At 37.0% G+C, this 72,089-nt stretch overlaps 3 protein-coding genes across 3 annotated transcripts in view; 2 read left to right on the top strand and 1 right to left on the bottom strand.

The window, feature by feature from the left end:
• Positions 1-4,865, top strand: part of LOC139714169 (uncharacterized) — a 22,120-nt gene extending 17,255 nt beyond the window's left edge. The window contains exon 14 of the mRNA XM_071625886.1: positions 4,507-4,865. Within this exon, the coding sequence (XP_071481987.1) occupies positions 4,507-4,619 (113 nt within the window). The 3' untranslated portion in view covers positions 4,620-4,865. The remainder of the gene's footprint in view (positions 1-4,506) is intronic.
• A 32,015-nt stretch (positions 4,866-36,880) lies between these two features.
• On the top strand, positions 36,881-40,573 carry LOC139714168 (low-density lipoprotein receptor-related protein 1B-like). Its single transcript, XM_071625885.1, has 5 exons — positions 36,881-37,067; positions 38,330-38,353; positions 39,005-39,235; positions 39,706-39,874; positions 40,570-40,573. Exons 1-5 carry the CDS (start codon positions 37,004-37,006, stop codon positions 40,571-40,573), a joined length of 492 nt encoding a protein of 163 aa, XP_071481986.1. The 5' UTR covers positions 36,881-37,003.
• Positions 40,574-56,456: 15,883 nt separating this feature from the next.
• Positions 56,457-62,358, bottom strand: LOC139714166 (uncharacterized). Its single transcript, XM_071625884.1, has 2 exons — positions 60,930-62,358; positions 56,457-56,566 (listed from the first exon to the last, which is right to left on the bottom strand). Exons 1-2 carry the CDS (start codon positions 62,356-62,358, stop codon positions 56,457-56,459), a joined length of 1,539 nt encoding a protein of 512 aa, XP_071481985.1.
• Positions 62,359-72,089: the final 9,731 nt, after the last annotated feature.

The following is a 72,089-nucleotide window of genomic DNA, read 5'->3' as shown; positions in this document are numbered from 1 at the left end:
TGACCTATATTGGTCCTAGCCCAGGCACTGGGGAGAATAGAGTATAATTATATTTTATTGATAAGCTTGAAACTCTATCTCTCTCTCTGTGGCATCTCTTCTACCCTTCTACCGTACTATTTTCCTTGACTATGCTTGTGTATTTGTGTGTGTGTGTGTGTGTGTTGCTTGTGTGTTTGCTTGTGTGTTTGCGCATATTTGTGTTGGGGGAATGTATGTATAATAGTTTAAAATGTTGAGAGCGATTTTACTTGATATAGCCGTATATCAGATATTGTCGCGTTCATTTTATTACATTCAATTCAACTCAATTCAATTCATTCGGCACAAAATAAATAAAAAGTACATTATGCACACAATGAAGATAAAAGCAATGTGTATGAACAAACATGCACATATTATGGAAATTAATGGCGGGACCCCTTTGAAGCATCTGGTGCTTCTTGTTGGGGCCCAAAACAAAATTATACAAAATACAGTTGTTAAATAGCATATTGTGCAAAAATGAAAATGAAAAAAAAAGCACAATAACTTATCAGCCCTACACTATGCACACACACCACATTCATATCACACACACAGCGCACACCCAACACACTCTTTCAGTAGCAATGTCAGGATCAAAGAAGTGAACAGTAGAAGAAATTTGGTAGCAAGCAGTCTACTCAGACATGGATAACACTTTCTTAAAAGTATGAATAATGTTCTGAGACGAGAAAGTGTAGTGCTGGACTTGAGATCTGGACTAATTGAATTCCATTCATTTACACCGAATTGAGAATGAGTTCTAACTGTTAATCTGGCTAATGGCATTCTCAGGCTATATCTTTCCCGAGTAGAATAATCATGTAAACACAAATTACATTTAAACATATCACGCAACAAAATTGGGAGAATACCTTTATGATACTTAAACATAAACACTAATATGTTAAATCGAACAAGTTCGTAAATGGGTAGAATTTTTAACTTGATAAAGATTGGTAAACTTGAACTGCGAGAATTGCTCTTAGAAATCAATCTTATCGCACGCCTTTGTAACATATATAATTTCTCAACATGAGTTTTATATGTCTTACCCCATATTTCATTACAATAATTAAAATGTGGTGATATTATTGCATTGTATATATAGAATACAATTTTTGTAGGTACAAAGTCTACCTTTAAAGGGAAGATAAACCCCAAGAGCAATGTGGATTGAGTGAAAGCAACAACATTAGTCGAACACATCAGTGAAAGTTTGAAGAAAATCGGACAATCGATGCAAAAGTTATGAATTTTTAAAGTTTTGATGTTGGAACCGCTGGATGAGGAGACTACTAGAGGTTATGACGTATGAGTGGACAACAATACCAAGAAAATATAAAGAAAATTCTGCAAAAATCCATTTTTCATGAAAATTACAAATTCCATTAACTTGATGTTGACATATGTTAAGGGTAGCAATTATTCCCCCTGCTTTCTGAAAGCGGTTGGTCCATTGCTCTTTCATAATTCTAGAAAAGTGAATTTTTGTTGAATTTCCTTTATATTTTCTTTGTTTTGTTGTCCACTCATACGTCATATCCTCTAGTAGTCTCCTCCTCCAGCGGTTCCAACACCAAAACTTTAAAAATTCATAACTTTTGCATCGATTGTCCGATTTTCCTCAAACTTTCACTGATGTGTTCTACTAATGTTGCTGCTTTCAATCAATCCACATTGTTCTTTGGGTTTACCTTCCCTTTAAGATAGCACTCCAACATATTTTGATATTCTCGAAGATATGTTTTCTAAGTGGTGCTTTCACTCAAGAGATTCATGAATAGAAATACCAAGAAAATTTATAATTTGAGTTCTTTCAATAATTACTTTTCAATCGTAATCAAATCAGAATTTACAGAAATTTTCTTTCTTTTAGAGTGAAATAAAACATTTTGTTTTTGTGAAATTAAAAAATAACTTATTACACTTAAACCATTCATTCAGCAATTGTAATTCATTATTCAGGGTAAATATAAGTGTGTTTACATTTCTGTGAGAATATGATACTACAGTGTCATCAGCAAAAAGAAAAAATTTCAATATATCTGAACAATTTACAATATCATTAACATATTCTAAAAATAGCAGTGGCCCCAGCACAGACCCCTGAGGTACACCGATGTTTACCTCTCCTTGCATGGATTCGACACCATAAACCACCACATATTGTTTTCTATTTAACAAGTAATTAGAAAACCATTGTAGGGGTAAACCCCTTATTCCATATGAACATAGCTTTGTTAAAAGGATATGGTGGTTGATGGTGTCGAAAGCTTTTGTGAGATCCATGAACACTCCACAACAAATATTACCTTTATCAATTTCTTGTAAAATATATCATATTCAATGAGGTGGAATGATTTTTCCGAAAACCAAACTTTTCAGGAATTAAAATATTCTCCTTGGTAAGATAATCATAAAGCCTATTTAAGTAGTTTAGCAAAAATAGAGAGGAGAGCAACAGATCTATAATTTCAATTTTCTGTGGATTATCTTTTTTAAACAAAGGAACTATTTTGGTAAGTTTAAATTCATTTGGCACAACACAAGTGCTCAATGACATATTTAAAATATTACGTAATGGATCAGCAATATACTGAATGCAATCTTTAATGACTCGAGGAGATATATCATCGGCCCACTGGCTTTTGATGTCTGAATTAAAGAAGATATTTTCATAATTTCATGAGGAGATGATGGTTCTACAAAAAAAAAAAAAGATTTAGCAGTTTGACATGACATAAACTCTTGAAATGAATGAGATGCGCAGGGGAAGAAATCGACTATGACAGTCATTCGCCAATATTAATAAAATACGAGTTAAATTGATCTGCTATATCATGTTTTGAAGAAAACCTTGAATTTTCGAAGCACATACTTTTGGGCATCACATTGAGTTTTTTTCTACCTAAGATTTCATTAATTTGTCTCCATGTTTTTTTGAGATCACTCTGCGTTGACAAAACATTTTATTGTCATACTTATATTTTGAACAATTAATAATATTTGTGAGTTTATTTTTATACTTCTTATTACTAGATATATGTTTAGCATCAGGATTATTCTTAAATTTTATAGATTTGAGTAGAACTTGAGTAATCCAAGGTTTCCTTAATTTGTTTTTCTTTTCACAAATAATCTTTGAAGGAAAACATTCACAATATATCATATCAAAATTTTCAATAAACTTACTATAACTGTCATTTACATCTGAACACTCATTAACAAAACACCAATCAATACACTTTAATTTATTCGTAAACAACGACAAATTTTCTCCATTGATGATTCTTTTCTTCACACATTTTTTTTAAATGATTTATAATTACATTTTCCACCTTTCAATATGACATATATTTGAAAGTGATCAGAAAGATCATCATATATAATTCCATTAGAAATATTCTTATTGATAGTGTTAGTGTAAATGTTGTCAATTAAGGAAGCTCTGGTTGATGAAATACGAGTCGGTCTTGATATCAAAGGAAACACATTAAAGAAATAAAACATATCCAAAAAGTTGTTTGTTTTACTATGACTTCCATAATTCAATAAATCAATATTAAAGTCGCCCATCAAATAAAATTCCTTCTTTTCATTTTCCAATTTTTCTACAATATCATTAAATTTAGAAGTGAAATCCACAATATCGGTACTTGTAGAACGATGAATACATGCTACAATAAAGGCGTTATTATTTTGAGTAAGTTCAATATAAAGCATTTCATAATTGTCTCTAATACATGACAAATCATTTCGTATAACATATTGATATTCATCTTTTAAATACAAAGCAACTCCACCACCAACATTACCTAGAGGTCTACATATATAAACAACAGAATAATTATCGATATCATACTAGATTATAGGTTTTTTTAGAAAACTAGGTTTCAGATACTGCCATAATGCTAAAACTGAAGTCTAGTGTAGCAAGTAGGGTATTAAATTATCAGAGTTTTTATGCAGACTTCTTGCATTGATATGAAAAAAAGACAGGTCAGAGTTAATACGTGCATGGTTGGCATGAAAATCCTCACTGAGAATATACTTACAATCAACATCAGGAAAATTGGAAATATTTTCTTGACTTTCACCAATACTGAGTGATTGATGATTCATTGAATTCATATTGAAAGGATTGATCTTTAATGATTCAATTTTATTTATGTTAATTTCTTTCGTTAAATTGAAATAAGTATAGATTGTCAAAAGAAATTCATTATTCGTCAGAAATGTGATTAAATGGCAGTGCATCTGAAGCACAGTTTACACAAAGCCATGACTGAGTAGAAGAAGAAACATTGCTACTTTCACACTCACACATTCACATACACAGACACAGTTACTATTCAAAAGTTGACGGAACCATTGATGTTAGTGCTGTTACTCTTCATTTTGCCGTATTCACTTTTCCTTTTTATGATTGTACCATACTGCATTATTGGTCCTTGTGTAATTGCTCTCACTATTCATCAGGTATGTCGGTGAGTTCGGTGACTGTATACGTCGCTCTGTCATGTCTCTCCGCCATGTTGGTCTGCAGCATCGGTGTGATCCTCTATCAACGCCGTCAGAACACCAAAAACTAAAGGCTCTAGCGATAAAGTGCCTTCAGATATAAATATAGTTTCCTTTACAAAAGTTATACATGATCTAGAAAGGGAGATTTGAATGCGCTAGTATAACGCAGAAGTTGGTCTGCTGTGAAAAAAAAGATAGTAAAATCCACGATAAGCTTTGCCCAGACAGGTAATAAAAAGGTGCCGCAGGCACAAGTCTTCTTTACTTCTCTGACCATTATCAACAAAGTAAGACTGCGCAGTACTGTCACTGTCACTGTCACTGTGGGACTTTAAGTGAGACATATCCCAAGAAAACACGCAAGAACATAATTTGATAATACTGGAATGTATAGTTTATACCTAGTTTAACATAAGGACACTGGCGTAGCCAGGGGGGGGGGGGGGGGGCGATGGGGGCGGTCGCCCCCCCCCCCCCCCCCCTAAGATTTGGACCGGGGATTTGGGAGGCGGAAAAAAAAAATGCGTGTATACTGTATGCATGCACATGAAGCGGGTCTCCTTTGCAACCTTTCATCAAATAAGATATTTTTTTGAATATTTCACTCAAAGTGTGCACCAGATCGTTGAATTTCAATTCAAAATATGCAAAATCTCTCGTGCTTGGGAGGGGGTATCCCCCTCCCAAACCCTCCCCCTCTGTGCCTCTTTCCCTAGCTTAGTACACTTTTTAGATTTACAAAAAAATTATGAATAATTCTGAGTGCACAAGACTTATCACATACCTTCAAAAAACTCAAGGTTCCCTCATGTATAAGGGGAATTTCCCCTTTTAATCGACCCTTTCTTTCCTCAGTCCCCTCCCCCCATCATTTTTTTTTTTTGATTTCCCAAATGTTGATTCCATCAAATATGCGTATACGAGATATCTCAATTTCAACCTTAAAAAGGCAAAAGCTCCATCGGAAGGGAAAGGTGGAGATAACACTCGCCCACGCCTTCTCCCTGCTCACCCGCCCCTCCTCCCCCCCCCCCCCTTCCGCCATGCATATAAGTAGACTGTGGCTATACCCAGATCGCTTTATTTCAATTCTAAAAACGCAAAAGCTCCGCGAGCGGGAGGCGGAACTCCCCTTCCCCTAAGCTATACCTCACTAGACTTTATACACTGACACACAGATGGTGCACATTCGGAATAAGAGCTAAATTCCGTGATTTTAACACTTCGATGAAAAAGTATTGCACCAAAAATTTGCACCAGATCGCTGAATTTCAGGTCTGAAAACGCAAAATCCCCTTCGTGTGGGAGGGGATATGCCCCTATCTACAACCTCGTGTGCATGCTTTTTCTGTTTGATTGCTGAACAGACAGCGTTCATGATATTCAGTGTAAGAATTAATACAAGAAGTGTATTTAAATATAGGCAAATTGTTCAATAATAATCTACACTAAAATATACTGCACCTCAAACAAGTGGGACTGCTTCAACTCGTTAAAACGCGCAAAAACATGCATCAAATTGCATCATTTGCAACATCAAAATGCCAAAAGTTCTCACCGTGGGAGGGGGAACACCCCCTCCCACACCCTCCCCTCTCCCTTCGCTCGCTCCGCTTGCTCGGGTTCAGTCGCGTTCATGATATTCAGTGAAAAGAATTGATACAAGAAGTGTATTTAAATCATACCATATTATAGGCAAATTGTTCAATGATAATCTCCATCAAAATATACTGCAACCTTAAACAAGTGGGACTGTTACAACTCGTTAAAACACGCAAAAACATGCATCAAGTTGCACCATTTGCAACATCAAAATACAAAAAGTTCTCACCGTGGGAGGGGGTACACCCCCTCCCACACCCTCCCCCTCCCCCTTCGCTCGCTCCGCTCGCTCGGGTTCAGTCGCGTTCATGATATTCAGTGAAAAGAATTAATACAAGAGGATTATTTTAATGATACCATTTTATAGGCAAATTGTTCAATAATAATCTACATCAAAATATACTGCTACCTTACACTAATGTTACTGTTTCACGTCGATGAAACGCGCAAAAACATGCATGAAATTGCACCATTTGCAACATCAAAATGCAAAAAGTTCTCACCATGGGAGGGGGGACACCCCCTCCCACACCCTCCCCTCCCCCCTCGCTCGCTCCGCTTGCTCGGGTTCAGTCGCGTTCATGATATTCAGTGAAAAGAATTAATACAAGAAGTGTATTTAAATTATACCATTTTATAGGCAAATTGTTCAATAATAATCTACATCAAAATAAACTGCTCCCTTAAACAAGTGGGACTGTTTCACGTCGATAAAACGGGCAAAAGCATGCATCAAATTGCACCATTTACAACATCAAAATGCAAAAAGTTCTTACCGTGGGAGGGGGGACACGCCCCTCCCACACCCTCCCCCCCCCCCTCCTCGCTCGCTCCGCTCGCTCGGGCTCGGTCGCTTCGCTCCCTCGCAGACTAACCGCCCCCCCCTAAGATGAAATCCTGGCTACGCCCTAGCATAAGGACCTTATGTTTACTTATTCATTATTATATTCAGAAGGCTGACATATTGATAGATGGAAATGAAATATCGATTGACATGGCACATAAAAAAATACTGCAGAAGAACGGCGATTGTAATATTAGATGAGATATACTTGGTTATTATTGGTTATAGTGCATGGAAACAGTGGATGCAATTTTTTTTTAAAGATTGTTTTCGATTGTAATGCCAAGATATCTGACTTTTTTTAACAAATATTTTCCATGGTGAATGGAGTTACTTTTACATTTATTGTACATATTGCAAGCTGTTTTTTCGTGTTTTTGGTTGAATAGATACTAGTGTCTTGTCTTTAAACCTTTTATCTGTCGATACTGTAATGCATTCGTTTACGAAATATATGTATTTACAAAATACCTTTAATGGAAAATCACGCAAAAATAAATAATGTAATAAACCTAAAAAAAAAAATACAGTCCCAATGCAAGCGTGTGGGTGAGCAAGTCAGGTTAAAACAAAGGATCGGTAAATATAGATCTTTATTTACGATGTATCACGGGCAGCCGGGCAAGTACCAAATAAAATAGTATGAAATGTACGTAGAAAGAGAAAGAGAAGAGTGTATTGTTGTTTTCATTGTGTACATCTTGTGTTTATTAAGCGTAAAGTAAAAAAAAACATCAACACATCTTCGCATTTGATTTCACAGTACATGTATTAGATTTATATGCAATCAACATAACAATCCAACCAGCGAACTCGCTAATATTCACATGTAATTCTAATCTCGAAAATAGAAAATCCAACACTCAATGAACCTTACAGCCTGTCTTTATATATATATTTTTCTTACTATGTTTGTTAGAATTCCCCGTTACCTTATATCCTATATGATTTGTAGAAAACCGTGGCGGTGGTATAGAAGTGCAGGTGCATAATAGTTTTACTATGGGTATGTTCACCTGCATGTCCAGCGTGCTGAACGATGGAAATATCTCCACTTCGATAGATCCATTCAGCTCTATCTATCTATCTATCTATCTATCTATCTATTTGTCTGTCTATCTATCTATCTATCTATTTATCAACCCATCTTTCTGTTGTATGAACGCGTGTATGTCTGGTAGTACGGCAGATAGGTGAAAGAATTGTGGGTTTGGTGAAACAAGCATGAAATTTGGCATGCGTGTAGACTATGCCCCAGTGGTGATTTTTAGATATAGGGCCATCGCAGATTCGGCCTGTGACAAAAATGGCAGCCATTTTCCAAAATGGCCGCCATCGTATATATTAAAGTCATTGATATTGGAGGTTAGATCAATTCTTGGGATGAAAATCTTTTTCCATTATGTTATAAACCACACATCAGTAGTTCTACTGTTCAGATAACATCTCAAATTCGACCTGTTTGAAAATGGCGGCCATTTTTCAAAATGGCCGCCATTTCTCGTTAGAAATTATTGACATTTCAGTGTAAGTGAAATCAATTCTAGGGGTAAAAATCTTTTTTCATGCATTAAGAATCACCCTTCGGTAGTCTTACGTTCCACAAAACATCTCAGATTCGACCTGTGACGAAAAATGTCGGCCATTTTCCAAAATGGCCGCCATGGCTTATATGAAAGTCGTTGATATTGTAAGTTAGATTAATTCTTTGGGTGGAAATCTTTTTCCATTAGGTTATAAACCACACACCAGTAGTCCTACTATCCTGATAACCCCTGAAATTCAACCTTTTTCAAAATGGCGGCCATTTTTTCAAGATGGCCGCCATTGCTCATTAGAAATCGTTGACATTGTAGGTGAGATCAATTCTAGGGGTGAAAATCTTTTCTCATGCATTGAAAATCACCTTTTAGTAGTTCTACTGTCCGCACAATATTTCAGACTCGACCTGTGACAAAAATGGCAGCCATTTTCCAAAATGGCCGCCATCTCTTATATGAAAGTCATTGATATTGTAGGTTTGATCAATTCTTGGATGGAATTTTTTTCCATTATGTTATAAACCACACATCAGTAGTTCTACTGTTTAGGTAACATCTCAAATTTGACTTGTTTCAAAATGGCGGCCATATATCAAGATGGCCGCCATTTCTCGTTAGAAATTGTTGACATTTCGGTGTAAGTGGGATCAATTCTAGGGATGAAAATCTTTTTTCATGCATTAAGAATCACCCTTCAGTAGTTTTACTGTCCACACAACATGATCTCAAATTCGACCTGTGACAAAAATGGTGGCCATTTTCCAAAATGGCCGCTATCGCTTGTAAATGAAAGTTGTTGATATTGTAGGTTAGATCAATTTTGGGGGCTGGAAATCTTTTTCCATTATGTTATAAACCGCACATCAGTAGTCCTACTATCCTGATAACCCCTGAAATTCAACCTTTTTCAAAAGCAAATGTATTGCGTTTAAAGTTGGTTCTAATGGATGGCAGTTTTAAGAAGAAGACTGCCGAGTGTAGTTATTGTGCACTTTTTCATTTATAACAAAAAGTGACGAAATAACCTGTGGAAATTCAGAATCCTTCGTTCTGTACATAATTGACCTTATATTTACAGAATGTATATCATGTACTTTTAGAAATTTATTTTCATAGAAAAGCTCAATAGTGTTAGAACGTGATGTTGCACCAGAAAAATAATTCTCACTGCGCGTTTTTGGAATAATAATAATTCATCCAAGTAAAGTTTTACTGAGTTTCTCCTGGCAAGAACACCATAATTGAGATAGTGTAGTACAAGGGTTGAGTATACAGTAGTATACGCACTATATTCTTTGGAAATGTAGATTTTATATTATTGATAACGCCAACATTTCTGGAAAGAAATTTACCAAAGTAGCATATAATATATGAATTCTCAAATTCAATTTGTCATCTATATGTAGGCCTAAATTTTTTGTATTCGTGACTTTGTCTATTTGCACATTACCAAAGAGTATAATAATGGCCTGGCAAGGATGATAATGGACGGTTAAATAGCACATACAGTAGTTGGTTTTCAAGAAATTTTAAAAATAACCTGTTTGCACTGGCGTATCTACGGAAAACTGCGCCCTGGGCAAGCGCGAAAATCGCGCCACTATAATTTCTGAAAAAGATAGAGTTCAACTCCAACCCCATCCCGGTAGGGACTTCAGAAAAGTTCACATGATATGCTTTCTCAAGCACTTAAGAGGGGTCTTTTGAGGGTAGTTTAAATGCAATAAATTCAGATAAATTTCGGCGAGTGAGCGTAGTGAGCAAGCCGAATTTTTTAATATATTTTTTGGCATCATCATCATGTTTTAATCTCCTCTTTTTCTTCTTTTTTTTGGATAAATTCTAGCGAGAGAGCGCTGCGAACGAGCCGAAAATTTGTGTATTTCAGCTTACAAAACAGGGAATTCTTATCATTTTTTGGCTTATTAACTCTTACATTTCTAATCAACATATATATTGACGGCCTTATTAAGATAACGATTTATACCAACAAACTGAGGAATTTAAAAAAAATACTTCAAATTAGTAAGCACGATTGAGCCGAAATTTGCATATTTCCGCGCCATAAAGTTTTGTTAATATTTTTTTTATACATGTATAAAGTTTGGCAGTGAGCGCAGCGAGAGAGCAAAACATTTTTGTATCTCAGCTTACAAATCATGGAATTCTTGTCATATTTTACTTATTAAATCTTAAAATTCCAATCAAGATAAAGTGACGACCTTGTAGATAACGATTTATACCAACAAACTGAGGACTTGAACAAAAAAAAAAGAAGATATACGCTAGTGAGCCGAAATTTGTATAATGCCGCGTCATCATTACGTTTTGTTCTTATCTTGTTTGATTTTTTTTTCGCCCCCTCCCCCCTCCCCATATGTTCGACACCTTTGGCGCTCTCGTTTGATCCAATGGGCGATCGCTTCAGAACGAAGGAATTAATTTGCAGCCGGTGCTCCGTGTAACATGTTGCCTTCTAACGATGGCATGTGTGAACACAATGCTAGTATACATTGTCATTTTGTCCGCGTCATCATAATGTTTTGATCTTATCTTCTTTTTTATATACATGTGTATATAAATTTTGGCGAGCGAGCCGAAATTTCAGCTTACAAAACATGGAATTCTTGTGTAAACACATTGTCATTTTTTGTTTTTGTGGTTGATTTGGTTTTCTCCCTCCCCCATTCTCCCTGCCCCCTCCCCCCCCCCCCCCCCCCCCACCCCCGGTCCGGCAAAGTTTTTTTTTTCTTCTTGTTCTTTTTTTTTCCTTCGTTTTTTTCGTTTTCGGCGCCCTCAAGTAGTGGCGCCCGGGGTGCGTTTTTTTTTAAGACGGCACAGATTGGGGCATGGCGCGTGTTAAACCTATGGGAAAAACGTTGGGTTAGGGTTTTTGGTTAGGGTTAGGGTTAGGGTTAGGGTTAGGGTTAGGGTTAGGGTTAGGGTTAGGGTTAGGGTTAGGGTTAGGGTTAGGGTTAGAGTTAGGGTTGGGGTTAGGGTTAGGGTTAGGGTTAGGGTTGGGGTTAGGGTTAGGGTTAGGGTTTGATGGTTAGGGTTAGGATTAGGATTAGGGTTAGGTTTAGGGATAGGGTCCCCAATAGATTTTTAGGGTCCCCAATCTGCGCCGTCTAAAAAAAAAAAAAAAGCGCCCGGGGTACGTGTCCCCTTGGCCCGCCCCCCCCCCCCCCTATTATACGCCACTGTCTGTTTGCATGGATCCATGCCGATTTCAGTTCCGAATTTTTAATATTTAGTAGTTGGTGTGGATTTTTGCGAGAGAAGAAAATACTAAATCGTCGGCAAATGATATGAAAGAAAGAAGTATGGGAGGAAATTCGGGAAAATTGTTCATGTACATAATAAAAAGTAGGGGACCAAGCAGCAACCCATGTGGAGCATCACAAGAAATGGATCGCAATATATATAGACTCCGCATCATTTAAAGAAACAAATTGTTTCCTATTAGTTAGGTAACTTTTAAACTATTCCAGGGCCTTTCTTCTGATTCCATAATTGGATAGTTTGTACAATAAAATATTCTGATCAATGGTATCTAAAGCTTTAGCATAGTATAAAAACATACCTACAGTATGTAACTTCTTCTCAATTGCCGAGGCAACATTATCTATAGAATATAGCATCGCATGTGATATTTTATGAAAGCCAAATTGTAAATTACTTAATATTTTACATGACTTGGAAAATTTGATCAAACGAACATAAATATGCTTTTCAACTGATTTTCAAATGAAATGAAAATTATAAAAGAGCTTTTCGAGGATTCTGGAAAAGGTTGTGAGTAAAGAAGTAGTGCGGTTTATAATTACGCACTTCTTGAAATTCTCCTTTCTTGAAGATAGGTACTACTTTTGCAATTTTCATATTTTGTCGTACGTAACCGTTTAAAATAGATATTGAATACATGAGTGAAAGGTTTCACAAAAAATGATCCTTGGGATATGTTTATCTTTAGCATTGTTTAGGTTACTGACAATATCAATTACCTCCTCTTCCACATGACTGGAAATAATGATAAAAAAAAAACGTTTCAGAATTTGGACTTTCTAAAAAGTCAAAGGATTTCTTTGCGCTGTTTGGAACATTTTCTGACAACCTTTTGAATACATTCACAAAGTATTCATTAAATGATTCGCTATTTGTCTCCAGTTTGGTGACCATTAATCATAAATTTTGTGGCTTCTGTGAGTTTTGATTTTGTATTATGTAATTGTCTTATAACTTTCCACGTTCCTTTCATGTCATTAGATGTAGCTTTGAATTGGTTACAAAGCACTACGCATAGTGGTAGTAAGAATATTCCTATATCAAGTATACTTTTGTTTTGATTCTGGTGTTTTTTATACTTATATTTATAAAAAAGCCTATTTTTTGTATTTATAAAATTCACTAAAGAACATGCAATTCAAGGCATGCGAGGAGTTTTCTTAGACTTACGGGATTTCTTTTCTAGCACAGGGAAATTTTCATTGAATAACAAAGTTATTATCTGCCTTAAATTATCAAAAGATTTGTTCACATCAGTTTCACTCAAAACAGAGGTCCATTCTTCAGCAGTAAGTCGTCCTAAAATTTCTGTTCATTCTCAGGGCTGCAACTTTGTATATATTCTTTGCAAAATTCATACCGTTCAATCTTTAGAGATAAACTAACAAATATAGGAAAGTGATCTGAAATGTCACTTACTAGGATCCCTGTTGGAATCGGCTGTAGATTTGTAAAGAATATGTATATAGAATGAGGTGGTATCAGTGATTCTGGTTGGCTTATCAATGAGTGGGAACAAAGAAAATGAGATTAGAGTTTTCAAGAAAGTGTTCACATGAATGACATCATACAAACAAAGCAAATGAGATAAAGAGTATTCAAGAAGATATTTACACAAATATTTTCTCCAAAATTGTAGGAGGTTTACGTTAAAATCCCCATTAGAAACAATGTTTTGTTATTCAATTAAGGGCTCGAGAGAATATCCTGTAATTCATTAAGACAGACTTCAGAACAACTCTCTGGCGGTCTATGTATAATTCCAATTACAATATTTTTGTGGCCGGGAATAACCAATTCAGCGTATAGAGTCTCCAAAGCTTAACTCATAACAGTAAGTTCTGATTTAAGCTTGTATTCAAAATTAGAGAAGATATATATATAATACATTTTCATTTTTAAAGCCCCATGAGCACTGAGAAGTGGACCAGTGCGCTATACAAGTAGCCACCTACTTACCATTGAAATTCAATGGTAACTACCATCAAAATTAGGTGTCACAGCCAATCAGCATCAAGGATGATAAAATTTACCGCTAATTTGAAGACTTACCGCTAGAAAGGAGCGGTATATTAAATCCAGCGGTAAGGGTTTTATGCAACAGGGCCCTGCCCTATTCCATGTGTATTCAGGCTACTTAATTTGTAATTGGACTATGATAGCCAGGAAGAGCAAACATGCTGTTGCAATAAAATTGTGAGAGGTCCATGTCTCAGTAAGTCCGACAACATATTTTTTTTTGTTTATGTTATTTAAGAGTAAATTCAGCTGATCAAAATTTTTGAATATTTAAGTGAAAATCATCATTCGCATTTTGATGGTCAATTTCCACTTCCAAATGTGCACGTATGCCTAAGAAATGTGTGGAATAATGCTGTAATAACAAGATATGCGATGGTTAACAACGAAAATGCGAAATAATAACCAAAAGGGTTCGCCAGAATCACAGTCTCAGAACTTATCCGTTCGGGGTCAGGCTAAACTCGATCGCGGGGACAACTCGGCCTCGCTTTGACGGCGGGACGAGTTGTCCCTCTAGATTGTACTGTGTTGTACTATGGGAGCGGCCTGTAGCGCTTTGCGTTCTGCTTGGTCACAGTATGGTCCGAGTTGAAAACAGGAAAGTGCGCGCTAACCTAGTACAAAACAAATGGACAGCGCGCTGTCCTCAAGCGTATATACGCACATCACCTGAGACGCGCTGTCTTTGAAATTGTTTTGTTTATCAAGCGTCTTTGATATGGCGATCACGAACAGCGTGTATATTGTCTGAAATAGGGCCAAGTTTTCCCAAGACCGAGTTAGTCTGGATCCTTCTGGAATAATAGTCGGTACCGGTATACCAACTTTTATTTTTGATCTCGAAATACCCCAAAACAATTCCTCATCCCGCCAAATCGCGTCAGTTAAGTTTTTTGGTAGACTCTTTCCCTATATCGCAAGCAAATATGAAATGGTGCCAGACGGGTTCCCAAACCCTTCAAAACAATAGCTGTAATGACACTACAATATCGCAGAATTTCAATAAGTGATGGCGGCCATCTTGCAAAATGGCTGCCATTTTCGTCACAGGTCGAGTCTGGAATGTTATGTGGACAGTAAAATTACTGCGGTGTGATTTATGATACAAAGGGAAAACAATCCCTCCCCTAGAATTGATTAAACCCACAATATCATAGAATTTCAAAGTAGCAATGGCGGCCATTTTGGAAAATGGCTGCCATTTTTGTCCAAGGTCGAATCTGCGATGGCCCTATATCTAGAAATCACCACTGAGTCATAATTTACCAGCAGACCAAATTTCATGCTTGTTTCACGAAACCCACAATTCGACGAAATTTTGCACCTATCTGCTCTACTATGGTAAGATAATAACTGGTATAATTGTTACTGATTACCCATACTATACTTTTAATGCTGACATGGCTAAAGTATCAATTTATATCAGAGTTCAAGTCAAGCACGTAGGCTCTTCATCCTCAACGTAATCATGAAATTGCTTACAGAAGCTAAACGTGATAATAATGATAATTGTAATGATGATGATAACAATAATAATCATAACAAATAAAACACATACAGTTAAAAGAGGATAAGAGAATCAGGGCACTACCCAAAATTGTGTAAAGGTACAAGTTAAAAGAAAAAGAGAAAATGTTATTGAAGAGCTCAAGCAATATGAATATATATATATATATATATATATATATATATATATATACACATATATATGTGTGTGTGTGTGTGTGTATGTGTGTGACGGAAGGAAAACTTGCAGTATAGACGTTGCAGTGATGTTCAGTCTTGCCTTTATTCCCCAAGCTTTCGACTATTTCACCAGCCTTTCTCAAGGGCTTGATGAGACATAAACATAAAAGCAAAATAGCAACCAATTTGCATGCATTTGAACAGAAATAGTAATAACAAGAAGCTAATCAAACGGAATGTAGACAGTAACATCAATTTGCATACATATCAACAGAATAAGGCAAACAACAAAACAAAAACAAAAACAAGGCAAAAGAAAATCGAACAAACATGGACAGCAATATTACATTCGCTCAAACGGAAAGGCAGTATTATCACATACACTTGCAGTGAAAAAATGACATTGTAGAAAAAGTAAGACGGTACAACAAAAGTGCCTACAAAAAGCGACGGAATTCGTTTAGAAACGTAGCTAGAACGTCCAACAAAGAACTAACTCCTTCCCAACCCAGTGTACAAACCTCTCTCACTCTGAAGTCACACTTTTGTCCAAAGGGTTGAATTTCTGTCCCACCCCTCCCCTTATCGACACTCTTCAATTGCAAGCAGATGTAAATGAACTCAAAAGGAAAATGAGTCTGAAAGCATACTATGCTGGAAAAAATCAAACTGGTCAAAACACGCCTGATGCTGAAAGTCGGCACAACCCCCATCCTGAAACAGATAGACTTAAATCGCTAATCAAAAAGAAAAGTCTCTTGACCCCACACACCGAAAACCCACGTCTGGGTCTGTTCTTTGAAAACGTAGAGAGAGAAATTTTGGACTCCGCCCGAAAACATGAATCTCGTAGGTGTTCGGACAATCTGACCAAAGCTGAACGGAAGGCTTTAAGAGCTCTGAGAAACAATGATCAAATTGTCATCAAGCCAGCCGACAAAGGCTCGGCAGTAGTAGTTATGTCATCCGAAAACTATGTCGACGAAGGTCTCCGACAGCTGTCGGACACGGAGACCTACAAAAAGCTCGAGCACGATCCAACACAAAACAATCTCCTCAGAGTAAAAGATGCAGTGCAATGTGTGGACGAAGAAAAGAGCATAAAAAAGCTCTGATACCCCAAAACTGCTCTAGTCCCAATCTGTATCTTCTGCCTAAACTACACAAAGAAAACAACCCGGGAAGACCGATTGTCTCCGGTTGTGCTTGTCCCACAGTACAGATCTCCAAATACCTAGATTTCCACTTGCGACCCCTGGTTGAAAAAATCCCGTCATATCTCAGAGACACTACTCATTTTCTACAACACATTGAAAAGCTCAATGCTGAGTCTGCCCCATTCTCATCACGCACTATTTTAGTTACAGCCGATGTGTCATCACTCTAAACTAACATACCCCATGCTGAAGGTCTAAAATCAATAAAAAACGCCCTCTCGCGGCGAGAGCACCCCAACCGCCAACACCACAACTGATGCGCCTACTGGAGCTGGTTCTGACCCTCAACAATTTTCAGTTCCAGGGCACCAACTACCTTCAAATCCAGGGCACAGCTATAGGCACTCCTGTAGCCCCCTCTTACGCTAATCTCTTCATGGCAGAAAAAGAAGAGGAAATCCTCAAATCGATGCACATGCTTATGCTGAAAAAAATCATGGCGGCGTCATATAGATGATATTCAATTCATCTGGATTGGTTCCCCACGTAGCCTGTCAAAATTTCAAAATGACATGAATCAAAAACATGCAACCATCAAATACACATTTGACTCATCCGAAACAAACATCAATTTCTTGGGTGTCACCCTCTATCTTGAAGAAGGCACCTTACAAACACAACTCCTCACCAAACCCACCAACACGCACGACTACCTACTCCCCTCGTCCTGTCATCCAAAACATGACAGGGGTTGTCTTCAACAGCATCCCATATAGTCAAGCAACACGCATTCGCCTTATCTGTTCAGACCCCGACAAGACCTCTCACCACCTAGAACAACTAAAAATGCACCTCAAAGACAGAAATTACAATATACCAAAATGGTAAACAAACAAATCTCGCGAGCATCTCAAATCACTAGGGAAAATCTCCTCTCATACAAGGAACGAACCACAACAAACAACATACACTTCCCTATCATACACACCCGCCACAGCCAACGTCTCACGCATCATCCACAAACATTTCTCCATCATCAGGGAGTGCGATACCCTACGAAATATCTTCCCAAGGCCACCCATCACATCCTTCCAAGGTAGTAGAACGCTACGGGACATGCTGGTGAATACCAAATTACCCAAACAACACACTCCAGCCACAGATCATGAAGAACATACACAAACACAAACAATATCCATGCTTGTAGACGCAATTAACGAAGACGCCCTACAGAGCTCTGAATCCACAACAAACACTAACTCACACAATTCTCCAAGCCCTCCCTACCCAACCCCTCTATACAGTTCCACAGCACGCCTACAGACATCAGCTCTTCAACGCCTGGTTTCTAATGCAAGTCAAAAAAAATGCATCCTGCACCAGCACATCCAAGACACACACACATTCGCAAGCTCATCAACAAAGAAAACCTACTTCATCACAGACTATATAAACTGCAAATCATCTTGGGTAATATACCTCATCACATGCTGTCAATGTGGCCTACAGTATGTCGGTAAAACTCACACGTCCCTGTACACCCGCCTGAACAACACACGTTCTGAGATTATCAACCACAACACCTCCAGCCGCAAATTCCTCCCCTACACCTTACATTTTAACCTACCAAATCACTCAGTTCAGGATGTACAAATCACAGGCATCGAACTCATCAAAAAGAAGGAAAGCCACATCATACTCAAACCAGAATCGTACTGGATATCTAAACTACACACCTTACGTCCACATGGAATTAATGCCGATCCTTAATTTTTCATAGGTCCTGTTTTAATCTCTATCCAGAACCTATACGAGAAGTTTTGAAGTTTATTGAGTACCTACTTAGTGTCAAGAATATAGGTGCACTTCATTCACTATAAAAGACCTTGTACTTATATCACATAAGTGTTTACGGCCCGAATGACTTTCAAAGGCATGTACCCATATTGTGCCTTGCCTGTCTATTTTACTGTGTCATCGTCCCAAATACCCCCAAGCCACATCACCCCTCTCACTTCACTACCCCGCATTACATGTACGAACCCCTCACACTCACCCTCCTGACACCACACCACACACAAGCAAATCCCCACGCCTTAAAAGGTAACTAATGTGCTTTAATTTATGTTGGTTTCTGCATTACCGGTGCTATTACCAATAATAAACTACTACTACAATTTCATTTTTTTTTCACTGCAAGGGTATGTGATAATACTGCCCTTCCGTTGGAGCGAATGTAATATTGCTGTCCATGTTTGTTCGATTTTCTTTTGCCTTGTTTTTTTTTGTTTTGTTTTTACTATCTACATTCCGTTTGATTGGCTTCTTGTTATTACTATTTCTATTTCTGTTCAAATGCATGCAAATTGGTTGCTATTTTGCTTTTATGTTTATGTCTCATCAAGCCCTTGAGAAAGGCTGGTGAAACAGCCGAAAGCTTGGGTAGTCTAGTGGGATTTGGGGAAAATATGACTGTTAGAGGCATTTTTTAGTAAAAGTTGGGAACCGGTCTATTTTGTATAATTCAAGTACGCTGAATCCAAAAATTCCGGTTCCCAAGCGGAATTTTTAGTCTAAGAGCATCTAATTTGCATAAACAAAATGGCCGCCAATTCATTGTTTTTAAGGTATTTCGATGATCTAATTTTCATAAAATCTCCCTAGACATGCAAAAATAGTAATATTTTCAGAAATTAAGGTGCAAAGACAATAGCTAGGTCAACAATTTTTCACAACTTTCGTTGATATATGCAAATTAGGAAGTGAAATATTCAAATTAGGAGTTGCCGCTGATATAGCAATGCATTACCGCTTATATATGCACATCTAGTACCTGTACACGTGTTCACTTCTGTTTTTGATCCTTTTAACAAGTTATCGGGCAAACAAAAAGTACTTGGTGTCGCCAGAGTCGAATCAAAATTAATCAGTTCAAAGGAATTGAATACACTTATGCAAATATCTATGCAAATAGGTATACAAGATGATACGTAACTGGCAGGATTCTAGTTTCTACAATGCATTGCCGCAATATATGGATCTGAATCATAATTCTGATAGTGATAGTTATCATGGTATCAAGACCTGTTCACGATTTCTAGTGTGATAAAGAGATACAAGAACCAACTTTAAGTATTGAAATAAAACATGCATCTCATTTGCTTAATAGATTATGCAAATATTTCCAATTTTCTCTACAAATTTCCCCCTAAAACAAAGTTTTGCTATCAAAATGTACTTGTCGTAGTGAAAAATAGATATGCTATCGGTCAAACAAAGTTTACATGGTGTCACCTGAGTTCGAGGAAAATCAAGTACAGGAATCAAGCAATTCAGAATAAAAAAAAAAGAATAACAATATTTGCTATAACGTGTGCAAATTGGTATGCAAGAGGCTATACTACGACAGGCTTCGAGATTCTACAACACATTGCCGCTATATATGAATCAGAATCATTATAGTTATAATATCAAGACATAAGTTGATGAATTTTGTGATGAAGAGGTACAGCTATGAGAAATACCCTACTAATCTAATTTACATAATTTATACAAATAGTTGGCAATTTCTGTGGATATATTCCCTAAAACAAAGTCTTGCTATCAAAATGTACCTTGGCGTACTAAAATACAGCTAAGTCATCGGACAAACAACTTGCACATTATGATGTATAAAATTATGAAGTATAAAATCAAGTACTTGAATCAATCAATAAAGGAGAACTGAATGACACTAAAAGGAAATATGTTTGCAAATAGTTATTGTTATTCAAGATGTCGTAGACCAGGGCTGGCAGGTTTCGAGATTCTACAACGCACTGCCGCAGTATATGAATATGTTTTTTATAACAGTTATAACATCGAGACCTGTTAATGATTCCTGGTGTGATTAAGAGATGCAAAAATTAACTGCAACTATACAGCATACATCTATTATCTCATTTGCATACTAAATTATGCAAATATTCACCATTTTCTATATATATTTACCACCAAAACAAGGTCTTGCCATCAAAGTTATCGGGCAATCACATCACTATACATTACTCTTTGGATTAGTGCAAGGTCACTTTATCCTTCCCTGTACTTTGTCGTTTTCATTTAATAGATTGGTTTATAATTATTTTCAATCTTTAAGATTTAAAATCAAATGGCAACTTTCATAAATCTCGTCTGGTATCTCGGACAGTGTCGGAAACAAAAACGAAGGATGAACTCTGTAATTCTAGTCATTAACACCTTTATATTTTGGCTGAAAAAAAAACAAACAAACATAGTCTGAGTCGAAAAGTCTATTTCTCAATCGAGCTAAATTGATCTACATTCATACAAGGTTAGCATCATCACATTGTTGCTAACATGCACACACTGCTGTACATCGTAGACCTGATTTGTGACATTTGCATCGAAATGTTCTGCATTAATTTTGCATGCACATGAAATCATCTCAAGGCAACTTTGCAGGATTGGAGCTAGATATATCCGTTGTACAGGCTGTAGACCAGATCAAAACGTTCGTACCCATTGTCTACTGGTGAAGAAAGATCAGGTCTGGCACAGTGAGCAGGATTTTCTTCTTTTTTATCTTTTTTTTTTAAATACAGGAGTATTGTCGTTGAACTGCTTCCGCGATAGTTCAGTATACTTTTGTCGGTAAAATAGCGGAACATATTTTGTGCCAAACGAGCTGGTGTGATGCATCTTTTGAATCGAATATAAGTTTATTCTTATAAAGACGACTGATAACAACCATGTTCTTTGAACCCTTTAGTTTTCTTCTCGTACAAGCAGCATAAAACTTGATGATTGTGTCATTGATCACTTGCTTTAATAAGAGTGCTACTGTCAGTATCAGTCTGGCAGAAAAAAAAAACACAACTCCAGTATCTACGGAAGAAGGCATCTTTAAGGTAGCTATCGGATCGATGTTATCTCTCAAGGGAACAAAAGTAACTTCATGTCCGCAAGGTGGTAGAAAACCCAGGTCCTCCATGAATTCTTGGGCTGAAATTCAAGTGACAACATGGATATTCAAAACTATACTTGATAAAGCATAGAATGACAGGCAAAATTGCGACCATTTACTTGACCATCTAATTTGCATAAACAAAATGGCTGCCCAGTCACAGAAATTGTGACCTGAAGACAGGCATTTTCGAGATTTTTTTGTTTTTTTAAATTTCGCTTGGGAAGCGGATTTTTTCTAACTCTCAAAACCTTAAAGTCTACATACTTAGTATTTAATTTGCCTCTCAAGAAAAAAAAATGTCAAAATTACTCTTCCAGTGTTATTGTGTATATATACATATCTGCATATTTCAGTCCTAATTTGCATAATTATGAATAAAATATACTATTTACCACATGAGAAACGTTTATCCCTTAAATTGGTAATTCTATTCTCTGTACAAACATTTCAAATCATTTTTTTTTCAGCTCGTGTGCAAAGAATTTCTAGAAAATGCTTGTCTGAAAATGATAATTTCCGTGGCTTGGCAGCCATTTTGTTTATGCAAATTAGATGGTCAAGATCGGTAAATTTCGCTTGGGAACCGGATTTTTTAGATTCAGCATACTCAAATTAGGTAGAAGAGACCGGTTCCCAACTTTTACTCAAAAATGCCTCTAACGCCATTTTAGAGAGCCCTTTTTCAGAAATCCCACTAGACTAGTCTAGTGGGATTTGGGGAAAATATGACTGTCAGAGGCATTTTTTAGTAAAAGTTGGGAACCGGTCTATTTTGTATAATTCAAGTACGCTGAATCCAAAAATTCCGGTTCCCAAGCGGAATTTTTAGTCTAAGAGCATCTAATTTGCATAAACAAAATGGCCGCCAATTCATTGTTTTTAAGGTATTTCGATGATCTAATTTTCATAAAATCTCCCTAGACATGCAAAAATAGTAATATTTTCAGAAATTAAGGTGCAAAGACAATAGCTAGGTCAACAATTTTTCACAACTTTCGTTGATATATGCAAATTAGGAAGTGAAATATTCAAATTAGGAGTTGCCGCTGATATAGCAATGCATTACCGCATATATATGCACATCTAGTACCTGTACACGTGTTCACTTCTGTTTTTGATCCTTTTAACAAGTTATCGGGCAAACAAAAAGTACTTGGTGTCGCCAGAGTCGAATCAAAATTAATCAGTTCAAAGGAATTGAATACACTTATGCAAATATCTATGCAAATAGGTATACAAGATGATACGTAACTGGCAGGATTCTAGTTTCTACAATGCATTGCCGCAATATATGGATCTGAATCATAATTCTGATAGTGATAGTTATCATGGTATCAAGACCTGTTCACGATTTCTAGTGTGATAAAGAGATACAAGAACCAACTTTAAGTATTGAAATAAAACATGCATCTCATTTGCATAATAGATTATGCAAATATTTCCAATTTTCTCTACAAATTTCCCCCTAAAACAAAGTTTTGCTATCAAAATGTACTTGTCGTAGTGAAAAATAGATATGCTATCGGTCAAACAAAGTTTACATGGTGTCACCTGAGTTCGAGGAAAATCAAGTACAGGAATCAAGCAATTCAGAATAAAAAAAAAGAATAACAATATTTGCTATAACGTATGCAAATTGGTATGCAAGAGGCTATACTACGACAGGCTTCGAGATTCTACAACACATTGCCGCTATATATGAATCAGAATCATTATAGTTATAATATCAAGACATAAGTTGATGAATTTTGTGATGAAGAGGTACAGCTATGAGAAATACCCTACTAATCTAATTTACATAATTTATACAAATAGTTGGCAATTTCTGTGGATATATTCCCTAAAACAAAGTCTTGCTATCAAAATGTACCTTGGCGTACTAAAATACAGCTAAGTCATCGGACAAACAACTTGCACATTATGATGTATAAAATTATGAAGTATAAAATCAAGTACTTGAATCAATCAATAAAGGAGAACTGAATGACACTAAAAGGAAATATGTTTGCAAATAGTTATTGTTATTCAAGATGTCGTAGACCAGGGCTGGCAGGTTTCGAGATTCTACAACGCACTGCCGCAGTATATGAATATGTTTTTTATAACAGTTATAACATCGAGACCTGTTAATGATTCCTGGTGTGATTAAGAGATGCAAAAATTAACTGCAACTATACAGCATACATCTATTATCTCATTTGCATACTAAATTATGCAAATATTCACCATTTTCTATATATATTTACCACCAAAACAAGGTCTTGCCATCAAAGTTATCGGGCAATCACATCACTATACATTACTCTTTGGATTAGTGCAAGGTCACTTTATCCTTCCCTGTACTTTGTCGTTTTCATTTAATAGATTGGTTTATAATTATTTTCAATCTTTAAGATTTAAAATCAAATGGCAACTTTCATAAATCTCGTCTGGTATCTCGGACAGTGTCGGAAACAAAAACGAAGGATGAACTCTGTAATTCTAGTCATTAACACCTTTATATTTTGGCTGAAAAAAAAACAAACAAACATAGTCTGAGTCGAAAAGTCTATTTCTCAATCGAGCTAAATTGATCTACATTCATACAAGGTTAGCATCATCACATTGTTGCTAACATGCACACACTGCTGTACATCGTAGACCTGATTTGTGACATTTGCATCGAAATGTTCTGCATTAATTTTGCATGCACATGAAATCATCTCAAGGCAACTTTGCAGGATTGGAGCTAGATATATCCGTTGTACAGGCTGTAGACCAGATCAAAACGTTCGTACCCATTGTCTACTGGTGAAGAAAGATCAGGTCTGGCACAGTGAGCAGGATTTTCTTCTTTTTTATCTTTTTTTTTTTAAATACAGGAGTATTGTCGTTGAACTGCTTCCGCGATAGTTCAGTATTTTGTGCCAAACGAGCTGGTGTGATGCATCTTTTGAATCGAATATAAGTTTATTCTTATAAAGACGACTGATAACAACCATGTTCTTTGAACCCTTTAGTTTTCTTCTCGTACAAGCAGCATAAAACTTGATGATTGTGTCATTGATCACTTGCTTTAATAAGAGTGCTACTGTCAGTATCAGTCTGGCAGAAAAAAAAAACACAACTCCAGTATCTACGGAAGAAGGCATCTTTAAGGTAGCTATCGGATCGATGTTATCTCTCAAGGGAACAAAAGTAACTTCATGTCCGCAAGGTGGTAGAAAACCCAGGTCCTCCATGAAAATATCCATATCCTAATTCTTGGGCTGAAATTCAAGTGACAACATGGATATTCAAAACTATACTTGATAAAGCATAGAATGACAGGCAAAATTGCGACCATTTACTTGACCATCTAATTTGCATAAACAAAATGGCTGCCCAGTCACAGAAATTGTGACCTGAAGACAGGCATTTTCGAGATTTTTTTGTTTTTTTGAATTTCGCTTGGGAAGCGGATTTTTTCTAACTCTCAAAACCTTAAAGTCTACATACTTAGTATTTAATTTGCCTCTCAAGAAAAAAAAAATGTCAAAATTACTCTTCCAGTGTTATTGTGTATATATACATATCTGCATATTTCAGTCCTAATTTGCATAATTATGAATAAAATATACTATTTACCACATGAGAAACGTTTATCCCTTAAATTGGTAATATCTATTCTCTGTACAAACATTTCAAATCATTTTTTTTTTCAGCTCGTGTGCAAAGAATTTCTAGAAAATGCTTGTCTGAAAATGATAATTTCCGTGGCTTGGCAGCCATTTTGTTTATGCAAATTAGATGGTCAAGATCGGTAAATTTCGCTTGGGAACCGGATTTTTTAGATTCAGCATACTCAAATTAGGTAGAAGAGACCGGTTCCCAACTTTTACTCAAAAATGCCTCTAACGCCATTTTAGAGAGCCCTTTTTCAGAAATCCCACTAGACTAGGGGAATAAAGGCAAGACTGAACATCACTGCAACGTCTATACTGCAAGTTTTCCTTCCGTCACACATATACCAATGATGCAGTACCCACCACGTACGAGGCCAAGCCCGCTTCACGTTATATATATATATATATATATATATATATATATATATATATGTATATATATATATATATATATATATATATATATGTATATATATATATATATATATATATATATATATATGTATATATCAGCAACGTGCAGCAGAACAAGCTCTTCAAGACGATTCATATAAAGATAGATATCAGATATCAGGTAGTACATGTAGGAGGTTAGAACATCAAGACGAGATCAAGAGTCAGCAATTTTTCTGGTGTAAGATTTTGGAGAATCCGCTTAAGCACAGTAAGGATGCAGAATGACTAACAGACGTAGGGAGACAATTCAAGGATGTGGAGAATCAAGAATACATCTTCATTGATACACACAAGGTGAAGAAACGACTGAGCAAAATGCCGAATGGGACATCACCATGCAGGACAAGATGGAGCATGTGGATCCTGGCTAAAACATTTCATGACAGTCTATGAGAGAACGCAGCAAAACAACTACAGCTCGCTATTTAGAGAGGACCCGAGAGGTTCCCCACTGGTTGACCAAAGCTAGGACAGTCCTCCTCATGTATGAAGGACAAGTTTACTTATACAGACCCATAACTTGCAACTGATTGACAAATTATCCTACATCAACGTAAATTCCAGTCATCAGCCTCATGTGCATGAGTGCCTAGGACTCCATGCGTGTACCTCTTCGCCATATTTGAATTCAACACTCCCTCATCAATATCTCAACAGACAACGTGCCCCACTGGTTTTAAGATGTCGCCAAACTCCACGCATTCCTCAGCATTTGCCCAAACTACAATATACAGTGTGGAAGCGAATTCATGATCTGGGAATATCACGAAAAAGAAAGACCCACCGGGGAAGCAAAGGAAATGGAAGGAAAACAAATAAATTCAACAGAATCTGTACTACAGGTAATTCGCGAAAGCTGATTGTCCAACCAATACCAGTGTTATTATCAAGAACACGTGTGATATTTAGAAAGGAAAGACCAAGTTATGGGAAAAAAAAATTGATTGTTATAAAACCGGTTTTACAATTGAATAAAGAGGTAAAATATGATCTGCCAAATGTTTTTTTTAGCAAATGTACGTTCTCTTAGAAACAAATTTGATGAGATAGCTGTTTCTGTAGAAAAATATGATGTTCATACCCTGGTTTTGACTGAAACATGGCTTGATGAAAGTACACCGATTGAGTATTTTCCCCTTTCTGGTTTTATCTCTTTTTCTCAATCACGTATAAACAAAAAGGGTGGTGGAGTCGCAGCATATATAAAACAAAATTTTCAACCGAGATGTCTCTCTGTTTCAGTCCCTGTTGGTATAGAAATTATTTGGATTTATATGCGACCTCCTCGTCTCCCTCGGTCAATTTCAAGTATTATTTTGTGTACAGTATATTTTCCTCCCAAAAACCCAAACGCTGAATTATATATTGACCACATTTTAACTAGTTTGGATTTTTTAGCTACAAAGTACCCAAATGCAGGCTTTGTTATAGCTGGAGATTTCAATGATTTGGATGTTACTCAAATACTGTTATTAGAGAATTTCAAGCAAGTTGTGAATAAACCCACAAGAGGTCAGAATATTTTAGATAAGATTATCACTAACATCAGTCATGTTTATGATCCAGTTGAGATTTTATCACCCCTTGGGATGAGTGATCACAATTATCTTTTGGTGTCCCTTACACCAACAATATAAGTTTGAAAATTCAGGTAATAGGAAGAAAAAAAGAATTGTTCGACCCTTAACTGATAGTGGTATTCGTGAGTTTGGCAGCTGGATAACACAGCACACTTGGGAAGAACTTTACATTACCACTGATGTTTCTGAAATATGTGATATGTTTTTGCAGGTTTTAAAGCACCGAATAGATCAGTTTTTACCTGTGAAAGAAATAAGTATTTATGAGAATGATAAACCATGGATAAACTGTGAAATTAAAATATTGATGAAAAAAAGACAAAAAGCATTTATTGATAAGAATGTTAAATTATGGAAATATTTTAGAAACAAAGTGCAAAGAGCAGTAAAAGTAGCCAAGGATAAATTTTATAATGAAAGAATACAAAGGTTGAAAATTAACAATCCTGCTGATTGGTATAAACATATTAAATTGATGACTCATGGAGTTCAATGTCAAATGCAGATTGATGTACCTGATATTAGTGAAAAAGAACGTCACAATTCTGAGTATGTAGCAAATTATATTAATGAATTGTTTTTATCTGTAACAACCGATTTTTATAAACTGGACAGATCACAGTTACCTGCATATCTGCCTTCACTTTATGAATGTCCAGTCATACAACCACATGATGTTTTCAATAAGTTACGTAAGTTGAGTTTACGAAAATCAACTGTGTCTTATGATTTGCCAGTGAGAATAATCCGAGAATTTGCTTATGAGATATGTTTTCCTTTATGCCATATTATCAACATTGCCTTTAAGCAGGGTACTTTCCCAAAAATGTGGAAATATGCTGAAATTATTCCAATTCCCAAATGTTTTCCCCCAGTAGTATCTGAGTTGAGACCAATAGCTCTGACCTCTTATTTTGCTAAGATTGCTGAGTCTTTCATAGTTAAATGGCTGTTAGAAGACATTAGGGACCAAATCGATATCAATCAGTTTGGTAACCGCCCTGGTCTTTCAACTTGTCATTATTTGATTGCAATGCTTCATAACCTGTATAAAAATGCTGAAAAGCAAAGTAATGTATCAACTATGGTTTTAACAGATTTTTCGAAAGCATTTGACCGAATTGATCATAACATTCTGATTCATAAGTTGGTATTTATGAGTGTGCGCCCATTTGTTATTTCATTAGTTGTGGATTTTTTATATTGCAGACAACAGGTTGTTAAATACAATGGCAGTATCTCTGATATTAGAGAATGCAATGCAGGGGTTCCGCAGGGAACAAAACTTGGACCGGTTTTGTTTTTGATTATGATAAATGATGCTTGTAAAGATTGCCCTTTTTCATTTTATAAATATGTTGATGATTTGACTATTGTAGAGGCTAGGAATAAAAATCAACCATCTCAGATACAAAGACAAATTAATGCACTGGCAAGTTGGTCATTGTTGAATAACATGAAACTTAACCCTCAGAAATGTGTTTTTATCACAATTTCTTTTATGAAGCAATCAATTCAGCAAAGTTTGTGTATCAACGAAATTTTTTTGAAAGAAACAAGCACTGTTAAGATTTTAGGGGTGTATTTTCAGCAGAATCTCAAATGGGATGCACATGTTTCTGAAATGGTGAGAAGATGCAATAGGAGATTGTTCATGTTACGCAAATTGAAACACTTTAATTTATCAATAGTTGATCTTATTACAGTGTATACAGGATATATCAGACCAATTCTCTAGAATATTGTGCCCCACTTTTTCATTCGAGTCTTACAAAAAAACACACAGAGGTAATAGAAAAGATTCAAAAACGTGTATTGAAAATCATATTAGGTTGTAATTATGTTACATATGATATGGCCTTACAAGTGTGCAATTTATTATCTTTAAAAGAAAGGAGAAGGAAATTGTGTTTAGATTTTGCTCTGCAGTTAGAAAAGCACCCCAATCATTCATTGTGGTTACCGGATCAAAGAGATGTTAAAATCAATTTAAGAAATACTACAAAATATTCTCAACTGCATTGTAAAACTGATCGGTTTAAGAAAAGTGCAATGCCGTATTTTATTGATATACTGAATGATTATTACTGCAATGACTCTTAGTAGAGTTTTTTATTCTCACTACTGTCTAATGTGTTGGTAAATTTATTTATATAGTTATATGTATGGGAGTTTGCAGTGTGGTGGGTAGGGAAGACAAATGATACATTTGATTAGGAAATTTTTATGTATTTTATGCATGTTAGGAAACCCCACTTTTTCCATACTGCACTCAAAGTTAGTTGTTAGACATTTACACAATGTACAATACATGTAGGTGGGCCTGTCTTTAAACGTGCACTTAGCACAGGTACATTGTATGGGCGTGTGTTGGGTGTGGTCTTGTGGACATGACGGTGCTTGTGTGTGTGTGTGAGTAATGTATGTGTGTGTATGTTTATGTGTGTATGTGTCTGTAGCTGCAATATGTGTGTGTGTGTGTTTTCCCTGTGTGTACGTATAGTGTATATATGTATGTAAATGTATGCGTGTGAATGTGAGTGTGTACATACGTTGTATTGTACATCGAGCATGTGCACTGTGTTTATGCTCATGCGCGTTTGTGAGTGTTGTACAGATATGCGATCTACACATCAATGTGCAGTACAGTATGTGTGCATGTGTGTGTGTGTGTGTGTGAGAGAGAGAGAGAGAGAGAGAGAGTATGCCAGTGAGAAATGCTTTAGGTATGAGTGGGTAGTGAATGTGTGTACATTACGGGGGAGGGGGATGATCACCTCACCAATTTAATAATGTTACTGTAAGTATTTGTGGAATGTATAGTGTAGGTTGTTGACGCGTCTTTCCAACCACACTGCAAACTCCTGTACTCCCTTTTGTATCTGTAGAAGAGCTTACATTTTTTTTTCTTCTTCTTTCGACAATGAGTTGAGTAGCCCTGAGTGTTTCTTCCTTTTCTTTTTTTTTCTGTGAAAAAAAAAATAGGAGTGTACCGCTACTGTTTATAAAATGTCCATTCATTTTTTTTCTTTTTGTATTTATATAACAATCTGTAGCGTTAAAAATGTATTAGTTGTGTATACAGAATGTTTGAATGTAATGTATTTTTTTATGTATTATGATTATGTTATTATTTCATCTGTTTTGCTGTATAATCTCTGTATATCTGTGTAATTCGACTTTTAGTCGCCGACTCAGATTTTATTTGAATAAAGACCTTTTAATCAATCAATCAATTAATCAATCAATCAAAATTGAAGACCCATAACTTGCAACTGATTGACAAATTATCCTACATCAACGTAAATTGAAGACCCATAACTTGCTTGAACCTTTATACAAATGAGACCTTACAGCTTCATTGAAAGGAAGAATTTGTTTCAATCCTAGTTGAGCAAGAAGGTGGGAAGCCAGGGTGCTGAGGAACTAAATGTGACATACGTATTGACAAAATAGTGATGGAAGGTATAGAGAACCAATTTTTGCGTAGCTTTGATTGACTGCAGGAAGTCATTTGATGGTGTATCACTCGTGGATCGTTTGATTGCTTACGTACAGGTTATCTCAGTTGCAGATATTACATCCGCACTTTATGGCAAATTCTATGAAGGCGCGATGTACAGCCTTCACATCGAATGGCAAAGATCAAAGGTCAGGTGAGAATACAACGAGGAATATTACAAGGCCCTAGGATTTTTGTGGAGGTTCAGAATTAGAAATAGTGGCCCACTTCCGGGTTTATACACCTGACACGCAAAACAAAACAAAGCAAAACAAAAAACGCGCTTTAGCATACAAGCCCCTTTTCATTTCTTTCATTTAGATTTCAATGGCTCTAAGTTTCTGATGATAATGATGATAACAAAATATTAATAGATTAATAGCGCATTTCCAATTACCTAAATGCACTTTATACATCACATTTATCCCATTGACAAATTGTCGCATTTTTCATTTCATTTCATTTCATTCATTTTATTTTACCACGGATAAAAAGCCCAATCAGCAAATATGCTGTTTTTCAATGGGGCCGTGAATCAGTGTACACAAATCATATTAACATGATAAGAAATGATTTAAGTAAAAACAAACAAAAACATCAACATTTCTTGCACTTCATCCACAAAAGTAAGGTTTAACATGATAACTTTCATAACACAAATCTACACAATAATCACAGAATGAACATAGATATAACAAACTATGTATCACCGTCCCACCCTCCCAAATGATATACACTTATACACCCCCAAACATCCAAAACATTTACCATTTATACCTAAAAATCCATTAAAACATCAATATGGAATTATTTATAGTACTTCAAAAAAAATATATGTATGACTTATCTGTCATGTCATTCTAAACAATTTCTTATTTTTTTCTTGAAAATAGATATGAATCTTATACTTTTGAGATCAGTAGTTAGATTATTCCAGGCCACTGCCCCCCTGTATCCTAATCGTCTTTTCCCATAGTTTGTTTTGGCTCGAGGAACACAGATGCTGTATTCTGACTTCCGTGTAATATAATGAGGATTTCGAAAACTAAATCTGCGACTTATATAGTCAGGGACCACACCGTATAAGATTTTATGCATAAAAATAACATTCTTTGATTAATCCTTTCTGTAACTCTATTAATCTTAAGTTGGTAGAAAAGTTGTTCCGTTGAGTATCTTTTATTCACTATGAGCACAATCTTAAGTGCTCGTTTTTGTAATAAGTTTAACTGTTCAATATTCCCCTTTCCAGTGTTTCCCCAAACTCCATCACAATAATCCAAATGACATTGTACATTGTTGTATCAAAGTTTTATACAGTATCAGCGCTTCATTCTGAGATATACACGATCGAATCCTCTTTAAAAGGTATACACATTTAACAATCTTGGACTTCATGTGTTTAACATGTGTTCCCCATTCCAAATACTCATCGATAACAATGCCGAGATATTTTGTAGTTTTTACTCTCTTAATCATATCACTATCTAACGATATTGTAATTGTTTTATCTACATTCTTCAGGCGATTTCGTGTACCAATTAGTAAAAATTCACATTTTACTAAATTCAACTTAAGTTTATTGCAAGCAAGCCATTTCGATATAGCTTGTAAGTCACTTTCAAGACTTGACTTAATTTCAGGTACATTCTTGGAACTGTAATATATACAAGTATCATCAGCATAAATGATAATTTCGATTTTTGTACTACTTTACCGAGATCATTAATGTATATTGAAAACAGTAACGGGCCGAGTACAGACCCTTGTGGTATCCCACATTCAACTGTAGCCTGCTCTGATCGTATTCCATTCATGTAAACATACTGAGAACGAGAGGACAAATATGACTTAAACCACTTGTGGGTGGTACCCCGTATGCCAATGAAATGAGTTTATCCAGAAGAATCTGATGAACTATACTATCAAAAGCTTTTTTTAAATCTAACATTACCATACCAGTAAGCAATCCTTCATCCACATTATTTAAAACATCTTCTGTTGTATTCAAAACTGCAGTATAGGTGGAGTGATGTGGTCGGAAACCCGATTGGTTTTCGTTTAAGATTTTTTTTTTATCCGTGACATATTTATATATTTGTTCAAATACTATCTTCTCAATAACTTTAGCTAATACAGACATAAGGGAAATTGGTCTGTAGTTGTCCATAATTTCTCTGCTACCTTTTTTAAATATAGGAGTTACTTTTGAAATTTTCCAGTTTTCTGGTACAGCCCCACTCTTCAGAGATACATTTATGATATGATGAAGAGGTACAACTATATATGTTAATATTTCATGAATTAATTCGGCTGATATATTATCAGGTCCACAATCTTTACCCTTGGGGAGACTTTTCAACAGATCAGTTACCTTCTGAACTGAAACCTCATGAAACTGAAATGAATCTTCTAATTGAGTAAGGAAATCCAATGCAGACTTTTCCGCGTGAGGTATTTCATTCTGAACATTCTTACCTACATTAACAAAGTGGGTATTAAATGCATTCACAATTTCTTTGGGGTTTGTGACGTAGTGACCATCACCTAGTTTGACTGAGTTGACCAGAGAGTGCGTTATTTTGTTTGGAAGTAAATGCTTGAGTGACGCCCACATCGAATTTCGATCTCCATTATTCTCATTGATACATGATGCAATGAATTCACGTTTTCGTTTGCGAATGATTGACGTGATTTTGTTTCTGAGCGATTTGTATTCATACCAATCCTTTTCTGAACAGGAATTTTTTGCTTTCACTTTCTTTTCGTCCCTCTCTCGTATCAGACCCAGTATTTCAGATGTCATCCAGGGAGAAATTTATTTGTTATTCGGCATTTCTTTGGGGGAGCATGTTTTTCAATTTTATCTGTGATGGTTTGATATAAATTGTCACAAGAAATCTGGCAATCAGAACATGTCAAAACATTCTCCCACTTCAGTTCATTAAACTCTTGTTTTACAAGACATTTACATTTTGTGAGTGTGATTCGCCGAATCATGATCTCATTGTATTGTGAACATAAAGTCAGTGACAGCTATGTACAAGACGGAAGCAATAATCGTATTTTGCCGTGGCACACTTAAAAGCTCTTATCATATTGTACTACAACATCTGAATAAGTTAATTTATGTCCAAGTCTTATATACGACCGAACTCCAGCTGCCAGTAGATAGGACTTGATGACATTCTACTTCTCACATTATATTGATCATTCTGAATATTTCTATAAAACCCCTTTCAAAGAAAATGCGATTTGATGAAAAAGTTTGTAAAATATGTTCTAAATAAATGTCTTGCGGATTACGTATAACAACAACAGCAACGAAAATGCCGTTATTCTAAGCTGCAGTGATTGCTAACATCGTTATTAAACATACCCTGTGAAAGCTCGACTGGAATTATATAGATTTGCTTCAATATTCCTTTAAAGTAATTGTTTGCTAGTTCCCCAAGTTGTCCTGAGCACTCTGCTTCACAGGTAGCAGATGATGGGGTTCTTGTTGAAGTAACACCATGGGGACTTACCCCCTCTGCCAAATGAAAAGAAAAGTAAGAAGAAAGCGCCTGTTTAGTTTAGGTTGTCTTTTATTCTCTTCTTTTCTCATGCATCTATTTTGATCAAGAGAAATCATTAAGAATGAATTAAAGTGAAAGTCAGAATGACAATGGGAACTCTTTATTGGGAGGGAAGGGATGCCCAAACAAATATGTTACCAACTGTCAATGTAAGACTATTGAAACTTTTGTGGCTTATTAAATGCAGAAAATTAAAACTTGCCTGGGATGTTTCTATTAACTATGCCTGGCTGGAATAAAGACAAATTCATTTAGTGCAACTATAGCAACACGTAGGCCTACAAGCAAATCATAGAAATTATGCTTATCATTGTCTATAGATTGACTTTACACTTTTAATCAATGAAATAAAAGGTGACCTCAATCACATTGTTTATTTTTCCTGTCACGGGAAGAACATAGGAAATTCATACCTTTCCCTGGATTAAGTTTGGGTCTATAGCACTTTAGAATGGGGAAGTGGGAGACTATACTTTCCTTTTAAGGCGGATGTAGAGATAATTATGATGGCATTTGCAAACCCACGAAAATCAAAAATGCATAAAACATGACAAACATCCTTCTTAGCCCAAGGTCGAGAGGATAATCCTAGATCTGTGTTTCCACCACGTTCCACATCCTGCCATCATAATTATCTCTACATCCGCCTTAAAGGTATTAGCCCACATTTGTAAACCTGCAGCAATTGGTCTCATAGTTAGCATGGAGTTTGGGTATGATTGCAGTAACACCTGTGCAAAATTTCGTTCCAATTAGTCCATTACTTTCATAAAAATAAATGAAAATGCACCGTATGCATGCCTATAACGCTCGCTATCTCCGGTCCACGTACGTACTACATGCATGCGATACATGTGTAAGTTACATGTACGTAGCTAGCCCGCGCTCGTAATTCGATTTTAGGTCGGGTTGACCCGGTTTGAAAATTGATTTTAAAACGATGATTTTCTCTCTTTTATCGAATGGTATAGACAAAGAGCAACAGTTGAGATATGTTACTGTTATAACTTTTACTTGAAGTCATATTGGACCTGTTTTATGCATTTTTGATTTTCGTGGGTTTGCAAATGCCATCATAATTATCTCTACATCCGCCTTAAAAGGAAAGTATAGTCTCCCACTTCCCCATTCTAAAGTGCTATAGACCCATTTTCCCAGGTGGTGCGCCTACCAGTCAGATAGATAACAACAGTATGGAAAGCCATATGTTTCAAAAGTCAGACAAACCCTCAATAGATCAGAGGCTTATAACAAGGCAAACGTCAAGCAGTGTCTCGCCCACGAATGGAAATTGTGATTATAGTGTTTTTCAATGCAAGTCCAGTGTCCTTTGAGCTTTGACTTTATCCGACTTTTGCAAGATTCGAACTTTCTTTAGGTGGTGTGAATGCGGTGTGAGATTTGTGGTCATAGCTCAAAACTGTGGAAAGTTATTAAAAGCACACAATATTTTGTGCTTAAATAAGGGGGAGGTCGTTGACATTTTAACATTTTACCCTGTCGTAATTCACCAATACATGTATTCGAATTAACCGGTATTGTCTGGTGATGTGGGCTACCTGTGGCATGAATTTGGTGGTCATAGCTCAAAGCTGTGTCACGAACACTAGATGTGCAGACTCTATTTAGCTAAAGTTCATTGCCAATTTGACCTTTGACCTTGCCGGACTTCACCCGCATTCGAATTTGACCGGCGTAACCGAGTTTGGTTTTTATAGCTCAAATCTGTTGGAAGAGGGTACACCTGTCCAAAATAATATGAGTCAGTGCTCATCAGGCAAGTTCACTGACCTTTTGACCTCTGATTTTGTCGGACCTCTCCCATATTCCAACCGGGTGCTGTTCGTTATTCCGAAGGTTCGTTAATCCGAACATTTGTGGCGTTATTCCGAAAGTTCGTTATTTCAAAGATTCGTTCATCCGAAAATGAAATTCGGAAAAACGATCCGTCGGAATAACGAATCTTCGGATTAAAGAGCCTTCGGAATAACGAGCCTTCGGAATAACGAGCTGTAACCATTCGAACCTGCCCAAACAAAGAAACACCTCTTATGAACAGCAATGAAACGGAGTTATAATATGTGCTAATCAGAGGTTTCGCGATGTACATGCAGATATAAAAAAACCAAAAAAAAACACTGCTGATCGGAGGTTTTCCTTTGCTCATGCAGAGTAGAAACTCCTGACGAAGTGTCTGATCACTGATGAGTAATTTTTATGTTGTTCGCACAAAAATCTGTGGTTTGATATTTAATACAGGGACTTTTACAACACATGGCGTTCCATACCTATCCATCTGCATTTTCTTTTTTTTTTCTAACTCAGAAGCTCTGTGGGACAGGAACCATAAAGACCTGCACAATTCGCCAAAAGTAGCAGATTGTCTTTGCACATCTCAAAGAGCAGTTGTCGTTCATCGAAGGCCGCATGCACCAATTAAACCCCATTATCAGTTATTAAACACTGCGAGCAGAGAATCAGTTGATGCGAAGAGACACATTGGTGCACATTGGGATATCTACTGGTCATTTAAAGTTGATAAAATTAACTACTCATCCGTGTTGAGAAGAAGACGGCATAGCTGACATGTTTACAACAGTCTTTGCCACAACTTGCCTCTTTCTACTCCTCCGTAGTCCATGCATTCAAGGTAAGTATCGTGTTACTTTGCTGCAAAAAGCTGTAATCTTTTTAATCAGTGTTTCGTACATCAGTACAAACTGATTAACTAAATGATAAGTTATCATTATAAGATTCTTAATTGCATTCCAAACTGGTATTTGGTATTTTCATTTCTGTTATATACAGTTTATTTGGAAGACAGAAATGTTAGGTACGAATATAATGAGACCAGATATGTTCTTATGACTTTGAAACGTTAAACCAGCCATTCATGTGACAGTTATATGTTTTTTCCTTAATTAACTTGGGTGCTATGAAACAATGATACATGTATATCAATGGATTCTTTTTACGTCACTAGTTTATAACTAAGTGTATATCTACCAAGTGCTTTCTGATGTTTTTTCCCCCGCAGACGTGACAAAATCAAGAGAGAGATGAACTGATGCCTGATAGATTATTTTGTGACTCGCTCTCATTCTCACATATCTCTCTCTCTCAAAAAAAAAAAGAGAAAAAAAATATGATGGCCCCGTAAAATAGGTTTCAGCATGCAAGAGGCGTTGTGTCCATATCATAGCTTTTCTCTCTTTGTTTTCTTAGTTCATGATTTCCCTTGACAGGTGAATGTGGGTATCTTGGAGTGCTCTGGATGAGATAATTGCTACTTGGATATCAATATGTGCCTTAGGAGAAAAGACAAAAGATTGATGAAACAGACATTTAACTAAATCTGTTAAAATGGTTTACCAAGTTTTGAATGTTTGTCATGAGCTGTAATTCATCGTTTAGCGGCTTCCAGAGGCACCTTACTGGTATTATCTTGTTGTAATGTGGTTGAAGGACTCTTCCGATTTGTGTGTGAAGTTCCATTTTTGTCTTTCTTAAAGGAATAATTCTCCTTTTTACGCCATGCACTAATTCCTCAAGAGACGGATACCGTCGTTCACATAATGATTTTCTACTTCATAAAGGGAGTACAACCATTAAAAGATTAAAGAGGAAATCGTAAATCAAAGTTAATAACCCGAACCCAGAAACCTGTAGGTCAGTCATTGTATAAGTGAATCCATTCAGTCATTATCCTGTTGCTACGCAGGAGAAATCGCTTCCTCAACATGGGTAGATTTCTCATGTAAAGTGCAATGACACCATGTCTAGCCTACGAAGAAAAAAATAACAAGTCTCCCCTGACGTTTATGTTTCTCTCTCCCTCTCTCTCTCCCTCTCTCTCTCTCTCTGTCTCTACACACGTCTGATCTTCTTCTAAACGAAATGGCACCCCACAAGGGAACTTGCGATGGAGTTTGGGAGGTAAGAGAATCATGAGACATGAATTCGAATCAAGCACTTCGACATTATGCCTTCTACCCCCCCCCCCCCCTTCCCCAAATATATATTTTCTTGCGTGGGAGAAAAACAGCTGGCAATTAACATTAGGCCGGTTCATTAATTTTTATATTTCCTTTCGTTTATTTTATATCTAACGAAACTTTAATTGAATTAAACATTGAATTCATAAATGACACAGAAATATAATTATGAAATCAAGGAAATGATTGCGAACTGAAATACAATAAATGTTATAACCTGTATGTCACATACCGAATCAAAGTTATTGGAAATGGAGTGGACTGCTAAAAAGCAGGGCTTGCATCCCTGTTCATGTTTTTGTTTGAGTTTTCAGCATATTTAGTTTCATGAATTTTCGAGTTCCTCCATTTTCGTTGTGTCATGTTCAGAATGGCATTTTTTATTATATTATATCATACCCGAAATAATGATTGTTACCATCAATTTTTATCGCGTGTTTGTAAAGCACGTTTGTCTACAAGGTGCAGATTCAAGCTCTTGCTCCTGTTAATCTGCAATGTGGTACATGAAAAAACTAGTAAAACAGTTATTTCTTTCACCTAACATGCTTGCATTCTGTGTTCCTCGTCCTTCCATCTAACTGATGTGTAGATGAGTTCATGCTGGTGGGGGATTATAGTAGACGAGCAATATACGCCTCTAACATCAGGGACATCTCATATACCGTACTCCCTCTCTCGAACCCTGGTTACGTGCGGAGTCTGGACTATGACCCTGTTCACCAACTTCTCTTCTGGACGTACGCGGGGAATCCAGGACGAATACAGAGCTCTCGCCTCGACGGATCAGACGCTACTATCATTGTTTCCACAGACATAAGAGGTGACATGGCCACAAAATTCGCCAAACTTTACGTTTCGATTTTGGTGTTATTTTTTTCTCCTTTTTCATTCAAGGGTGCAATAACAAATAGTTTAATAATTGAGTGTACAAACTGTATACTCTTCTGAGAGGTGTGAAAATGTGAAAATCTCCTGCTGTCCAACTTTCTATAGATATCCGGGTGCCTGTCCTTTAATTGAATTAGCATGGGGTGAAATCATCATTAGCAGTTGTGTATGTGATGATGATGATGATGATTGTGTGTGTATTCGTCATTTCTCTTACAAAAATGCGATAAACCATGCCAGCATAACAATGCATGAAACGTCTTCATTGTTAAGTTGTTTAAAGATCTATTACTGTTGTCACAGTGGTTGTACTTCATTTTATATGACATAAATCTTGATACTAGTTATAGTTCTGCATAAGTAGATATATAACATGATGATTTTTCTGGATTTTTTTTTCAGAACCTTTCGGAGTGGCAGTCGATCCCAGCGAGTCCAAGGTATACTGGAGTGATTTCTACACCTCTCCTGGCAAGATAGCTGTGGTCAATTATGATGGATCTGGAAGAAGAACTTTAGTTTCTTTACGACTAAGGCGACCATACGGAGTTACCATTAATCCTATAAGAAGGTGGGTCCGTAGGACTTTACTCACTGTAGAAGATTTTACTTTATGCTAACAGTATAAAAAAGATAAGTGAATTATTTGATTCGTTTAATTGAGGTCATAGCAAGTTTTAACAATGGCATAAAGTTTCACTCCTAAACAGGAAAATATAAAAATCTTATTCTTAAAGGAATAACGTCAATTATGATTTACAACAATAAATTACGAAGGGTAGAATTTTTGGTCTAGTGCCCAGTGGGGTGAAAGAACTTAGCCTCGGAATGTCTTAGCGCTGATTGATAGTCTCCATTTGAGACTCAAATTATTGTGAAAGTGAGTAAGTTTTGGTTTGCTGTCTTCCAGAGAACTATACTGGGGAGTCCAAGGCCCAGGAGCCATTCAAAGGATAAGCATAGACGCCCTCAACGCTGAACCCGAGAACGTTGTCGACACTCAAATCACTTACATTCGTGGCCTCGCTTTTAACAGCGAAGGTTTGTACAGCATTGTTTTTCTACAATATCAAATAACTCAATGTCATCCAAGTATTGCATAATGTATTTGCATAAATATGACTTATGATAATTACTGCGGTATGTCATATTTGCGCGTACACAATCACACACTATCTGTGTGGACATTGGACATAAACAGGTCAGGCTCTCAGGCGTATTGCTAAGTTCAGCGACTTCCGTTACCTCTCTCTCCTCCATCTGCAGGTAGCATCCGGGCACTTTGGTGTGACCATAAAAGTTAATTGAAATGAATTTCACGCAGATTTCCTTTTCTTACCTGTTGCGCTATGGAGGATAGACCGGAAATATATTGAGATACTAGGCCATGCCCTTATGTTTTTTTAGTGTCTGTCTATCTTTCTATCTATCTATATAGCGTACTAATCTTTAAGGTTTCTCCTCGAATGACATGCCATTTTTACATTATTGTTACAATAGATACCTATTTACACACCAGCTTGGCCAGTCAGGAGGGATCAAAGAGGGTAAAACATGCTTCCTTATTAGAAGGGAACTGGCTGTGAACCCTTGGTATCCTGCTTACAATCCAGGGGTCCGTTTCATGAAGTGATAATAATAAAAGTATTAAAATAAATCTCCGAATTTCCAAATTCTCTCACATGGGTGATACTTTCAAATCCATTTCATGAAGTCTCAGTGTGTCTTACGAGCGAAAAGTAATGAAACGGACCCCAGATCTGTATCCTCTTCACCGCAGTGTTCCTATGGTGTTCAGTGCGCAACAAAGTTGTAGACAGTTCTTTATGTCTATATATATAATAATATATGAAGAGCTTGCTTCCAAAAGTCGCTAAATCTATCATTTTTCTTTGGATTTAGCGCCTTTTGGAAGCAAGCTCTTCATATATGATATATATATATATATATATATATATATATATATATATATATTATAGAAACACACACACACACACACTATATATATATATATATATGTATATATATATATATGTATATAAAACTATACATATATATATATATATATATATATACATATATATGTATATATATATGTATATATATATATATATATATACATAAATTATTATTTACTTTAGCAGAAAGATAAGCTAAGAGTACCCCTACCGGTATTTGTCGTATACAGGATGGTGTCACTGTAATTTACCTCCTTCTTGTCCGGGCTTACATGTATAGGAACGAAAATGTACTGGCATGATGACGGAGCCAACAGAATTGAATCTCTGGATTTATTGAGTGGCGAAAGGACCCTGTTACTGACCAGAAGTGGTTTCTATGGACTCACCTGGCACAATGGAGATATATACTTGACTGAAACATCCCGTGACGTCATAGCAATCATGAACGAGACTTCACGAGCAGTCCGGTTCGTCGGTCCTCGGACATTCTCCAATGCCTATGATATTTGTGTGGTCTCGTCTCTAAAAGGTCAGACTTTGTAAACGGGTTTTATCAACGTATTCGCGCGTTAGTTTAGAAGGGATCATCTTTAGTTATTGATTATGGGCCTACTTCAGATTCTCTGACAAGATTTTACGCCTTCTTTGCAGTCATGGATTCCACAATAAGGAATAGCTCGAGTTTAACACCAAAGGCCAATGTAACAGAGATTCTGTTTTCTGTATGGGCCTGTGAGTGAATGTCTTCGTGTTGCCAGAATGTTTTTAGTAACTCTTCAAAAAAATAACTGCTTTAATATACATGAGTCTTACCGTACAAGAAACAGGATTATATTTTCACATTTCTCGTCTAGCAATTCATTAGGCAGTCAAATAATGTCATATGAAGTTATCAGTGAAACGACTTCGTCAAGTTTTGGTTCACTTTATCTCAGCAGGTTATTATCATTACTTCTATGGTCCAACGGCCCCAAAATGTCTAAAGCCAACTACATACGTCACGTATACTATAACGTTACAAGATCTACACCTTTCCTATGCTGAGTGACATTATTCTTTTTCTACAGATCCATCACAATGGGCTTGTGATTTCGACAACTTTGGCTCTAATCTTTGTGGGTGGAGTCAAGATTTTCAGGACGATTTTGATTGGCTGAGACTGCCACGTAACATCAGCAGACATTCAGAGAATGGTCCGTCTATTGGTAAGTGGAAATGCCAAGTTTATTTCAGCCATCACTGTTTTTTGGTTACCCAATAAACCTCCGAAACAATAGCTGGACTTAAATAACATTTACCATATGATGGGACACACTGCACCTGAGCAACAGTTAGTATAACTGAAGAAAGTATTGCTTTTTTTTTTCTTTTCAGAGCGACAGGGGGAGTGATTTTCTGGTGTTCCCGGAATTCCAGATTCTGAGCATTCTTCCCATGAGCCATTGAAACCGATTGAATTGTCTTTCTCTGATATTACATTTGCAAAGAATGTTAACGAAGGAAAGTGCATGCTCTATATCATGTTTATCGTTCGCCACCCAGAGACGTGGGAAGAGAGGTATAATCAGTTTAGGTTGTGGTTATATGGGTGCATGGTTTGACTAGCTACCGGATCGAAGAAACTATCTGCGACTTATAGCCTTCATAAACTCCTTCATTGTACTATCTTTCCCTGTTAGGAGATTACAGTATGTTCATCAACGGCACGACACAGGATGCCGGCGCTCGAGCTAACTTCACAAGTCCGTATACCAACACCGTAAGCACGAGTGCCACCTGTTTACGGTTCGCCTTCATCATGCCGGGGGTCTCCAGTCACTCCTTTCTCAAACTCTACTTCACCAATCAAAGTTTTTCCAAGCTCATCTGGTTGAAGCGGGGTGACCAGGGAGCGTTTTGGAAACTAGCTAGGGTGGTAACCTCTGGGCTGGGTGAGGGACATTTCATCTTCGAAGGCGTGGTGGGTACTCCAGAGCGTAGCGTCATAGGAGTGGATGACGTCCAGTTCGGACCCTGCGATGACCAATTCGATGGTAATCATAAATCACCACTTTGTTATCTTGGTATACATACACGTTGTTACAAATTATCATAAGTAGCACATCAACTTCTTTGTGAAACGTTAATCAGTACTACTAGGTGATTTGTTGTGTTTTGTGAAATATCGTGACTGCTGGATTTCGTGTCATTCTTGGTCTCTACCATTAATTCTCTTTTTTTCTCTCCCTTCTCTCTGGCAGCTCCGAAAGTCTCATGTAACAACGGCAGAATGGAAATACTCCTCAAAAGGGAAAGTTACCGAATCTCATCTCCTAGCCAAATTCGGTTTTCCGATTCTCGTTGCTATGGTTACGCTTTCAACTCTGACTACGTCTCCCTTTCAACATCTGTCGAAGAATGTGGAACGCGCATAGCGGTAAATATGATAAAGTCTGGCAGAAACATGTACCGACAATAAAGTATTTGACAAGACTCTTGTAGATTATTAATTGACTAAAATTGTTCATTCCTCAACATTTGTTCGTTGTTCCTCAATATTCGTTGTTTTACATTGTATTCATCTTTGATATTACCCTATTTGAATTATGGAATTTTAGTATGGGGAAACACCCATCAATTATAATTGCATAGGGTTCTACTGTTACAAAGAAGGCTCTTCGCATTATTTGTAACATCGTTCCATATTCTCCAACAAATCCTTTGTTTTTTTATAATAAGATTCTGAAGATTAAAGATTTGTTTTTATTTCAACTAAGGCAATTCATGTATACTTATAGTAAGAACTGCCTCCGTTTATTTTTAACTCCATGTTATGCGTAACCTGACATACCATGGATATCCAACCACACAGTCAAATGAATTTCATTTACCTTTATTAAGAACCGTGCTTGCTCATCAGAGTTTCATTTATGCAGGTCCAAGGTTATCGAACTCCCTTCCCATGGACCTAAAAATGCACCGTCATTGAATTCTTTTTAAAAGAGATTGAAGATGTTTCTTTTGAAGTTTTATAAAGCAACCGAATAGATTTAATTTTGTATTTTTCGTAAGCATGGCATTATCTCCTCTTCTTCACTATAGGCTGCGTTCTCTTGGAGAGGCATCGACCATTTTTACTGCGTATAGTATTTTTGTATTCCATACGTGTCCTCACGGTTAATACAGTCTGTTCCGATGGAAAGCAGCTCTGTATCATTCTCGAAAACGCTTGGCTAATTGTCTCTGTGGGCTTTGACTCTTGGTGTATGCATCAAAATAATTTAGGTTTTTCTTTCTGTCTCTCTCTTCCTCTTCTCCCTATTTTCTGTTCCTTTTTTTTCACACTTTTGCTTTCCTTTTTTTTTTTCTATTCCCGACTTTCCCAGTCTCCCGCACTCTTTGTAGTTGTAAGCTTTTCACCCCCCCCCCCTTATTTCCCCCTTTCCCTCAGAGGTACCCACGTGATACAAACATAGTCTTTTTTTTCTCAGAGTGTATAAATAGAATATGTTTCCTTTTGTACTCAACATGCAGACAAGAACACGTTCTCATCCCTGTCTGGCTATTTATATCATCAACGACTCGCATGTCAAATTTATCATATTGTTTGTTGTACATTCCGTTGAAAAAAAAAGTGAAAATAAAGTTTGAGTTTGAATTGAATTAGATTATCAGGCATCTCTTTTATTGTAACAAGACAAACAAATTCTAGTAATTACGACTTATCCTGCTATGGTGAACGTTTTCAAGTATGCTACTCGTCATCTTTAACTGTCTGTCCAAAGAGCTGAGACGTCTGGTCTTGAATTAGTCCAGTTATAGTGATTCTTCCATGTTATTGTCATTCAGTCGCTGCCTGTAATGTGAGATGGAAACTACCAGACCCAAAATTACATAAACTGCAGTCGTGGAGATATACGTCTTTCCCTGAATTTGTTCTTGTCAATGCGCTGTGTGTTGAAATGTGAATATCCTTCTAATCATTCAGTGCTTTAAACAAAACTGCACATATCTTATCCATTGCAGGAAAGATAATGCTTAAGAAAACTCAGAAAATGCGTTTACGAATTTGTTTTTGTCAATGCGCTGTGTGTTGAAATGTGAATATCCTTCTAATCATTCAGTGCTTTAAACAAAACTGCACATATCTTATCCATTGCAGGAAAGATAATGCTTAAGAAAACTCAGAAAATGCGTTTACGATTTCTGGACGGGGAGCGATGTTGACCCCCGGTCATTTCATCTGACCTTGATCTAATCTGCAGCATGAATAAAGAGGGTGACACGTTATAGACCATTGGTTCAGACATCAGACATGCTCTGGGTATCGATATCACATGCAACCCCTATTTAAGGGGACCTTCATAACCCTGACACAAATATATTTTTGTATTCAGAGTGACGAGGAGAACTTTTTCTTCACGAATGAGATTGAGGATGTGAGCGGGGCTATGCAGAGCTTCGTCGTCAATTGCACAGTGAGGCGCAGACAGCTCGTCCACACCTCATACATCGTCCAGTCTTTCGTGTCCGTTTTTACAGAGGCGTTTGGCCATGGCAATTTCACCATTGCTATTCGACAATTCAGCAGTCAAAATTTCGATGTAGCTCTGTCGGAACAGGATCCCCCAGAACAGGTATCCCACATCACCCGTCCTTGTATTACATTGCAATTATCATGAGTCAGTGCCATGATCACAGTGTGTATGGTGATAATGATTTCACAATACGAATGGGGAAAAGGCAATGAACATCCAAATAACGTCTCATGCAGGTGATGATTTGATTGGTTCGGATCAGGAGAACATGATCATTTAAAAGGAAATTCATTCGAGGAAAATGTTTCATCGTCTGGTAGTAGTTTGTGATGAAGATGGTAGCTTAGATCATTTACTTTGTAATGACAAATACTTGATGATTTCGAAACTCACTAGAAAGCGAGCAGGAAGTTGGGTAGTTTCTGTGACATGTTGCTCCATGATACTCAGTACTGATATAGTAAAGATTTGGCACGGGGTATCTTCAGCCTCTTGTCGAGTGAATCGGTAGCGTGTCATTTTGTTATTCTTGTGTCATGGAATTATCTCGACTGATTTCCAAATCAACTGTTCAATAAATCAAAACAATCAAGGTGTTTGAAGGCGATACCATCTACCTCGGCACAACAATCGCATCCATGGGGAATGTTTACATCCTCAACGAGCGTTGCTGGGAGACGCCTTCTCCAGACCCAGCAGATCGGAGTTACCGAGATCTGATAGAAAGTGGGTGAGTTTAGGGGAGCAGTGATAGCCCTCTTATGCAATACGAGCTTTATCCCTGAATGTGCCTTTTGCTTTTGGACATCGGTTCCTTCTTTTATGACAAGATTTTAAGACAAACACTTCGACAACCTTGTTACGATTTACTACATCTTTGGATTTGCTCATCTATTTTTGTATGTTTTACACGAATTTGGACAACCTCGGAAAATTTTTAAGGCTGTACATGAAAGTCACTTTTGGTTGGAATCATATACAAAATGTACTGTGAGAGTGATCAATCTTTCCTAAACATCTGTTGTTTAGATAAACTATTCAAACCCTACATTTTCAATCGTTCATCAATAAACTTTTGATAATGATATTTCAGTTTATTCTGAAATATCTTCTCAAATTAAGTCAATATAGGTCTTGCAAGCGAAGGCTCTTGAGCAAGATTTGTGATTATCGTAAAGAAAGTTGATGAGGAAAGCGGTTACACATTTCCACGAGTTTATTAAACCATGGAGCTACTAGAGTATCTCCGTGATTAAACCGTTCTGTATAGTGATAAAACACAGCTCAATGTATTCATCATGAAATTGATTACTGTAACACGTTTCATATCGTAAATTGTACGTATGTCGGACCCAGCCTTGTCATTTTTTAATCAAAATTTGTATGCAGATTGCCTGTATCGAGAAACGTGAAAATCTATGATATCAACAACTCGACGGTGAAGGCGTTTTCCGTCAGGGCTTTCCAATTCAATCGCGTTACCGAGTTGGTAAGAATCTTTCAGCACTTATTTCCATTATCAACTTGCTCTGCAACAATAGATTTATGGGTCTGTATGGTGGATGTGTGATGGTCTGTAGTAAGAGGACATCATCTCCATAGTTGTTAATATGGATGAATAAGATCGAGGAAATGGCAACTCTTGAGGTTGGTGTCTCAGAGAAAGATCCACACCTTCACGATGGTCTTTATTTAGTATTATTTTCGGCTGTTTGTTGTTAAGATGTTGGTGGAAAAAGATGAACTCCCTATCTGTGTAGTCAAAGATTGTAGTGATTTTGCAGAACGCGAGTTAGTAGAGTCCCCAAGTAACGTTAAACTTGACTGGAGTCGCAAGCAAGCTCCTTCTTCGGTCTACTGTCACATAAAATTGCAAAAGTTTAAGCCAAAGAAATCCTGATATGACAACAGGTTAATGGAACCGTGGTGATATTTTAATTTTTTTTTCTGTCTATAAGACTGAATTTGTTATATCATTGTGGCTAATAATGGGTCAGTCACGAGTCATTGAGCACAGTATTATTCATTGGATTATTTGACAGACATACATCCACTGTAACGTCCTGGCATGCCGGCAAAACGATCGACTGGAAAGTTGCCAGACTTCGGACCGTTCTGGCCCACGTGCCAAAAGGTATTCGAATCGGAAACCTGCCAATGCTTACATTCTGTCAAGCGGACCATTCATCGTCCAGAGACACAAAGGTATTATACAGTGCATACCCGTCATAATGAACACGATGGTAACGAAATTCTTATTACAACGAAATGAACATTCAGGTGCAAAAATTACCTACACATCATTATACGCTATACTGTTTGGTTATAAGGAAATTTTAGTACAAAGAAAGAAAACCGTCTGTCCTGAGGACTACTAAATAATGGTAGTACACTGTACTGATATTGAAAGATACCAGGTTGTGGATGTTCCGAAAAAAATGTCCTGCTTTTATTGTACTGTAGTCGTTTTGTTTCCCCCCTCCCAAAAAAAAAAGACAAAGAAAAAGAAGAAAGATGTTGCTTTCATGCTTTCAATGAAATCTGCACTTACGGACTCCGGAAAATACCATGCCATGAGCACTGAAAAGTGGACCTGTGCGCTATACAAGTAGCCACTATTATTATTATTATTATTACGGACTCCGGAAAATACCACAACAAAAGGAGAGAGAGAGAGAGAGAGAGAGAGAGAGAAATAATGAGCGGAGTGGAGACATTTAAGAGGTAGAGATTAGCAAAGAAAACCTTTTACACCAAGTGGTGACCTATATTGGTCCTAGCGCAGGCACTGGGGAGAATAGAGTATAATTATATTTTATTGATAAGCTTGAAACTCTATCTCTCTCTCTGTGGCATCTCTTCTACCCTTCTACCGTACAATTTTCCTTGACTATGCTTGTGTGTGTGTGTGTGTGTGTGTGTGTGTGTGTGTTTGCTTGTGTGTTTGCTTGTGTGTTTGCGCATATTTGTGTTGGGGGTATGTATGTATAATAGTTTAAAATGTTGAGAGCGATTTTACTTGATATAGCCGTATATCAGATATTGTCGCGTTCATTTTATTACATTCAATTCAACTCAATTCAATTTATTCGGCACAAAATAAATAAAAAGTACATTATGTACACAATAAAGATAAAAGCAATGTGTATGAACATACATGCACATATTATGAAAATTAATGTCGGGACCCCTTTGAAGCATCTGGTGCTTCTTGTTGGGGCCCAAAACAAAATTATACAAAATACAGTTGTTAAATAGCATATTGTGCAAAAATGAAAATGAAAAAAAAAACCACAATAACTTATCAGCCCTACACTATGCACACACACCACATTCATATCACACACACAGCGCACACCCAACACACTCTTTCAGTAGCAATGTCGGGATCAAAGAAGTGAACAGTAGAAGAAATTTGGTAGCAAGCAGTCTACTCAGACATGGATAACACTTTCTTAAAAGTATGAATAATGTTCTGAGACGAGAAAGTGTAGTGCTGGACTTGAGATCTGGACTAATTGAATTCCATTCATTTACACCGAATTGAGAATGAGTTCTAACTGTTAATCTGGCTAATGGCATTCTCAGGCTATATCTTTCCCGAGTAGAATAATCATGTAAACACAAATTACATTTAAACATATCACGCAACAAAATTGGGAGAATACCTTTATGATACTTAAACATAAACACTAATATGTTAAATCGAACAAGTTCGTAAATGGGTAGAATTTTTAACATGATAAAGATTGGTAAACTTGAACTGCGAGAATTGCTCTTAGAAATCAATCTTATCGCACGCCTTTGTAACATATATAATTTCTCAACATGAGATTTATATGTCTTACCCCATATTTCATTACAATAATTAAAATGTGGTGATATTATTGCATTGTATATATAGAATACAATTTTTGTAGATATGTTTTCTAACTGGTGCTTTCACTCAAGAGATTCATGAATAGAAATACCATGAAAATTTATAATTTGAGTTCTTTCAATAATTACTTTTCAATCGTAATCAAATCAGAATTTACAGAAATTTTCTTTCTTTTAGAGTGAAATAAAACATTTTGTTTTTGTGAAATTAAAAAATAACTTATTACACTTAAACCATTCATTCAGCGATTGTAATTCATTATTCAGTGTAAATATAAGTGTGTTTACATTTCTGTGAGAATATGATACTACAGTGTCATCAGCAAAAAGAAAAAAAAATCAATATTTCTGAACAATTTGCAATACCATTAACATATACTAGAAATAACAGTGGCCCCAGCACAGTGCCCTGAGGTACACCGATGTATACCTCTCCTTGCGTGGATTCGACACCATCAATCACCACATATTGTTTTCTATTTAACAAGTAATTAGAAAACCATTGTAGGGGTAAACCCCTTATTCCATATGAACATAGCTTTGTTAAAAGGATATGGTGGTTGATGGTGTCGAAAGCTTTTGTGTGATTTTGGGATTTTATTATTTCAAAGATATGTTACCTCATAATATTTCATGCATGTTTTCCACTAATAATGAAATTCATAAATACAATACACGAAATTGCAATAGATTTCATATGTGGGTAGTAAAAACAAATCTGGTTTCAAACTCCGTACGTCACCAATTTCCATTAATCTGGTATTCGATTCCTAGAGATATTTGTTCAAGCAATAGCCTGTCCTCATTTAAGAAATTTTTGAAAATATACCTTTTAGCAAATCACACATAGTCAATCTATCATATCATTTGTCTTATGTTTTTGTTTTGTTTTGTTTTGTTATGTTTGGTGTATTTGTTGGTTTTCTGTCCATGCCTACACTTTGTACCTTAAAATCAATTATTTTTGTGCATACTCGTAAGGGAACTTACTTCACAAGGCCTTTTTGGCTTTATTTCAAGTTCTCTTTTTTTCATTTTCACTGTTATATGTAAATGATTGATTATCTTTTTGTTCTGTATTGTAAAATCCAATACTGTTGTATTGTTTTATCCGAAAATGAGATGAATAAACGAATTGAATTGAATTGAATTGAATCCATGAACACTCCACAACAAATATTACCTGTATCAATTTCTTGCAAAATATATCATATTCAATGAGGTGGAATGATTTTTCCGAAAACCAAACTGTTCAGGAATTAAAATATTCTCCTTGGTAAGATAATCACAAAGCCTATTTAAGTAGTTTAGCAAAAATAGAGAGGAGAGCAACAGGTCTATAATTTTCAATTTTCTGTGGATTATCTTTTTTAAACAAAGGAACTATTTTGGCAAGTTTAAATTCATTTGGCACAACACAAGTGCTCAATGACATATTAAAAATATTACATAATGGATCAGCAATATACTGAATGCAATCTTTAATGACTCGAGGAGATCAACTTTTGATGTCTGAATTAAAGAAGATATTTTTATAATTTCATGAGGAGATGATGGTTCTACAAAAAAAAAAAAAGATTTAGCATTTTGACATGACATAAACTCTTAAAATGAATGAGATGCGCAGGGGTAGAAATCGACTTTGACAGTCATTCGCCAATATTAATAAAATAAGAATTAAATTGATTTGCTATATCATGTTTTGAAGAAAACCTTGAATTTTCGAAGCACATACTTTTGGGCATAACATTGAGTTTTTTTCTACCTGAGATTTCATTATTAAATTTGTCTCCATGTTTTTTTGAGATCACCCTGCGTTGACAAACACATTTCATTGTCATACTTTTTACTTCATATATTTTGAACAATGAATAATATTTTAGTTTATAGTTTTTATTTATAGTTTATTTTCATACTTCTTATTACTAGGTATTTGTTTAGCATCAGGATATTTAAGACTTGCATTATATAATTTATTCTTAAATTTTATAGATTTGAGTATGCCTTGAGTAATCCAAGGTTTCCTTAATTTGTTTGTCTTTTCACGAATAATCTTTGAAGGAAAACACTCACAATATATCATATCAAAATTTTCAATAAACTTACTATAACTGTCATTTACATCTGAACAGTCATTCACAAAACACCAATCAATACACTTTAATTTATTTGTAAACAACGACAAATTTTCTTCATTGATAATTCTTTTCTTCACACATTCTTTTAATGATTTATAATTACATTGTCCACCTTTCAATATGACATATATTTGAAAGTGATCAGAAAGATCTTCATATATAATTTCATTAGAAATATTCTTATTGATATTGTTAGTTTAAATGTTGTCAATTAAAGAAGCTCTGGTTGATGAAATACGAGTCGGTTTTGATATCAAAGGAAACACATTAAAGAAAAAAAACATATCCCAAAAGTTATTTGTTTTACTATGACTTCCATAATTCAATAAATAAATATCAAAGTCGCCCATCAAATAAAATTCCTTCTTTTCACTTTCCAATTTTTCTACAATAGCATTAAATTTAGAAATGAAATCCACAATATCGGTACTTGTAGAACGATGAATACATGCTACAATAAAGGAGTTATTATTTTGAGTAAGTTCAATAAAAAGCATTTCATAATTGTCTGTAATACATGACAAATCATTTCGTATAACATATTGATATTCATCTTTTAAATACAATCAACTCCACCACCAACATTACCTAGAGGTCTACATATATAAACAACAGAATAATTATCGATATCATACTAGATTATAGGTTTTTGAAGAAAACTAGGTTTCAGATACTGCCATAATGCTAAAACTGAAGTCTAGTGTAGCAAGTAGGGTATTAAATTATCAGAGTTTTTATGCAGACTTCTTGCATTGATATGAAAAAAAAAAAAGGTCAGAGTTAATACGTGCATGGTTGGCATGAAAATCCTCACTGAGAATATACTTACGATCAACATCAGGAAAATTGGAAATATTTTCTTGACTTTCACCAATACTGAGTGATTGATGATTCATTGAATTCATATTGAAAGGATTGATCTTTAATGATTCAATTTTATTTATGTTAATTTCTTTCGTTAAATTGAAATAAGTATAGATTGTCAAAAGAAATTCATTATTCGTCAGAAATGTGATTAAATGGCAGTGCATCTGAAGCACAGTTTACACAAAGCCATGACTGAGTAGAAGAAGAAACATTGCTACTTTCACACTCACACATTCACATACACAGACACAGTTACTATTCAAAAGTTGACGGAACCATTGATGTTAATGCTGTTACTCTTCATTTTGCCGTATTCACTTTTCCTTTTTATGATTGTACCATACTGCATTATTGGTCCTTGTATAATTGCTCTCACTATTCATCAGGTATGTCGGTGAGTTCGGTGACTGTATACGTCGCTCTGTCCGCCATGTTGGTATGCAGCATCGGTGTGATCCTCTATCAACGCCGTCAGAACACCAGAAACTAAAGGCTCTAGAGATGAAGTGCCTTCAGATATAAATATAGTTTCCTTTACAAAAGTTATACATGATCTAGAAAGGGAGATTGGAATGCGCTAGTATAACGCAGAAGTTGGTCTGCTGTGAAAAAAAAGATAGTAAAATCCACGATAAGCTTTGCCCAGACAGGTAATAAAAGGTATCGCAGGCCCAAGTCTTCTTTACTTCTCTGACCATTATCAACAAAGTAAGACTGCGCAGTACTGTCACTGTCACTGTGGGACTTTATGTGATACATATCCCAAGAAAACACGCAAGAACATAATTTGATAATACTGGAATGTATAGTTTATACCTAGTTTAACATAAAGACCTTATGTTTACTTATTCATTATTATATTCAGAAGGCTGACATATAGATAGATGGAAATGAAATATCGATTGACATGGCTGTGCTTTAAAAAAAAAGATACTGCAGAAGAACGGCGATTGTACCATTAGATGAGATATACTTGGTTATTATTGGTTATAGTGCATGGAAACAGTGGATGCAATTTTTTTTTAAAGATTGTTTTCGATTGTAATGCCAAGATTTCTGACTTTTTTTAATATTTTCCATGGTGAATGGAGTTACTTTTACATTTATTGTACATATTGCAAGCCTCTTTTTTGTGTGTGTTTTTGGTTGAATAGATACTAGTGTCTTGTCTTTAAACCTTTAATCTGTCGATACTGTAATGCAATCGTTTACGAAATATATGTATTTACAAAGTACCTTTAATGGAAAATCACGCAAAAATAAATAATGTTATAAACCTATAAAAAAAACCAGTCCGAATGCAAGCGTGTTGGTGAGCAAGTCAGGTTAAAACAAAGGATCGGTAAATATAGATCTTTATTTACGATGTACCACGGGCAGCCGGGCAAGTACCAAATAAAATAGTATGAAATGTACGTAGAAAGAGAAAGAGAAGAGTGTATTGTTGTTTTCATTGTGTACATCTTGTGTTTATTAAGCGTAAAGTAAAAAAACATCAACACATCTTCGCATTTGATTTCACAGTACATGTATTAGATTTATATGCAATCAACATAACAATCCAACCAGCGAACTCGCTAATATTCACATGTAATTCTAATCTCGAAAAAAGAAAATCCAACACTCAATGAACCTTACAGCCTGTCTTTATATATATATTTTTCTTACTATGTTTGTTACAATTCCCCGTTACCTTATATCCTATATGATTTGTAGAAAACCGTTGCGGTGGTATAGAAGTGCAGGTGCATAATAGTTTTACTATGGGTATGTTCACCTGCATGTCCAGCGTGCTGAACGATGGAAATATCTCCACTTCGATAGATCCATTCAGCTCTCTATCTATCTATCTATCTATCTATCTATCTGTCTATTTTGTCTATCTATCTATCTATCTATCTATTTATCAACCCATCTTTCTGTTGTATGAACGCGTGTATGTCTGGTAAGATAATAACTGGTATAATTGTTACTGATTACCCATACTATACTTTTAATGCTGACATGGCTAAAGTATCAATTTATATCAGAGTTCAAGTCAAGCACGTAGGCTCTTCATCCTCAACGTAATCATGAAATTGCTTTCAGAAGCTAAACGTGATAATAGTGATAATTGTAATGATGATGATAACAATAATAATCATAACAAATAAAACACATACAGTTAAAAGAGGATAAGAGAATCAGGGCACTACCCAAAATTGTGTAAAGGTACAAGTTAAAAGAAAAAGAGAAAATGTTATTGAAGAGCTCAAGCAATATGAATATATATATATATATATATATATATATATATATATATATATACATACACATATATATGTGTGTGTGTGTGTATGTGTGTGTGTGTATGTGTGTGACGGAAGGAAAACTTGCAGTATAGACGTTGCAGTGATGTTCAGTCTTGCCTTTATTCCCCAAGCTTTCGACTATTTCACCAGCCTTTCTCAAGGGCTTGATGAGACATAAACATAAAAGCAAAATAGCAACCAATTTGCATGCATTTGAACAGAAATAGTAATAACAAGAAGCTAATCAAACGGAATGTAGACAGTAACATCAATTTGCATACATATCAACAGAATAAGGCAAACAACAAAACAAAAACAAAAACAAGGCAAAAGAAAATCGAACAAACATGGACAGCAATATTACATTCGCTCAAACGGAAAGGCAGTATTATCACATACACTTGCAGTGAAAAAAATGAAATTGTAGAAAAAGTAAAACGGTACAACAAAAGTGCCCACAAAAAGCGACGGAATTCGTTTAGAAACGTAGCTAGAACGTCCAACAAAGAACTAACTCCTTCCCAACCCAGTGCACAAACCTCTCTCACTCTGAAGTCACACTTTTGTCCAAAGGGTTGAATTTCTGTCCCACCCCTCCCCTTATCGACACTCTTCAATTACAAGCAGATGTAAATGAACTCAAAAGGAAAATGAGTCTGAAAGCATACTATGCTGGAAAAAATCAAACTGGTCAAAACACGCCTGATGCCGAAAGTCGGCACAAGCCCCATTCTGAAACAGATAGACTTAAATCGCTAATCAAAAAGAAAAGTCTCTGGACCCCACGCACCGAAAACCCACGTCTGGGTCTGTTCTTTGAAAACGTAGAGAGAGAAATTTTGGACTCCGCCCGAAAACATGAATCACGAGTGTTCGGACAATCTGACCAAAGCTGAACGGAAGGCTTTAAGAGCTCTGAGAAACAATGATCAAATTGTCATCAAGCCAGCCGACAAAGGCTCGGCAGTAATAGTTATGTCATCTCAAAACTATGTCGACGATGTCTCTGACAGCTGTCGGACACGGAGACCTACAAAAAGCTCGACCACGATCCAACACAAAACAATCTCCTCAAAGTAAAAGATGCAGTACAATGTTTGGACGAAGAAAAGAGTATAAAAAAGCTCTGATACCCCCAAACTGCTCTAGACCCAATCTGTATCTTCTGCCTAAACTACACAAAGAAAACAACCCGGGAAGACCGATTGTCTCCGGTTGTGCTTGTCCCACAGTACAGATCTCCAAATACCTAGACTTCCATTTGCGACCCCTGGTTGAAAAAATCCCGTCATATCTCAGAGACACTACTCATTTTCTACAACATATTGAAAAGCTCAATGCTGAGTCTGCCCCATTCTCATCACGCACTATTTTAGTTACAGCCGATGTGTCATCACTCTATACTAACATAGGCTACCCCATGCTGAAGGTCTAAAATCAATACAAAACGCCCTCTCGCGGCGAGAGCACCCCCAACCGCCAACACCACAACTGATGCGCCTACTGGAGCTGGTTCTGACCCTCAACAATTTTCAGTTCCAGGGCACCAACTACCTTCAAATCCAGGGCACAGCTATGGGCACTCCTGCAGCCCCCTCTTACGCTAATCTCTTCATGGCAGAAAAAGAAGAGGAAATCCTCAAATCGATGCACATGCCTATGCTGAAAAAAATCATGGCGGCGTCATATAGATGATATTCAATTCATCTGGATTGATTCCCCACGTAGCCTGTCAAAATTTCAAAATGATATGAATCAAAAACATGCAACCATCAAATACACATTTGACTCAGGGCGGTGAGTTGGCTCAGTCGGTAGCGCGTCTGCCTCACGATCACGCGGCCCGGGTTCGAACCCGAGTCTGGACTGAGCAATGTTGTGTGTAAACATACCGTCCCCTTTAGCAAGAGGCAAAACACTCTGTCCCTCGGATTGGACATAAAATGGAGGTCCCGTGTATGAGAGAGTCACAGCTCATGCACGTAAAAAATCCTGCTTCATTCATTTATCGCAAAGAGCAGGGTGTCTAACCCGGTGAAGTGGTCCCACCCCACATCCAACTGGACCCCATGGAAGACCAGCTTAGTGTAGCTGAATATGGGCTATCCAGCCATCTTCACAGATGGAAAATGAACAACGACTCATCCGAAACAAACATCAATTTCTTGGATGTCACCCTCTATCTTGAAGAAGGCACCTTACAAACAACAACTCCACACCAAACCCACCAACACGCACGACTACCTACTCCCCTCGTCCTGTCATCCAAAACATGTCAGGGGTTCAACAGCATCCCATATAGTCAAGCAACACGCATTCGCCTTATCTGTTCAGACCCCGACAAGACTTCTCACCACCTAGAACAACTAAAAATGCACCTCAAAGACAGAAATTACAATATACCAAAATGGTAAACAAACAAATCTCGCGAGCATCTCAAATCACTAGGGAAAATCTCCTCTCATACAAGGAACGAACCACAACAAACAACATACACTTCCCTATCATACACACCCGCCACAGCCAACGTCTCACGCATCATCCACAAACATTTCTCCATCATCAGGGAGTGCGATACCCTACGAAATATCTTCCCAAGGCCACCCATCACATCCTTCCAAGGTAGTAGAACGCTACGGGACATGCTGGTGAATGCCAAATTACCCAAACAACACACTCCAGCCACAGATCATGAAGAACATACACAAACACAAACAATATCCATGCTTGTAGACGCAATTAACGAAGACGCCCTACAGAGCTCTGAATCCACAACAAACACTAACTCACACAATTCTCCAAGCCCTCCCTACCCAACCCCTCTATACAGTTCCACAGCACGCCTACAGACATCAGCTCTTCAACGCCTGGTTTCTAATGCAAGTCAAAAAAAAAAAAAAAATGCATCCTGCACCAGCACATCCAAGACACACACACATTCACAAGCTCATCAACAAAGAAAACCTACTTCATCACAGACCATATAAACTGCAAATCATCTTGGGTAATATACCTCATCACATGCTGTCAATGTGGCCTACAGTATGTCGGTAAAACTCAAACGTCCCTGTACACCCGCCTGAACAACACACGTTCTGAGATTATCAACCACAACACCTCCAGTCGCAAATTCCTCCCCTACACCTTACATTTTAACCTACCAAATCACTCAGTTCAGGATGTACAAATCACAGGCATCGAACTCATCAAAAAGAAGGAAAGCCACATCATACTCAAACCAGAATCGTACTGGATATCTAAACTACACACCTTACGTCCACATGGAATTAATGCCGATCCTTAATTTTTCATAGGTCCTGTTTTAATCTCTATCCAGAACCTATACGAGAAGTTTTGAAGTTTATTGAGTACCTACTTAGTGTCAAGAATATAGGTGCACTTCATTCACTATAAAAGACCTTGTACTTATATCACATAAGTGTTTACGGCCCGAATGACTTTCAAAGGCATGTACCCATATTGTGCCTCGCCTGTCTATTTTACTGTGTCATCGTCCCAAATACCCCCAAGCCACATCACCCCTCACACTTCACTACCCCGCATTAATGTACGAACCCCTCACACTCATCCTCCTGACACCACACCACACACAAGCAAATCCCCACGCCTTAAAAGGTAACTAATGTGCTTTAATTTATGTTGGTTTCTGCATTACCGGTGCTATTACCAATAATAAACTACTACTACAATTTCATTTTTTTTTTCACTGCAAGGGTATGTGATAATACTGCCTTTCCGTTGGAGCGAATGTAATATTGCTGTCCATGTTTGTTCGATTTTCTTTTGCCTTGTTTTTTTTTTTTTTTACTGTCTACATTCCGTTTGATTGGTTTCTTGTTATTACTATTTATATTTCTGTTCAAATGCATGCAAATTGGTTGCTATTTTGCTTTTAATGTTTATGTCTCATCAAGCCCTTGAGAAAGGCTGGTGAAACAGCCGAAAGCTTGGGGAATAAAGGCAAGACTGAACATCACTGCAACCGCACGTCCATACTGCAAGTTTTTCTTCCGCCACACATATACCAATGATGCAGTACCCACCACGTACGAGGCCAAGCCCGCTTCACGTTATATATATATATATATATATATATATATATATATATATATATATATATATATATAGTTGAAAGAAATTGAACTGAGGCGGGACGTTGCTCTCGATCTTAGTCTCCCTTTTATTTGTCAAGCTTTCGGCCCGTAATTGGGCCTTCGTCAGGACCTACCAACAGAACGATTATTATATGAATAACCTGATGTGTCATATAATATATAATGCAATTTCACATATTACCAATCTTTTAAATCATTTCCTTTATATACACAAACCAATCATTCAATTCAATACAAATATCCAATCTAAACTCAAATCATCATCAGAATAACATCATATGTCCAAAAATATATATAAATAAATTCTTATATCATAATGCTGCCATATAATAATCATATTGTCTTAGCATGGTAATCACAAACAGAGTCATTATACATATATATCATATTCATATGTTTATTTGCATTGTGTATATGTATACATCCGCATACGCACACATAAATAAATTCTTATCATAATGCTGCCATATAATAATCATATTGTCTTTTAATTCTTAGCATGATGATCACAAACAGAATCATTATACATATATATCATATTCATATGTCTATTTGCATTGCGTATATGTATACATCCGCATACGCACACACACACACCCACATACATACGCACATATATACATATTCACATACACACACACAAGCAAACACACACACACTCACATACGCACACACACACACAACTCCAGTTGATATAATACTATCTAAATCAACATATGTTATTTTATTTCGTATATTACCGAAATATAATAGTGTCAACCCTGCCAAAAATATATCAACTCTTAGATCAAATGTGTAAACAACAACAATTTCTGTAAATTACCTGCGTGGGACTCGTGTGGTTATCGTGCATCCCAGCACCGTGTGCTCATATTCTGTTCAAAAATACAATAATTACCATTCAATCATTCATAATGCCTCTTATTTTGCAGATATAATCAAACATAATCATATTAAAACATCACAAGATCATATTCACAAATCCATCATACACTATTTTCCATATCATTCTTATCTATGCAGTCAGATCAACTCGTGACGCTCAACAGTAATCATGAATCGTGTGATCATACAATAAATATCAACAGAATTTCACAATAATAGTATTCAATCATGATATCTGTTATGTTACATATAAAAGTACAGTCAAAAATAATCATATCAGAAATCACAGATTCATACATTTTCCAAAATTCATCATTGTACACCATTATACATTTCATTCATATCAAATCACATGAACTTATTACACTCAACTTTATTCATACATCTTGTGATCATACAATATATCAGTACATATACAAATGAAATCTCAATAATCACAATATATCTAACCTGAAATTTATTAGGATGTTTTACCTGTATGTTGGGCTGTATTTTGTCCTGCCTGGTCATGGCCAAGTTTTCTGCTACGGGTGTCTTACTGTGAGTCTGAAGTTAGAGTGAGGGGGTTCGGGATAAGAGCTATGTAGGGTTCATTGGTCAACGTTAATGCCATCGGGGGTCAGTGTTTTCAATTTCTTTATCCAGAAGGATTCTCTATGGAGGATTGCTTGGCGGGATTTTGTTCGGATTGTTTCGATGCCTGTGATCTTTACATTGTCAATTGAGTGGTCGGGCTGGTTAAAGTGTGTTGTGTAGGGGAGGGTTTTTCGCTTGTTGGGTGTGTTGTAGTTCAGTATTTCCGATTTAGTGTTGCTGAATCTGGTGTACAAGGATGTTTCTGTCTTTCCCACGTATTGTTTGTTACATTTCGTGCACGATATCAAATAAATGAGCCAGTCTGACTTGCATTGTATTTTGGATGTGATTGGGAATTCTTCCCCCGTGACATTACTTTTGAACTTGTTGCCCTCTTTAACAAAGTTGTGAAGCATGCACCGTTTGGCTTCGCATTTGGCAAAGCCGTTTGTGTTGTTCTCATTCAGCTGGTCATTTTTGGGGTCGCCAGAGTATGTTAGTAGGTCGCGGAGGGTGCGGGGGCGTCGGTATGCAACCAACGGGGGATCCGAGAGTATCTCTGAGAGTGAAGCTGATTCATCTAGGGTTTTTTGTTCCTTTTTGAGAATTTTGTGTAGTTTGGCGGTGGCGGGACTGTATGTTAAGACGAAAGGGGTTCTTTCTAAGGGGGGCCGTTCTTTTTTGTCAAATAATTCCGCGCGGGGGATGGAGCGAGCTCTGTTGATTTGTAGTTTAGTTTGTTGGGGAGGGTAATCACACTTGTCGAGATAGTGTTGGAGATTTTCGAGGTGTTTGTCTGTGCTTTCTGGCTGAGAGCAGTTACGTTTGATTCTAAGGGCCTGGCTGTATGGTATGCTTTTGAACACATGTCGGGGGTGGCATGAGGAGGGAGGGAGGAATGTGTGAGAGTCTGTAGGCTTGGAGTATAACTCTGTCTGGAGAGTTCCGTCGTCTGAGAGGACCTTTAGGTCAAGAAAGTTGACACAGTCGGGGGATGACTCAAACGTGAATTTGATTCGGGGATGGAGGGCATTCACTGTGTTTTGGAATTGTGCTAATGATTGGGGGCATTGTGTCCAGATGAATATGATGTCATCAATGTATCGTTTCCACGATCTCGGGAAGATTGCGTTTGTGAGTTCTAATAGCTCTGCCTCTATCTCCCCCATGAAAATGTTGGCATACGATGGGGCAACAGGGGTGCCCATAGCGGTACCCTCTATTTGCAAATAGTTCTTGCCGTTGAACTGGAAATTGTTCAATGTCAGTACCAGTTCAAGAAGACGAATGAGCTGGTCGGTTGGAGGGGAGGGGTTCATTCGGGCGTTGAGGGCGTTTCGACATGCTTTGATGCCCTCATTGTGGGGGATGTTCGTGTACAACGAAGTTACATCGGCTGTCACTAGTATGCTTTCTGGGGGGAGGGGGTTCTGGGTCAGATTCAGGTCATTTATGTGGTTGAGAAAATCAGTAGTGTCCTTTAGGTGAGAGGGTAATTTTTCAACCAGGGGGCGGAGGTGGAAGTCAAGGAATCTTGAAATTTGCACAGTGGGGCACGCGCATCCTGAAACAAAAGGGCGTCCCGGGTTGTTGTGCTTGTGGATTTTGGGGAGGAAGTACATGTTTGGGCGACGTGGATCCTTTGGAATTAGTTTTTTCTTTAAGTCTGAGTTCACGTCAAGGCTTCCCACAGCTGTTTTTACCTTTTGTAGGTGCTGAGGGGTGGGGTCATGATCTAGGGCCTTGTATGTCTTTGTATCTGTTAGTTGTCGTAGACCTTCGTTGATGTATGTGTCTGTTGACATGACAACCGTACACGATCCCTTGTCAGCTGGTTTTATGATTATATCTTTGTTGCGTTTGAGACTGTAGAGGGCCTTTCTCTCTGATTTGGTTAGATTGTCACATCTTTTGTTTCTTTTACGTTCGTGAGTACTGACCATGTTGAATGTCGCGGTTTCTACTTGCTCTAAGTACTTGTGCAAGCTGGGCTCCTTGACGAAAGGAGTCCACGCGCTTTTTGTTCTTATCTGTTCTGGCAGCTGAGTCTGATCATTTTCTTTAGCCGGCCGATTATTGTTAAGGTCAGATTCTTTTTTTCTGCTTCAGCGCGAAGTGTGTTGTTAGCGTCACTCTGCGTTTAAATGCATCTATGTCTGCTTTTAGTTGTAGTTCGTCCATATGGGGTGGGGTGGGGCAGAATTTTAGTCCTTTCGATAGGAGGCTGTGTTCTGCCTCAGAAAGTCGGTAGTTAGATAAATTCACTACTGCGTTATTGGAGTTGGGGGATTTCGTTGTTTTGTGATTTCTTTCTCCTGAGTTTGGTGGTGGATTTTCCGCCGTTTTGTATAGTTTGTTTCCTGAAATGGCGGTTTTTGTGCGTTTGGCTCGTTTTTTGTCTTACCGGGCAACTTTCAGAGTTGTGAATTCTATTTTTACAAAGTTCGATGTCGCGACGGAGTTTTGATTCTTTGCTGGCTCTTATTTGTGTAATCTCCCTACTAATAGATTTCTCTATTGAATTCAAAGATTTGTGATACGTTTCGGGCGTGGTTCCGTTCCAGAGCTCTTGTTTCTTTTCTTTCAGTGAGGCGTCAATCGAGTCAAGTTTCAATTCTACCAAGTCGATTGTTTTGTCGCGTAGAGAGCAAGAAGCGTCCCAAAGGATTGATTCCCATTCCTCATTTTCTGGGGCGAGGCAGCATCGAACTTTGTAAAAATAGAATTCACAACTCTGAAAGTTGCCCGGTAAGACAAAAAACGAGCCAAACGCACAAAAACCGCCATTTCAGGAAACGAAACTATACAAAACGGCGGAAAATCCACCACCAAACTCAGAAGAAAGAAATCACAAAACAACGAAATCCCCCAAACTCCAATAACGCAGTAGTGAATTTATCTAACTACCGACTTTCTGAGGCAGAACACAGCCTCCTATCGAAAGGACTAAAATTCTGCCCCACCCCACCCCATATGGACGAACTACAACTAAAAGCAGACATAGATGCATTTAAACGCAGAGTGACGCTAACAACACATTTCGCGCTGAAGCAGAAAAAAGAATCTGACCTTAACAATAATCGGCCGGCTAAAGAAAATGATCAGACTCAGCTGCCAGAACAGCTAAGAACAAAAAGCGCGTGGACTCCTTTCGTCAAGGAGCCCAGCTTGCACAAGTACTTAGAGCAAGTAGAAACCGCGACATTCAACATGGTCAGTACTCACGAACGTAAAAGAAACAAAAGATGTGACAATCTAACCAAATCAGAGAGAAAGGCCCTCTACAGTCTCAAACGCAACAAAGAGATAATCATAAAACCAGCTGACAAGGGATCGTGTACGGTTGTCATGTCAACAGACACATACATCAACGAAGGTCTACGACAACTAACAGATACAAAGACATACAAGGCCCTAGATCATGACCCCACCCCTCAGCACCTACAAAAGGTAAAAACAGCTGTGGGAAGCCTTGACGTGAACTCAGACTTAAAGAAAAAACTAATTCCAAAGGATCCACGTCGCCCAAACATGTCACTTCCTCCCCAAAATCCACAAGCCCAACAACCCGCGGGACGCCCTATTGTTTCAGGATTCGCGTGCCCCACTGTGCAAATTTCAAGATTCCTTGACTTCCACCTCCGCCCCCTGGTTGAAAAATTACCCTCTCACCTAAAGGACACTACCGATTTTCTCAACCACATAAATGACCTGAATCTGACCCAGAACCCCCTCCCCCCAGAAAGCATACACTGTAAAAACATCGGTGTTAGATTTAACACCACGGGTGTTAAATCTAACACCGATCAAACTTCAATAGAGGACCACACCCACAGGTGTTAAAAATGCACTGTGATAGTGTTGAAAAGTGTTCACCTGACACTTCGTGGTGTCGATTTGACACTGTACCTGGTGTTTTTTTTTGACACTGTACTGGTGTTAATTCAAAAATGACACCACATGGTGTTGATTTGATATTTGTTGGTGTTGATATCAATGGTTTAACACCCGTCCAGCTTCAATAAGAGACCACACCAGCTGGTGTTACTTTGGTGTAAATTTATTTTCACATTTTTTCAAAAATCTAGTATTTTAATGTTAAATTCTTGATCGTCTTGTTTAAATTAAAAATCAACAAGAAGTGCAGTTACTAAGAAACTCTTCAAAAAACAGTTTAAAATTTGGAAATGACACCCGGAGGTGTTAATTTAACACCATAAATGAGCACCGAAAATTTAACACCAGCTCGGTGTTCACTTTTTAACACCGGACTTTTTGCAGTGTACTAGTGACAGCCGATGTAACTTCGTTGTACACGAACATCCCCCACAATGAGGGCATCAAAGCATGTCGAAACGCCCTCAACGCCCGAATGAACCCCTCCCCTCCAACCGACCAGCTCATTCGTCTTCTTGAACTGGTACTGACATTGAACAATTTCCAGTTCAACGGCAAGAACTATTTGCAAATAGAGGGTACCGCTATGGGCACCCCTGTTGCCCCATCGTATGCCAACATTTTCATGGGGGAGATAGAGGCAGAGCTATTAGAACTCACAAACGCAATCTTCCCGAGATCGTGGAAACGATACATTGATGACATCATATTCATCTGGACACAATGCCCCCAATCATTAGCACAATTCCAAAACACAGTGAATGCCCTCCATCCCCGAATCAAATTCACGTTTGAGTCATCCCCCGACTGTGTCAACTTTCTTGACCTAAAGGTCCTCTCAGACGACGGAACTCTCCAGACAGAGTTATACTCCAAGCCTACAGACTCTCACACATTCCTCCCTCCCTCCTCATGCCACCCCCGACATGTGTTCAAAAGCATACCATACAGCCAGGCCCTTAGAATCAAACGTAACTGCTCTCAGCCAGAAAGCACAGACAAACATCTTGAAAATCCCCAACACTATCTCGACAAGTGTGATTACCCTCCCCAACAAACTAAACTACAAATCAACAGAGCTCGCTCCATCCCCCGCGCGGAATTATTTGACAAAAAAAGAACGGCTCCCCTTAGAAAGAACCCCTTTCGTCTTAACATACAGTCCCGCCACCACCAAACTGCACAAAATTCTCAAAAAGGAACAAAAAACCCTAGATGAATCAGCTTCACTCTCAGAGATACTTTCGTATCCCCCGTTGGTTGCATACCGACGCCCCCGCACCCTCCGCGACCTACTAACATACTCTGGCGACCCCAAAAATGGCCAGCTGAATGAGAACAACACAAACAGCTTTGCCAAATGCGAAGCCAAACGGTGCATGCTTCACAACTTTGTCAAAGAGGGCAAAAAGTTCAAAAGTAATGTCACGGGGGAAGAATTCCCAATCACATCCAAAATACAATGCAAGTCAGACTGGCTCATTTATTTGATATCGTGCACGAAATGTAACAAACAATACGTGGGAAAGACAGAAACATCCTTGTACACCAGATTCAGCAACACTAAATCGGAAATACTGAACTGCAATACACCCAACAAGCGAAAAACCCTCCCCTACACAACACACTTTAACCAGCCCGACCACTCAGTTGACAATGTAAAGATCACAGGCATCGAAACAATCCGAACAAAATCCCGCCAAGCAATCCTCCATAGAGAATCCTTCTGGATAAAGAAATTGAAAACACTGACCCCCGATGGCATTAACGTTGACCAATGAACCCTACATAGCTCTTATCCCAAACCCCCTCACTCTAACTTCAGACTCACAGTAAAACACCCGTAGCAGAAAACTCGGCCATGACCAGACAGGACAAAATACAGCCCAACATACAGGTAAAACACCCTAATAAATTTCAGGTTAGATATATTGTGATTATTGAGATTTCATTTGTATATGTACTGATATATTGTATGATCACAAGATGTAGGAATAAAGTTGAGTGTAAGTTTATGTGATTTGATATGAATGAAATGTATAATGGTGTACAATGATGAATTTGGGAAAATGTATGAATCTGTGATTTTTGATATGATTATTTCTGACTGTATCTTTATATGTAACATAATAGATATTATGATTGAATATTATTATTGTGAAATTCTGTTGATATTTATTGTATGATCACACGATTCATGATTACTGTTGAGCGTAACGAGTTGATCCCACTTGATAAGAATGATATGGAAAATAGTGTATGATGGATTTGTGAATATGATCTTGTGATGTTTTAATGTGATTATGTTTGATTATATCTGCAAAATAAGAGGAATTATGAATAATTGAATGGTATTTATTGTATTTTTTAACAGAATATGAGCACACGGTGCTGGGATGCACGATAACCATACGAGTCCCACGCAGGTAATTTACAGAAATTGTTGTTATTTACACATTTGATCTAAGAGTTGATATATTTTTGGCAGGGTTGACACTATTATATTTCGGTAATATACGAAATATACAGGATATGCTGATTTAGATAGTATTATATCAACCGGAGTTGTGTGTGTGTGTGTGCGTATGTGAGTGTGTATGTGTTTGCTTGTGTGTGTGTATGTGAATATGTATATAAATTATGTGCGTATGTATGTGGGTGTGTGTGTGTGCGTATGCGGATGTATACATATACGCAATGCAAATAGACATATGAATATGATATATATGTATAATGATTCTGTTTGTGATCATCACGCTAAGAATTATAAGACAATATGATTATTATATGGTAGCATTATGATATAAGAATTTATTTATATATTTTCTGGACATATGATGTTATTTTGATGATGATTTGAGGTTAGATTGGATATTTGTATTGAATTGAATGATTGATTTGTGTATATAAAGGAAATGACTTAGAAGATTGGTAATATGTGAAATTGCATTATATATTATATGACACATCAGGTTATTCATTTAATAATCTTGACAAATAAAAGGGAGACTAAGATCGAGAGCAACGTCCCGCCTCAGTCCAATTTCTTTCAATTATATGCAACCAACAATGCGGCACCGCGCACGTTCGGGACCCAGGGAACTATCTCTCACATTATATATATATATATATATATATATATATGTATATATATATACCCTTCCTTGTATAACTGAGCTAGATTCAACAGAAGGGTCTGACGAAAACTGAACTTTTATCAGATCACGTGTATACCTTTCTTAATGTCGCATTTTGTAACTGTGAGTCGCCGAATCATAATCACTTCGTATTGTGAACATAAAGTCAGTGACAGCTAGGAACAAGATGGAACCAACATGAATTTTGTCATGCCACTTTGTCATGGGCAAGTCCTATGTACGACCAACTCCGAAACTTTAGCTGCCAGTAGATAGGAATTAATGACATTCTACTTCACGCATTATATTGATAATTTCTGAACAATTTGCTATAAAACTCTTTTCAATGAAAGTGCGATTTTATCAATACTTTAATTGTTTTTGAAGAAAAAGGTATGTAAAATAATATGTATCCGAAATAGAGGTCGTGCAGATTACGTTTCACCACCACCATCACCACCATCACCATCACCACCACAACAACAACAATAACGAAAAATGCCGTTATATCAAGCTGCAGTGATTGCTAACATCATTATTGAATATACTCTGTGCCGGAAAGCTAGATTTGATTTATACAGATTTGCTTCAATTTTCCTCTAAAGTAATTGTTTCCTTGTTCACCAAGCTGTCTTGAGCACTCTGCTTCACAGGTAGCAGATGATGGGGTCGTTGATGAAGTAGCACTACAGTGACCCCCCTCAGCCAAATGAAAAAAAAAAGAAGGAAGCTCCCGTTTAGTTTAAGATGTTTTTTTATTCTCTCCTTTTCTCATGCATCTATTTTGATGAAGAGAAATCATTAAAAATGAATTAAAGTGAAAGTCAGAATGATAATGGGAACACTTTATTGGGAGGGAAGTGGTGCTCAAACTAATATGTTACCAACTGTCAATGTAAAACTATTCAATCTTTTGTCGCGTGAACATAATTGCTGAAATGCAGTAAATTAAAATTTGTCTGGAATGTTTCTATTGATTATGACAAATTGTAGACAAATTCATGTTGTGCAACTGTAGCAAACACGTAGGTGTACGAGTAAATAATATAAATTATTCGCAGCATTAGATTGACTTTACACCTTCAATCATTGAGGGAAACGGTGACATCAATCACATTATTTGTTTATCAGTCACGGGAAGATCATGTGAAGACTTCATGGTACCTTTCCCCGTATTAAATTTCCCTGTAATATAAGGTTGCTTATCATCTTCAAACTCTCTCTATCAATGATGACTTGACAAACATCCTTCTTAGCCCAAGGTCGAGAGGATGAACCTAGATCTGTGTCTCTACCACGTTCCACATCCTGCCTTCATATTTGTACATCCTCCTTAAATAGAAATTAAATAGTCTCCCTTCTCCCCATTCTAAAGTGCAATACCATAGACCCATTTTCCCAGGTGCGCGTACCCGCAGGATACCATAGCATGGAACGCCACATGTTTCAAAAGTCACAGACAAACCCTTGATCAGAGGTTTTAAACAACGCAGACGCCAAGCAATGTCTTGCCCGAATATGGCAATTCATAATAATAATAGTGTGTTTCAATGCAAGTCCAGTGTCCTTTTGACCTTTGACCTTATACGACTTATCCGATATTTGAACTACCTTCAGGTGGTGTACATGTGGTCTGAGTTGTGTGGTCATAGCTCCAAGCAGGGAGGGTTCCCACCTCCCTGCCCCAAGCTGTGGAGAGTTATTAAGAGCACACAATATTTTGGTGCTTATATAATGGAAAGGTCATTGACATTTTAACCTTTGACCCTGACGGAATTAACCAATATTCGAATTGACCGGTATCTTTATAGGTGATGTGCCTGTGTATGAATTCGGTGGTCATAGCTCAAAGCAATGAAAGTTGATGTTGTTGTTTTTTTAGTGAGAGAGAGGGAGTAGATCACAAACACTAGATGTGCAGTCCCTATTTAGTTAAAGTTCATTGACAATTTTAAACTTTGACTTTGTCGAATTTCACCCGTATTCGAGTTTGGCCGGCGTGACAGAGTTTGGTGGTTATAGTTCAAATATGTAGAAAGTAACTGAGGGTACACCAAAATAATATGAGTACAGTGCTCATCAGGCAAGTTCACTTACATTTTGACCTTTGATCTTGTCTTACCTCTCCTTTATTCGAACCCACCCGAGCAAAGAAACACCTCTGAACAGCAATGAAAGGGAGTTTAAACTGCTAATCAGAGGTTTCGCGATGTACTTGCCGATAAAACAAAAACAAAACAAAACAAGACACTGCTGATCAGAGGTTTTCCTTTGCTCGTGCAGAGTAGAAACCTCTGACAGTGTCTGATCACTGATGAGTAGTTTTTATGTTGCTTGCACATTGATCTGCGGTTTGATATCTCCTATTTTTTACAACGCATGGCGTTCCATACCTATAAATCCGCACTTTTTTTTTTCTAACTCAGAAGCTCCGTGGGATGAAAACCATAAAGACGGCAGACCTGAGCAATTCGCCGAAAGTAGCAGATTGTCTTTGCACATCTCAACAAGAAGTATCGTCGTTAATTGAGGTCGCATGCACCAGCCTCATTATCAGTTTACAAAATACTACGAGCAGCAAACCAGTTTATGCGAAGAGACACATCGGTGCAGATTGGGATATCTACTGGCCATTTAAAGTTGATAAAATTAACTACTCATCCGTGTTGAGAAGAAAACGGCATAGTTGACATGTTAACAACAGTCTTTGCCACAACTTTCCTCTTCCTACTCCTCCGTAGTCCATGTATTCAAGGTAAGTATCGTGTTACTTTGCTGCAACTATCATCTTTTAAATCAGTATTCCGTATACATCATCGATTTTGATTTGATTTGATTTATTTATTTCAACACGGTAAAAAGCTGCTTTTCAGCAAAGCCGTACATAAAAATTTACAAAACTTAATCAAAAACAGAGGAACAGGTACAAGAATAATAATAAGAAAAACAAACTGACAAAACACAACATAAATAGCATACAGTGAACAGAACTCAAACTGGAATGAATATAATTACAAGTATAAAATGACTGACATAAATTTATGTCGAGTACATTTCGATAACAAAATCAAACTGTGACGAAAATTATATGTGTAATAAAAAAACAACAACAAATATAACACAAGGATTTGTTTCAAATGAGTGGCAAGAAAATTAATATGATATCTGAAAATTTACTTTCTGAATTGCTTGTGCAATAGAGCTTAAATGATCAATATTTCGAATATTTTGGGGTAAACTATGAAATAATCTAGATGCATTATAAAACGGACTTCGCTTTAAATAATTAGTCCTTGGTATGGGTAAAAATACAATTTTATTATTATTACGTACATTAAAATAATATTCTCTTAATGTGATACGTGAGCATGAACTCTGTGGTAATAAATTATGAATGGCTTTATATACTTGAGTTACTGCGTGCTTTTTTCCAGTGTTCCTTTAAACAATCAATTTTCAGGGTGTTATATAGTGTCTCCCTGCTAAACCGAGCATCTGCGCCTAGCACAATGCGTAAAGCTCTATTCTGTGGAGTCTGGGGCCTTTGCAGGTCGCGCACATTTCCATTCATCCACGTGAGGGAACAATAGAGTGTGGTTGTATGATCGTTTTGTACAATAAGAGCTGACTTTTCGTCTACAAAACTTCTATGATTGTTTCAACAATTGAAGACTCCTTATACATGTACTCTTATGTTTGACCTGATTAATGTGAGCCTTCCAAGAAAGGTTTCCATCAAGTGTCACCCCAGTTTAAGGTATTTGCATTCTGTTACTCTTCGTAATTTGGTGCCATTCACGTTTATGTCAACATATTCAAAATGACGCAACTTTGCCTTTGTTACAATTAACATAAAATTACACTTATTTACATTGAGAAGCAAATGGTTATGAAAAAAACAGTTACTAAGTAAAGACAGTTCGGCATTTATTGTTACTTCTAGAATTGTTGGATCCTTAGCAGAAAAATACAAACACGTGTCGTCTGCATACACAGAAACTTACATTGTTTGATAGCCTGTGGGTGATCATTGAGTGTTAAGATAAACAGTAATGGCCCCAGAATACTAGTACTCCCTTGCGGAACACCACTTTCCACTGCAGTCATTGGCGAACTACGTGTATTTGTTTCCGCATTCCGAAATATTGTCTAAACCACTCAGTTGCCAAATCATCAAATCCCAGGTATTGCCATGATTGCAAACTGATCAACCGAATGGGGAGACATTATTGTAAGATTCTTACTTGCATTGCAAATTGGTATTTGTTTTTGTTTTTTTCATTGCTCTTATATACCGTTTATTTGGAAGAAAGTATGTTTGCTAGAAATGAAATGAGATCGGATATAGTTTATGACTTTGAAACGTTAAACCAGCAGTTCATGTGCCAGTTGTAAGGTTTTCCCTAAAATTGGATACCATTAAATATTCGTGTCTATTCTATCATGATTTTTTTTTTCTATGTCACTAGTTTTACAACTGATATGCATATCTTCCAAGTGGT

This window comes from Diadema antillarum, unplaced genomic scaffold (assembly GCF_040938485.1).
Source record: "Diadema antillarum isolate AM-2024a unplaced genomic scaffold, OU_Dant_1.0 seq00002182_RagTag, whole genome shotgun sequence".
NCBI lineage: Eukaryota > Metazoa > Echinodermata > Echinoidea > Diadematoida > Diadematidae > Diadema > Diadema antillarum.
Note: the sequence above shows the minus strand (reverse complement) of the source record. Positions and strands in the feature narration are given on the sequence as shown.

What these genes read in the sequence shown, in the direction of transcription:
- LOC139714168 (XM_071625885.1), top strand. Translation starts at nt 37,004, where the DNA reads ATGTTTACAACAGTCTTTGCCACAACTTGCCTCTTTCTACTCCTCCGT. An exon ending in CCGTAGTCCATGCATTCAAG is followed by an intron (nt 37,068 to 38,329) that starts GTAAGTATCGTG and finishes GCACCCCACAAG; the next exon opens with GGAACTTGCGATGGAGTTTG. An exon ending in TGTTTCCACAGACATAAGAG is followed by an intron (nt 39,236 to 39,705) that starts GTGACATGGCCA and finishes TTTTTTTTTCAG; the next exon opens with AACCTTTCGGAGTGGCAGTC.
- LOC139714166 (XM_071625884.1), bottom strand. Translation starts at nt 62,358, where the DNA reads ATGTCAACAGACACATACATCAACGAAGGTCTACGACAACTAACAGAT. An exon ending in AGAGGGCAACAAGTTCAAAA is followed by an intron (nt 56,567 to 60,929) that starts GTAATGTCACGG and finishes TCTGCCATGAAG; the next exon opens with AGATTAGCGTAAGAGGGGGC.